General features: G+C 45.8%; 1 protein-coding gene across 3 annotated transcripts; it reads right to left on the reverse strand.

The window, feature by feature from the left end:
* Nucleotides 1-1,415: 1,415 nt before the first annotated feature.
* On the reverse strand, nt 1,416-43,211 carry cpe (carboxypeptidase E). 3 transcript variants are annotated; one of them, XM_090188438.1, is made up of 10 exons: nt 42,396-43,211; nt 18,413-18,516; nt 13,304-13,396; nt 12,840-13,007; nt 10,424-10,541; nt 8,760-8,942; nt 4,937-5,076; nt 4,577-4,676; nt 3,892-4,010; nt 1,416-2,774 (listed from the first exon to the last, which is right to left on the reverse strand). In XM_090188438.1, exons 1-10 carry the CDS (start codon nt 42,643-42,645, stop codon nt 2,676-2,678), a joined length of 1,374 nt encoding a protein of 457 aa, XP_090044564.1. In that variant the 5' UTR covers nt 42,646-43,211; the 3' UTR covers nt 1,416-2,675. The 3 variants fall into 3 exon arrangements, 2 of the variants coding, with proteins under 2 accessions (XP_090044564.1, XP_090044565.1); XM_090188439.1 differs by having other exon boundaries at nt 16,336-18,516; nt 42,396-42,732; XR_016484004.1 differs by having other exon boundaries at nt 2,403-2,774; nt 10,424-12,585; nt 42,396-42,926.
* Nucleotides 43,212-72,089: the final 28,878 nt, after the last annotated feature.

The raw sequence follows: 72,089 nt of genomic DNA on the forward strand, positions 1-72,089 counted from the left end.
TCTGAGCAGCTCCCTCTGGCTCTGAGCATCACCAGTTCAATCTGACGGCTGGCTAGAGCATTCTGAACTGCACTGGTCTGAGCAGCTCCCTCTGGCTCTGAGCATCACCAGTTCAATCTGCCTGCCAATCATTTCTCATTTTTTGGGGTGAGCGTGGAGGAAGCCATATATCGACGTTCTGGGTGTCCTTTTCAAACGTCGGAAATCGTGGTCTATTTCCAGCAATCAGTCTGTGTGAGTCAGAGTATTTCCAAGGATCAGTCTGTGTGAGTCAGAGTATTTCCAGGGATCAGTCTGTGTGAGTCAGAGTATTTCCAGGGATCAGTCTGTGTGAGTCAGAGTATTTCCAGGGATCAGTCTGTGTGAGTCAGAGTATTTCCAGGGATCAGTCTGTGTGAGTCAGAGTATTTCCAGGGATCAGTCTGTGTGAGTCAGAGTATTTCCAGGGATCAGTCTGTGTGAGGCAGAGTATTTCCAGGGATCAGTCTGTGTGAGGCAGAGTATTTTCAGGGATCAGTCTGTGTGAGTCAGAGTATTTCCAGGGATCAGTCTGTGTGAGTCAGAGTATTTCCAGGGATCAGTCTGTGTGAGTCAGAGTATTTCCAGGGATCAGTCTGTGTGAGTCAGAGTATTTCCAGGGATCAGTCTGTGTGAGGCAGAGTATTTCCAGGGATCAGTCTGTGTGAGTCAGAGTATTTCCGGGTAGGTTAGGGTGTAGGCCTCTCCAACAGGTCGATCTCCAGCTACCGGTAGCTACCAGCCCACCTATGAGTTGATCGCCAAACTATTCTGAATAGTACATGAAATGTTCACGTGTTCAACCACCGCAAACTGCATAATTAAAGGGCCAGACGCATAATTAAAGGGCCAGACGCATAATTAAAGGGCCAAACTGCATAATTAAAGGACCAGACGCATAATTAAAGGGCCAGACGCATAATTAAAGGGCCAGACGCACAATTAAAGGGCCAGACGCATAATTAAAGGGCCAGACGCACAATTAAAGGGCCAGACGCATAATTAAAGGGCCAGACGCATAATTAAAGGGCCAGACGCACAATTAAAGGGCCAGACGCACAATTAAAGGGCCAGACGCATAATTAAAGGGCCAGACGCATAATTAAAGGGCCAGACGCACAATTAAAGGGCCAGACGCACAATTAAAGGGCCAGACGCATAATTAAAGGGCCAGACGCACAATTAAAGGGGAATTACACCCCAAAATCTAAATGTGTTTGTTTTCTTCTACCTACTTTTATTTTTCATCATGTAATTTAAGCATTGACATGGACTCAGAACTAATCTAATTTAATCTAATGTAGTCTAATTTCGTTGGAAAAAATATATTTTGAGAGTAAAAAACAAAACCTAAATCCAAGAAAGGTAAAAATGAGAAAACATCATAACAGATTGTATAGGGCCTTAGTGCTGTTTATTAACTAGGTATATTGACAGAAAACATCATAACAGATTGTATAGGGCCTTAGAGCTGTTTATTAACTAGGTATATTGACAGAAAACATAATAACAGATTGTATAGGGCCTTAGAGCTGTTTATTAACTAGGTATATTGACAGAAAACATAATAACAGATTGTATAGGGCCTTAGAGCTGTTTATTAACTAGGTATATTGACAGAAAACATAATAACAGATTGTATAGGGCCTTAGAGCTGTTTATTAACTAGGTATATTGACAGAAAACATAATAACAGATTGTATAGGGCCTTAGAGCTGTTTATTATACAGGTATATTGACAGAAAACATAATAACAGATTGTATAGGGCCTTAGAGCTGTTTATTAACTAGGTATATTGACAGAAAACATCATAACAGATTGTATAGGGCCTTAGAGCTGTTTATTAACCACAGTGCACTACTTCCTCTAGTACACTAAGGACCAGGGAAGAGTTGACAACATAGTGCCCTACTTCCTCTAGTACACTAAGGACCAGGGAAGAGTTGACAACATAGTGCACTACTTCCTCTAGTACACTAAGGACCAGGGAATAGTTGACAACATAGTAAACTACTTCCTCTCTAAGGACCAGGGAAGAGTTGACAACATAGTGCCCTACTTCCTCTAGTACACTAAGGACCAGGGAAGAGTTGACAACATAGTGCACTACTTCCTCTAGTACACTAAGGACCAGGGAAGAGTTGACAACATAGTGCCCTACTTCCTCTAGTACACTAAGGACCAGGGAATAGTTGACAACATAGTGCCCTACTTCCTCTAGTACACTAAGGACCAGGGAATAGTTGACAACATAGTAAACTACTTCCTTTCTAAGGACCAGGGAAGAGTTGACAACATAGTAAACTACTTCCTCTCTAAGGACCAGTGAAGAGTTGACAACATAGTGCCCTACTTCCTCTTGTTCACTAAGGACCAGGAAAAGTTGCAGGGGAGAAGAGGGCCTATTGGAAAGCCAGATAAATAATGAGTAGATTGCATGCTAGAAAAGCTTGGAGCCCCCTGGAATGGGGTAACCCTTGACAACAACATCAACCATTAGACAAAAGTAAATAAAGACAGAAAAATTCAATTAAGAGAAGACCTGTACAGTGGGCGGGACAACACACAATATAGTACACCCATTTGTAGACGCACAAGTCAATCAACCTGTCAACCAATCACAGACGTGCCAGTGGCCCTATGGACCAATCAGTGTTCAGAAGTTGAGTGTCTCTGACATCATCTTCCACCAGTCCATCAGCTCCTCCTTTTCCTCTTCCTTCCTCTCTACCAAGGACTCCAGCTCAAAGTCCACCTGGAGACACACACAGGTTAGACGGTTAGACAAACAGTTTAACCCTAATCCTCTCCACCTGTAGATAATGCATGTTAACTACTACTGAACATAGCTGTTGTCAAGGTAACTACTACTGAACATACTGTTGTCATGGTAACTACTACTGAACATACTGTTGTCATGGTAACTACTAATGAACATACTGTTGTCATGTTAACTACTACTGAACATACTGTTGTCATGGTAACTACTACTGAACATACTGTTGTCATGGTAACTACTAATGAACATACTGTTGTCATGGTAACTACTAATGAACATACTGTTGTCATGGTTACTACTAAACATACTGTTGTCATTGTAAATACTACTGAACATACTGTTGTCATGTTAACTACTACTGAACATACTGTTGTCATGTTAACTACTACTGAACATACTGTTGTCATGGTAACTACTACTGAACATACTGTTGTCATGGTAACTACTACTGAACATACTGTTGTCATGATTAACTACTACTGAACATGTTATTGTCATGTTAACTACTACTGAACATGTTATTGTCATGGTAACTACTACTGAACATACTGTTGTCATGGTAACTACTACTGACCATATTGTTGTCATGTGAACTAATAATAAACCTAGCTGTTGTCAAGGTAACTACTACTGAACATACTATTGTCATGTTAACTACTACTGAACATTTTGTTGTCATGGTAACTACTACTGAACATACTGTTGTCATGTTAACTACTACTGAACATACTGTTGTCATGGTAACTACTACTGAACATACTGTTGTCATGTTAACTACTACTGAGCATATTGTTGTCATGTGAACTAATAATAAACCTAGCTGTTGTCAAGGTAACTACTACTGAACATACTATTGTCATGTTAACTACTACTGAACATGTTATTGTCATGTTAACTACTACTGAACATGTTATTGTCATGGTAACTACTACTGAACATACTGTTATCATGTTAACTACTACTGAACATACTGTTATCATGGTAACTACTACTGAACATAGCTGTTGTCATGTTATTATGGTTGTCATGTTATTATGGGTTGTTGTTGTCATGGTATTACTGGGTGTTGTTGTCATGGTTTCATGGTTCTTACCCTAATAGCAGGACTGTAGGGGACAGCCACCTTCTTGATGACAGTCAAGTAACCTGGAGCATAGGCAGATACCTTGTAGTTCCCTGCTGCCAGGAGACGCCAGTAGTCTCCGTCCTTAGCTGTTATCAATACACAATCAATAATCAATCATCAATATCACTGTACTTAGCTACAATAAGAAAGTACATTAGTAATCAATACACATTAATAATCAATACTCAATTATCAATAACATTATCACAGTCCGTCCTTAACTATGATCAATATCATAATATTCAATAGCAATTTATCAATATGATAATAATCAATAAACTCTAATCAATATGATAATAATCAATAAACTCTTATCAATATGATAATAATCAATCAACTCTAATCAATATGATAATAATCAATAAACTCTAATCAATATGATAATAATCAATAAACTCTAATCAATATGATAATAATCAATCAACTCTAATCAATATGATAATAATCAATCACCAATTATCAATATGATAATAATCAATCAACTCTAATCAATATGATAATAATCAATCAACTCTAATCAATATGATAATAATCAATAACCAATTATCAATATGATAATAATAATAAGCATGTTTTCTCCAATCAACACTATACTTCACAGTAACTCATCACCATTAGGGTTGGCTGAGAGGAGGGCTGGGATTGGTTGTACCTGTAGTGATGTCATGGTCGATGCCCTCCACTGAGATGGAGGCGTTAAAGATGGCTCCACCCTGAAGGTCACGCACAAAGCCCTTCACACCACGATGCACCTGCACGCACGCACGCACGCACGCACGCACGCACGCACACACACACACACACACACACACACACACACACACACACACACACACACACACACACACACACAATCTTGTTACCAATCAGTCTTTCTCTACTCTCTCCCTCGCTTTCCCGAGCTCCTTCAGTCTCCCCCTCAGTCACAGTCCCCCTCAGTCACAGTCCCCCTGTGTAGGTGTGTGTGTAGGTGTGTGTGTAGGTGTGTGTGTAGGTGTGTGTGTGTGTGTACCTGTTCTATGTAGTTGACCAGTGAGTTGCGGTTCTCCTCCCAATAAGTCTTCAGTGTGTCTTCAGCAGGAAACTTGTCACAGCTCAGCTCCAGAGTTATCTCAAAACAGTTACTGCTCAGGTAGTTAAAATCCTGCATGCCTGGGGAGAGGGAGGGAGGGAGGGAGGGAGGGAGGGAGGGAGGGAGGGAGGGAGGGAGGGAGGGAGGGAGGGAGGGAGGGAGAGAGGGAGGGAGGGAGGGAGGGATAAATTCAGCAAACTTAACATGTGTAAATATTAGTATACAATAAGATTCATCAACTGAGACATAAACTGAACAAGTTCCACAGACATGTGACTAACAGAAATGGAATAATGTGTCCCTGAACAAAGGGGGGGTCAATATTAAAAGTAACAGTCAGTATCTGGTGTGGCCACCAGCTGCATTAAGTAGTGCAGCCAACTGAGAACACCACACTACACAGGTAACCTACTGAGACTACACAGGTAACCTACTGAGACTACACATGTGATCTACTGAGACTACACAGGTAACCTACTGAGACTACACAGGTAACCTACTGAGACTACACAGGTAACCTACTGAGACTACACAGGTAACCTACGGAGACTACAACACTACACAGGTAACCTACTGAAACTCCACAGGTAACCTACTGAGACTACAACACTACACAGGTAACCTACTGAGAGTACACAGGTAACCTACTGAGGCTACACAGGTAACCTACTGAGAACATCACACTACACAGGTAACCTACTGAGACTACTACACTACACAGGTAACCTACTGAGACTACTCAGGTAACCCACTGAGAACATCACACTACACAGGTAACCTACTGAGACTACTACACTACACAGGTAACCTACTGAGACTACACAGGTAACCTACTGAGACTACTCAGGTAACCTACTGAGAACATCACACTACACAGGTAACCTACTGAGACTACTACACTACACAGGTAACCTACTGAGACTACACAGGTAACCTACTGAGACTACACAGGTAACCTACTGAGACTACACAGGTAACCGACTGAGACTACACAGGTGACCTACTGATACTACACAGGTAACCTACTGAGACTACAACACTACACAGGTAACCTACTGAGACTACACAGGTAACCTACTGAGACTACTACACTACACAGGTAACCTACTGAGACTACACAGGTAACCTACTGAGACTACTACACTACACAGGTAACCTACTGAGACTACACAGGTAACCTACTGAGACTACACAGGTAACCTACTGAGACTACAACACTATACAGGTAACCTACTGAGACTACATCACTACACAGGTAACCTACTGAGACTACACATGTAACCTACTGAGACTATACAGGTAACCTACTGATACTACACAGGTAACCTACTGAGACTACAACACTACACAGGTAACCTACTGAGACTACACAGGTAACCTACTGAGACTACAACACTATACAGGTAACCTACTGAGACTACATCACTACACAGGTAACCAACTGAGACTACAACACTACACAGGTAACCTACTGAGACTACACATGTAACCTACTGAGACTATAGGTAACCTACTGAGACTACAAAACTACACAGGTAACCTACTGAGACTACAACACTACACAGGTAACCTACTGAGACTACAACACTATACAGGTAACCTACTGAGACTACTACACTACACAGGTAACCTACTGAGACTACACAGGTAACCTACTGAGACTACACAGGTAACCTACTGAGACTACAACACTATACAGGTAACCTACTGATACTACACTGGTAACATATTGAGACTACACAGGTAACCTACTGAGACTACACAGGTAACCTACTGAGACTACACAGGTAACCTACTGAGACTACACATGTAACCTACTGAGACTACAACACTACACAGGTAACCTACTGAGACTACACAGGTAACCTACTGAGACTACTACACTACACAGGTAACCTACTGAGACTACAACACTACACAGGTAACCGACTGAGACTACACAGGTAACCTACTGAGACTACACAGGTAACCTACTGAGACTACACAGGTAACCTAGTGAGACTACACAGGTAACCTACTGAGACTACTCAGGTAACCTACTGAGACTACAACACTACACAGGTAACCTACTGAGACTACAACACTACACAGGTAACCTACTGAGACTACACAGGTAACCTACTGAGACTACACAGGTAACCTACTGAGAACACTACACTACACAGGTAACCTACCGAGACTACTACACTACACAGGTAACCTACTGAGACTACTACACTACACAGGTAACCTACTGAGACTACTACACTACACAGGTAACCTACTGAGACTACACAGGTAACCTACTGAAACTACACAGGTAACCTATTGAGACTACACAGGTAACCTACTGAAAACACTACACTACACAGGTAACCTACTGAGACTACTACACTACACAGGTAACCTACTGAGACTACACAGGTAACCTACTGAGACTACACAGGTAACCTACTGAGACTACACAGGTAACCTACTGAGACTACACAGGTAACCTACTGAGACTACAACACTATACAGGTAACCTACTGAGACTACACAGGTAACCTACTGAGACTACACAGGTAACCTACTGAGACTACACAGGTAACCTACTGAGACTACACAGGTAACCTACTGAGACTACACAGGTAACCTACTGAGACTACACAGGTAACCTACTGAGAACACCACACTAGTTTCTGAAGGGATTTGTTTGACAGATTAAAACATCACGACTGGTTGTATTGTTGGTTTTGAAAAGAGATGTCACTGCGAGTTAGATGGCACAATGATTATCTCCACTATACTAGTTTATTTAGTCACATAAACTGAAATTAGACAAACTATTATAATATTACCAACAAGGAAATGGAGGAGCGATTTCTGCGTAGAGCACCTTGAATGAGTTGAACCATCATAATTATATTGAAAAAACTGTCTGTTCCCCAGCTCTGCCTCCCCTGTCAACATGTTATACCCCCCTAACCTGGGTCTGTTTCCCAGCTCTGCCTCCCCTGTCACCTCACCTCTGTAGGTGAAGCTAGTGTCTGTCTGTGTGTTACCTCTAGGTACGCTGTACCAGGCCCCTCTGTAGGTGAAGCTAGTGTCTGTGTGTGTGTTACCTCTGGGTACGCTGTACCAGGCCCCTCTGTAGGTGAAGCTAGTGTCTGTCTGTGTGTTACCTCTGGGTACGCTGTACCAGGCCCCTCTGTAGGTGAAGCTAGTGTCTGTGTGTTACCTCTGGGTACGCTGTACCAGGCCCCTCTGTAGGTGAAGCTAGTGTCTGTGTGTTACCTCTGGGTACGCTGTACCAGGCCCCTCTGTAGGTGAAGCTAGTGTCTGTGTGTTACCTCTGGGTACGCTGTACCAGGCCCCTCTGTAGGTGAAGCTAGTGTCTGTGTGTTACCTCTGGGTACGCTGTACCAGGCCCCTCTGTAGGTGAAGCTAGTGTCTGTGTGTTACCTCTGGGTACGCTGTACCAGGCCCCTCTGTAGGTGAAGCTAGTGTCTGTGTGTTACCTCTGGGTACGCTGTACCAGGCCCCTCTGTAGGTGAAGCTAGTGTCTGTGTGTTACCTCTAGGTACGCTGTACCAGGCCCCTCTGTAGGTGAAGCTAGTGTCTGTGTGTTACCTCTGGGTACGCTGTACCAGGCCCCTCTGTAGGTGAAGCTAGTGTCTGTGTGTTACCTCTGGGTACGCTGTACCAGGCCCCTCTGTAGGTGAAGCTAGTGTCTGTGTGTGTGTTACCTCTGGGTACGCTGTACCAGGCCCCTCTGTAGGTGAAGCTAGTGTCTGTGTGTTACCTCCGGGTACGCTGTACCAGGCCCCTCCGTTGGTGATGCCGTCGGTGAAGCTGGTATCATCGTCGTTCTTCCTGCACGGAGCCCGCTGGGGGTCTGACATCACAGGATTAAACTGGGAGTAGGACTTCGCCAGAGACTTAAAGGTGACGTCATCAGGACTGGCGCTGTACTCATGGGTCGAACCTGGAGGGAGGGAGGGAGTTGGGAGGGAGAGGTAGAGAGGATGGGAGAGGGAGGGAGGGAGGGAGGGAGGTGGGAGGGAGGGAGAGAGGGAGGGGAGGGGGGATGGAGGGAGGGAGGATGGGAGAGGGAGGGGAGGATGGGAGAGGGAGGGGAGGATGGGAGAGGGAGGGGAGGAGGGAGGGAGGGAGGTGGGAGGGAGGGAGGATGGGAGAGGGAGGGGAGGAGGGAGGATGGAGAAAAGAGGGAATGGGGGAGGGAATGAGGGGGGGGGGATAACTTATTTGCACTTATTAGCAGTGGCATTATGTAACGTTTTTGGGCGACCTGACAAAATTCACATAGAAATATGAGTTATAGATCTGAAATTCTCATTGAAATGAAGTCTAAGAAGAGGTAGATATGTTATATGTGTGTTATTTCTATGCTTCCCATTCTTAAATTACATTTTTGTGTCATTTACTCAGCTTCATGTCTGGTTCACAGTGGTTTAAATTACCCATGATGCTCTACTCTACACTGTAGGAGATGTCTAGTTCACAGTGGTTTAAATGATCCCATGATGCTCTACTCTAGACTGTAGGAGATGTCTGGTTCACAGTGGTTTAAATTACCCATGATGCTCTACTCTACACTGTAGGAGAGGTCTAGTTCACAGTGGTTTAAATGATCCCATGATGCTCTACTCTACACTGTAGGAGATGTCTGTTTCACAGTGGTTTAAATTACCCATGATGCTCTACTCTACACTGCAGGAGATGTCTGGTTCACAGTGGTTTATGTGTGTAGCGTGGTGTGTGTGTAGCGTGGTGTGTGTGTAGTGTGGTGTGTGTGTAGCGTGGTGTCTGTGTAGCGTGGTGTGTGTAGCGTGGTGTGTGTGTAGCGTGGTGTGTGTGTAGCGTGGTGTGTGTGTAGCGTCGTGTTTGTGTAGCGTGGTGTGTGTGTAGCGTGGTGTGTGTGTAGCGTGGTGTCTGTGTAGCGTGGTGTGTGTGTAGCGTGGTGTGTGTGTAGCGTGGTGTGTGTAGCGTGGTGTGTGTGTAGCTTGATGTGAGTGTAGCGTGGTGTGTGTGTAGCGTGGCGTGTGTAGCGTGTTGCAGTGTAGCGTGGTGTGTAGCGTGGTGTGTGTAGCATGGTGTGTGTGTAGCGTGGTGTGTGTGTAGCATGGTGTGTGTGTAGCGTGGTGTGTGTGTAGCATGGTGTGTGTGTAGCATGGTGTGTGTGTAGCGTGGTGTGTGTGTAGCGTGGTGTGTGTGTAGCGTGGTGTGTGTGTGTAGCGTGGTGTGTAGCGTGGTGTGTGTAGCGTGGTGCAGTGTAGCGTGGTGTGTGTGTAGCGTGGTGTGTGTGTAGCGTGGTGTGTGTGTAGCGTGGTGTGTGTGTAGCGTGGTGTGTTTGTAGCATGGTGTGTGTGTAGCGTGGTGTGTGTGTAGCGTGGTGTGTGTGTAGCGTGGTGTGTGTGTAGCGTGGTGTGTGTGTAGCGTGGTTACCGCTGCGTGTCTCGTCGTAGGGGTAGTTGGCCACCACATCTCCTCCATGCAGATTAGCTGAGAGGACGAATGGAATCTCCATTATCCACCTGATCACTGCCTTGGTCTCTGGAGCCAGCTGGAGACAACACAGACACAGACAGACAGGATCACTGCCTTGGTCTCTGGAGCCAGCTGGAGACAACACAGACACAGACAGACAGGATCACTGCCTTGGTCTCTGGAGCCAGCTGGAGACAACACAGACAGACAGGATCACTGCCTTGGTCTCTGGAGCCAGCTGGAGACAACACAGACACAGACAGACAGGATCACTGCCTTGGTCTCTGGAGCTAGCTAGAGACAACACAGACACAGACAGACAGGATCACTGCCTTGGTCTCTGGAGCCAGCTAGAGACAACACAGACACAGACAGACAGGATCACTGCCTTGGTCTCTGGAGCCAGCTGGAGACAACACAGACACAGACAGACAGGATCACTGCCTTGGTCTCTGGAGCCAGCTGGAGACAACACAGACAGACAGGATCACTGCCTTGGTCTCTGGAGCCAGCTGGAGACAACACAGACACAGACAGACAGGATCACTGCCTTGGTCTCTGGAGCTAGCTAGAGACAACACAGACACAGACAGACAGGGTCACTGCCTTGGTCTCTGGAGCCAGCTGGAGACAACACAGACACAGACAGACAGGATCACTGCCTTGGTCTCTGGAGCTAGCTGGAGACAACAAAGACACAGACAGACAGGATCACTGCCTTGGTCTCTGGAGCTAGCTGGAGACAACACAGACACAGACAGACAGGATCACTGCCTTGGTCTCTGGAGCCAGCTGGAGACAACACAGACAGACAGGATCACTGCCTTGGTCTCTGGAGCAGCCTGGAGACAACACAGACACAGACAGACAGGATCACTGCCTTGGTCTCTGGAGCCAGCTGGAGACAACACAGACAGACAGGATCACTGACTAGGTCTCTGGAGCCAGCTGGAGACAACACAGACAGACAGGATCACTGCCTTGGTCTCTGGAGTCAGCTGGAGACAACACAGACAGACAGGATCACTGCCTTGGTCTCTGGAGCCAGCTGGAGACAACACAGACACAGACAGACAGGATCACTGCCTTGGTCTCTGGAGCCAGCTGGAGACAACACAGACAGACAGGATCACTGCCTTGGTCTCTGGAGCCAGCTGGAGACAACACAGACACAGACAGACAGGATCACTGCCTTGGTCTCTGGAGCCAGCTGGAGACAACACAGACAGACAGGATCACTGCCTTGGTCTCTGGAGCCAGCTGGAGACAACACAGACACAGACAGACAGGATCACTGCCTTGGTCTCTGGAGCTAGCTAGAGACAACACAGACACAGACAGACAGGATCACTGCCTTGGTCTCTGGAGCCAGATAGAGACAACACAGACACAGACAGACAGGATCACTGCCTTGGTCTCTGGAGCCAGCTGGAGACAACACAGACACAGACAGACAGGATCACTGCCTTGGTCTCTGGAGCCAGCTGGAGACAACACAGACAGACAGGATCACTGCCTTGGTCTCTGGAGCCAGCTGGAGACAACACAGACACAGACAGACAGGATCACTGCCTTGGTCTCTGGAGCTAGCTAGAGACAACACAGACACAGACAGACAGGGTCACTGCCTTGGTCTCTGGAGCCAGCTGGAGACAACACAGACACAGACAGACAGGATCACTGCCTTGGTCTCTGGAGCTAGCTGGAGACAACAAAGACACAGACAGACAGGATCACTGCCTTGGTCTCTGGAGCTAGCTGGAGACAACACAGACACAGACAGACAGGATCACTGCCTTGGTCTCTGGAGCCAGCTGGAGACAACACAGACAGACAGGATCACTGCCTTGGTCTCTGGAGCAGCCTGGAGACAACACAGACACAGACAGACAGGATCACTGCCTTGGTCTCTGGAGCCAGCTGGAGACAACACAGACAGACAGGATCACTGACTAGGTCTCTGGAGCCAGCTGGAGACAACACAGACAGACAGGATCACTGCCTTGGTCTCTGGAGTCAGCTGGAGACAACACAGACAGACAGGATCACTGCCTTGGTCTCTGGAGCCAGCTGGAGACAACACAGACAGACAGGATCACTGCCTTGGTCTCTGGAGCCAGCTGGAGACAACACAGACACAGACAGACAGACAGACAGACAGACAGACAGACAGACAGACAGACAGACAGACAGACAGACAGACAGGTGTGTTACCAGACAGACAGACAGACAGGTGTGTTACCAGACAGACAGACAGACAGACAGACAGACAGACAGACAGGTGTGTTACCAGACAGACAGACAGACAGACAGACAGACAGACAGGTGTGTTACCAGACAGACAGACAGACAGACAGACAGACAGGTGTGTTACCTTGGTATTTTCGTCCACGGCCTTCTTCATGTTGTTGAGCAGGTGGTTGTTGGCTCCGCCCTCCTTCTCGTTGCCGTAGACGATGCGGTCCAGGTCAGGGAAGTTCCTGTTCAGGTCAACCCCCTGGGCGTTACTACGACCTACGAACCAATCTTTCAGCTCCCCCGACTGACACACAGAGGGAGGAGAAATGTTACCTGGTCCCATGAACCAGTCTGTGTGTGTGTTAGTTGTGATGTGTGTGTTAGTTGTGATGTGTGTGTTAGTTGTGATGTGTGTGTTAGTTGTGATGTGTGTGTTAGTTGTGGTGTGTGTGTTAGTTGTGGTGTGTGTGTTAGTTGTGGTGTGTGTGTTAGTTGTGATGTGTGTGTTAGTTGTGGTGTGTGTGTTAGTTGTGATGTGTGTGTTAGTTGTGGTGTGTGTGTTAGTTGTGGTGTGTGTGTTAGTTGTGGTGTGTGTGTTACCTGGGAGGCAGCCTTCTCAAAGCCATCAGGGTTCATGGAGGGCATCAGGTGGATACGTGTGGTGTGGATCAGATCGATGATCGACTCGTTGCCCTGTGATAACACAACAACATATTAACTCTGTGATCGACTCGTTGCCCTGTGAAAACACAACAGCATATTAACTCTGTGATCGTTAAGTTGCTCTGATACAACACAACAACATATTAACTCTGTGATCGTTTAGTTCCCTGTTACAAAACAACAACATATTAACTCAGTGATCGTTTAGTTGCTCTGATACAACACAACAACATATTAACTCTGTGATCGTTTAGTTGCCCTGTGATAACACAACAACATATTAACTCTGTGATCGTTTAGTTGCTCTGTTACAACACAACAACATATTAACTCTGTGATCGTTTAGTTGCACTGATACAACACAACAACACATTAACTCAGTGATCGTTTAGTTGCTCTGATACAACACAACAACATATTAACTCTGTGATCGTTTAGTTGCCCTGTGATAACACAACAACATATTAACTCTGTGATCGTTTAGTTGCACTGATACAACACAACAACATATTAACTCTGTGATTGTTTAGTTGCCCTGTGATAACACAACAACATATTAACTCTGTGATTGTTTAGTTGCCCTGTGATAACACAACAACATATTAACTCTGTGATCGTTTAGTTGCTCTGTTACAACACAACAACATATTAACTCTGTGATCGTTTAGTTGCTCTGTTACAAAACAACAACATGTTAAATCTGTGATCGTTTAGTTGCACTGATACAACACAACAACATATTAACTTTGTGATAGACTCGTTGCCCTGTGATAAAACAACAACATATTAACTCCGTGATCGTTTGGTTATACTGATACAACACAACAACACATTAACTCTGTGATCGTTTAGTTGCTCTGTTACAACACAACAACATTTTAACTCTGTGATCGTTTAGTTGCTCTGTTAGATCATAACAACATATTAACTCTGTGATCGTTTAGTAGCACTGATACAACACAACAACATATTAACTCTGTGATCGTTTAGTTGCACTGATACAACACAACAACATTTTAACTCTGTGATCGTTTAGTAGCACTGATACAACACAACAACATATTAACTCTGTGATCGTTTAGTTGCCCTGTGATAACACAACAACATATTAACTCTGTGATCGTTTAGTTGCACTGATACAACACAACAACATATTAACTCTGTGATCGTTTAGTTGCACTGATACAACACAACAACATATTAACTCTGTGATTGTTTAGTTGCCCTGTGATAACACAACAACATATTAACTCTGTGATCGTTTAGTTGCTCTGTTACAACACAACAACATATTAACTCTGTGATCGTTTAGTTGCTCTGTTACAACACAACAACATATTAACTCTGTGATCGTTTAGTTGCTCTGTTACAAAACAACAACATGTTAAATCTGTGATCGTTTAGTTGCACTGATACAACACAACAACATATTAACTCTGTGATTGTTTAGTTGCCCTGTGATAACACAACAACATATTAACTCTGTGATTGTTTAGTTGCCCTGTGATAACACAACAACATATTAACTCTGTGATTGTTTAGTTGCCCTGTGATAACACAACAACATATTAACTCTGTGATCGTTTAGTTGCTCTGTTACAACACAACAACATTTTAAGTCTGTGATCGTTTAGTTGCTCTGTTAGATCATAACAACATATTAACTCTGTGATCGTTTAGTAGCACTGATACAACACAACAACATATTAACTCTGTGATCGTTTAGTTGCACTGATACAACACAACAACATTTTAACTCTGTGATCGTTTAGTAGCACTGATACAACACAACAACATATTAACTCTGTGATCGTTTAGTTGCACTGATACAACACAACAACATATTAACTCTGTGATCGTTTGGTTGCCCTGTGATAAAACAACAACATATTAACTCTGTGATCGTTTAGTTGCCCTGTGATAAAACAACAACATATTAACTCTGTGATCGTTTAGTTGCTCTGTTACAACACAACAACATCTTAACTCTGTGATCGTTTAGTTGCTCTGTTACAACACAACAACATATTAACTCTGTGATCGTTTAGTTGCTCTGTTACAACATAACAACATATTAACTCTGTGATCGTTTAGTTGCACTGATACAACACAACAACATATTAACTCTGTGATCGTTTAGTAGCACTGATACAACACAACAACATATTAACTCTGTGATCGTTTAGTTGCACTGATACAACACAACAACATTTTAACTCTGTGATCGTTTAGTTGCACTGATACAACACAACAACATATTAACTCTGTGATTGTTTAGTTGCCCTGTGATAACACAACAACATATTAACTCTGTGATTGTTTAGTTGCCCTGTGATAACACAACAACATATTAACTCTGTGATCGTTTAGTTGCCCTTTGATAACACAACAACATATTAACTCTGTGATCGTTTAGTTGCTCTGTTACAACACAACAACATCTTAACTCTGTGATCGTTTAGTTGCTCTGTTACAACACAACAACATATTAACTCTGTGATCGTTTAGTTGCTCTGTTACAACATAACAACATATTAACTCTGTGATCGTTTAGTTGCACTGATACAACACAACAACATATTAACTCTGTGATCGTTTAGTTGCCCTGTGATGACACAACAACATATTAACTCTGTGATCGTTTAGTTGGATCCAAACTACAGGTTATATTACCTGTTGGTAACAGAGGTACAGACAGGTTTTATTACCTGTTGGTAACAGAGGTACTGAGACAGGTTATATTACCTGTTGGTAACAGAGGTACTGAGACAGGTTATATTACCTGTTGGTAACAGAGGTACTGAGACAGGTTATGTTCCTGTTTGGTAACAGAGGTACAGCCAGGTTATGTTACCTGTTGGTATTGGTTACAGAGGTACTGAGACAGGTTATATTACCTGTTGGTAACAGAGGTACAGAGACAGGTTATATTACCTGTTGGTAACAGAGGTACAGCCAGGTTATGTTACCTGTTGGTATTGGTTACAGAGGTACTGAGCCAGGTCATATTACCTGTTGGTAACAGAGGTACAGAGACAGGTTATATTACCTGTTGGTAACAGAGGTACAGCCAGGTTATGTTACCTGTTGGTATTGGTTACAGAGGTACTGAGCCAGGTTATATTACCTGTTGGTATTGGTTACAGAGGTACTGAGACAGGTTATATTACCTGTTGGTAACAGAGGTACAGAGACAGGTTATATTACCTGTTGGTAACAGAGGTACAGAGACAGGTTATATTACCTGTTGGTAACAGAGGTACAGAGACAGGTTATATTACCTGTTGGTAACAGAGGTACTGAGACAGGTTATATTACCTGTTGGTAACAGAGGTACTGAGACAGGTTATATTACCTGTTGGTAACAGAGGTACTGAGACAGGTTATATTACCTGTTGGTAACAGAGGTACAGCCAGGTTATGTTACCTGTTGGTATTGGTTACAGAGGTACTGAGCCAGGTTATATTACCTGTTGGTATTGGTTACAGAGGTACAGCCAGGTTATATTACCTGTTGGTATTGGTTACAGAGGTACAGCCAGGTTATATTACCTGTTGGTATTGGTTACAGAGGTACTGAGCCAGGTTATATTACCTGTTGGTAACAGAGGTACAGACAGGTTATGTTACCTGTTGGTATTGGTTACAGAGGTACTGAGACAGGTTATATTACCTGTTGGTATTGGTTACAGAGGTACTGAGACAGGTCATATTACCTGTTGGTAACAGAGGTACAGAGACAGGTTATATTACCTGTTGGTAACAGAGGTACAGCCAGGTTATGTTACCTGTTGGTATTGGTTACAGAGGTACTGAGCCAGGTTATATTACCTGTTGGTAACAGAGGTACAGACAGGTTATGTTACCTGTTGGTATTGGTTACAGAGGTACTGAGCCAGGTTATGTTACCTGTTGGTATTGGTTACAGAGGTACTGAGCCAGGTTATGTTACCTGTTGGTATTGGTTACAGAGGTACTGAGCCAGGTTATATTACCTGTTGGTATTGGTTACAGAGGTACTGAGCCAGGTTATATTACCTGTTGGTATTGGTTACAGAGGTACTGAGCCAGGTTATATTACCTGTTGGTATTGGTTACAGAGGTACTGAGCCAGGTTATATTACCTGTTGGTATTGGTTACAGAGGTACTGAGCCAGGTTATATTACCTGTTGGTATTGGTTACAGAGGTACTGAGCCAGGTTATATTACCTGTTGGTAACAGAGGTACAGCCAGGTTATGTTACCTGTTGGTATTGGTTACAGAGGTACTGAGCCAGGTTATATTACCTGTTGGTATTGGTTACAGAGGTACAGCCAGGTTATATTACCTGTTGGTATTGGTTACAGAGGTACTGAGCCAGGTTATGTTACCTGTTGGTATTGGTTACAGAGGTACTGAGCCAGGTTATATTACCTGTTGGTATTGGTTACAGAGGTACTGAGCCAGGTTATATTACCTGTTGGTATTGGTTACAGAGGTACTGAGCCAGGTTATATTACCTGTTGGTATTGGTTACAGAGGTACTGAGCCAGGTTATATTACCTGTTGGTATTGGTTACAGAGGTACTGAGCCAGGTTATATTACCTGTTGGTATTGGTTACAGAGGTACAGCCAGGTTATGTTACCTGTTGGTATTGGTTACAGAGGTACTGAGCCAGGTTATATTACCTGTTGGTAACAGAGGTACTGAGCCAGGTTATATTACCTGTTGGTATTGGTTACAGAGGTACTGAGCCAGGTTATATTACCTGTTGGTATTGGTTACAGAGGTACTGAGCCAGGTTATATTACCTGTTGGTATTGGTTACAGAGGTACTGAGCCAGGTTATATTACCTGTTGGTATTGGTTACAGAGGTACAGCCAGGTTATGTTACCTGTTGGTACTGGTTACAGAGGTACTGAGCCAGGTTATATTACCTGTTGGTATTGGTTACAGAGGTACAGCCAGGTTATATTACCTGTTGGTATTGGTTACAGAGGTACTGAGCCAGGTTATATTACCTGTTGGTATTGGTTACAGAGGTACAGCCAGGTTATGTTACCTGTTGGTACTGGTTACAGAGGTACTGAGCCAGGTAGACGATGAGTTCCCGTCCTACCGCCTCGTTGCCGTGCATGTTTCCGATGTACTTAAACTCTGGCTCACCTGGGGAAAGAGAAACACAGGTTAGGTCAAAACACACAGGTTAGGTCAAAACACACAGGTTAGGTCAACACACACAGGTTAGGTCAAAACACACAGGTTAGGTCAACACACACAGGTTAGGTCAACACACACACAGGTTAGGTCAAAACACACAGGTTAGGTCAAAACACACAGGTTAGGTCAAAACACACAGGTTAGGTCAAAACACACAGGTTAGGTCAAAACACACACAGGTTAGGTCAACACACACAGGTTAGGTCAAAACACACAGGTTAGGTCAAAACACACAGGTTAGGTCAACGCACACACAGGTTAGGTCAAAACACACAGGTTAGGTCAACGCACACACAGGTTGGGTCAATACACACAGGTTAGGTCAAAACACACAGGTTAGGTCAACGCACACACAGGTTAGGTCAAAACACACAGGTTAGGTCAAAACACACAGGTTAGGTCAACGCACACACAGGTTAGGCCAACGCACACACAGGTTAGGTCAAAACACACAGGTTAGGTCAACGCACACACAGGTTAGGTCAACACACAAAGACAGGTCAGGTCAACACACACACAGGTTGGGTCAACACACACAGACAGGTTGGGTCAACACACACACAGGTTGGGTCAACACACACACAGGTTAGGTCAAAACACACAGGTTAGGTCAACACACACAGGTTAGGTCAAAACACACAGGTTAGGTCAAAACACACAGGTTAGGTCAACACACACACAGGTTAGGTCAACACACACACAGGTTAGGTCAACACACACACAGGTCAGATCAACACACACAGGTTGGGTCAACACACACACAGGTTAGGACAACACACACAGGTTAAGTCAAAACACACAGGTTAAGTCAAAACACACAGGTTAGGTCAAAACACACACAGGTTAGGACAACACACACAGGTTAGGTCAAGACACACAGGTTAGGTCAAGACACACAGGTTAAGTCAAAACACACAGGTTAGGTCAAAACACACAGGTTAGGTCAAAACACACAGGTTAGGTCAAAACACATAGGTTAGGTCAAAAACACACTGGTTAGGTCAACACACACAGGTTAGGTCAAAACACACAGGTTAGGTCAACGCACACACAGGTTGGGTCAATACACACAGGTTAGGTCAAAACACACAGGTTAGGTCAAAACACACAGGTTAGGTCAACGCACACACAGGTTGGGTCAATACACACAGGTTAGGTCAAAACACACAGGTTAGGTCAACGCACACACAGGTTAGGTCAAAACACACAGGTTAGGTCAAAACACACAGGTTAGGCCAACGCACACACAGGTTAGGTCAAAACACACAGGTTAGGTCAACGCACACACAGGTTAGGTCAACACACAAAGACAAGTCAGGTCAACACACACACAGGTTGGGTCAACACACACAGACAGGTTGGGTCAACACACACACAGGTCAGGTCAACACACACACAGGTTGGGTCAACACACACACAGGTTAGGTCAAAACACACAGGTTAGGTCAACACACACACAGGTTAGGTCAACACACACAGGTTAGGTCAAAACACACAGGTTAGGTCAAAACACACAGGTTAGGTCAAAACACACAGGTTAGGTCAAAACACACTGGTTAGGACAACACACACACAGGTTAGGTCAACACACACACAGGTTAGGTCAACACACACACAGGTTAGGTCAACACACACACAGGTTAGGTCAACACACACACAGGTTAGGTCAACACACACACAGGTTAGGACAACACACACACAGGTTAGGTCAACACACACACAGGTCAGGTCAACACACACAGGTTGGGTCAACACACACTGGTTAGGTCAACACACACACAGGTCAGGTCAACACACACAGGTTGGGTCAACACACACAGACAGGTTGGGTCAACACACACACAGGTCAGGTCAACACACACACAGGTTGGGTCAACACACACAGACAGGTTGGGACAACACACACACACACAGGTTGGGTCAACACACACAGACAGGTTGGGTCAACACACACACAGGTCAGGTCAACACACACACAGGTTGGGTCAACACACACAGACAGGTTGGGCCAACACACACACAGGTTAGGGCAAAACACACAGGTTAGGTCAACACACACAGGTTAGGTCAAAACACACAGGTTAGGTCAACACACACAGGTTAGGTCAAAACACACAGGTTAGGTCAAAACACACAGGTTAGGTCAACACACACACAGGTTTGGTCAACACACACACAGGTCAGGTCAACACACACAGGTTGGGTCAACACACACAGACAGGTTGGGTCAACACACACACAGGTTAGGTCAAAACACACAGGTTAGGTCAACACACACAGGTTAGGTCAAAACACACAGGTTAGGTCAAAACACACAGGTTAGGTCAACACACACACAGGTTAGGTCAACACACACACAGGTTAGGTCAACAAACACACAGGTCAGGTCAACACATACACAGGTTGGGTCAACACACACAGGTTAAGTCAAAACACACAGGTTAAGTCAAAACACACAGGTTAGGTCAAAACACACGCAGGTTAGGACAACATACATAGGTTAGGTCAAGACACACAGGTTAGGTCAAGACACACAGGTTAAGTCAAAACACACAGGTTAAGTCAAAACACAGAGGTTGGGTCAATACACACACAGGTTAGGTCAACACACACACAGGTTAGTTCAACACACACAGGTCAGGTGAAAAAACACATACAGGTTAAGTCAAAACACACAGGTTAAGTCAAAACACACAGGTCAGGTCAAAACACACACAGGTTAGGACAACACACACAGGTTAAGTCAAAACACACAGGTTAGGTCAAAACACACAGGTTAGGTCAAAACACACAGGTTAGGTCAAAACACACAGGTTAGGTCAAGACACACAGGTTACGTCAACACACACACACAGGTTAGGTCAACATATGATATGAAGTTGCCAAATCCATGTTCAGTCCTAGAAAGTATCACAGAGTAACTACCCATGTTCAGTCCTAGAGAGTATCATAGAGTAACTACCCATGTTCAGTCCCACAGAGTAACTACCCATGTTCAGTCCTACAGAGTATCTACCCATGTTCAGTCCTACAGAGTATCTACCCATGTTCAGTCCTAAAGAGTATCTACCCATGTTCAGTCCCACAGAGTACCACAGAGTATATACCCATGTTCAGTCCTACAGAGTATCTACCCATGTTCAGTCCTAAAGAGTATCTACCCATGTTCAGTCCCACAGAGTACCACAGAGTATATACCCATGTTCAGTCCTACAGAGTAACTACCCATGTTCAGTCCTATAGAGTATCTACCCATGTGTAACAGTACAAATTTAGACCGTCCCCTCGCCCATAGCCGGGCGCGAACTAGGGACCTTCTGCACACATCAACAGTCACCCTCGAAGCATCGTTACCCATCGCTCCACAAAAGCCGCGGCCCTTGCAGAGCAAGGGGAACTACTACTTCAAGGTCTCAGAGCAAGTGACGTCACTGATTGAAACGCTATTTAGCGCCCACGCTAACTAAGCTAGCCGTTTCACATCCGTTACACTCACCCCCCTTTTGACCTTCCTCCTTTTTCCGCAGCAACCAGTAATCCGGGTCAACAGCATCAATGTAACAGTACAAATTTAGACCGTCCCCTCGCCCATAGCCGGGCGCGAACTAGGGACCTTCTGCACACATCAACAGTCACCCTCGAAGCATCGTTACCCATCGCTCCACAAAAGCCGCGGCCCTTGGAGAGCAAGGGGAACTACTACTTCAAGGTCTCAGAGCAAGTGACGTCACTGATTGAAACGCTATTTAGCGCCCACGCTAACTAAGCTAGCCGTTTCACATCCGTTACACTCACCCCCCTTTTGACCTTCCTCCTTTTTCCGCAGCAACCAGTAATCCGGGTCACGGCACCAATGTAACAGTACAAATTTAGACCGTCCCCTCGCCCATAGCCGGGCGCGAACTAGGGACCTTCTGCACACATCAACAGTCACCCTCGAAGCATCGTTACCCATTGCTCCACAAAAGCCGCGGCCCTTGGAGAGCAAGGGGAACTACTACTTCAAGGTCTCAGAGCAAGTGACGTCACTGATTGAAACGCTATTTAGCGCCCACGCTAACTAAGCTAGCCGTTTCACATCCGTTACACATGATCAGTCCTATAGAGTACCTACCAATGTTCAGTCCCACAGATTATCTACCCATGTTCAGTCCCACAGAGTATCTACCCATGTTTAGTCCCACAGAGTATCTACCCATGTTCAGTATCACCGAGTATCTACCCATGTTCAGTCCTACAGACCACCTACCCATGTTCAGTCCTACAGAGTGTCACAGAGTAACTACCCATGTTCAGTCCTACAGAGTAACTACCCATGTTCAGTCATACAGAGTAACTACCCATATTTAGTCCTACAGAATAACTACCCATGTTCAGTCTTACAGAGTATCACAGAGTAACTACCCATTTTCAGTCCTACAGAGTAAAACAGAGTAACTACCCATGTTCAGACCTACAGAGTATCACAGAGGAACTACCCATGTTCAGTCCTACAGAGTAACTACCCATGTTCAGACCTACAGAGTATCACAGAGTAACTACCCATGTTCAGTCCTACAGAGTAACTAGCCATGTCCAGTGCTATAGAGTAACTACCCATTTCAGTCCTACAGAGTATCACAGAGTATCTACCCATGTTCAGTCCTACAGAGTATCACAGAGTAACTACCCATGTTCAGGCCTACAGAGTATCACAGAGTAACTACCCATGTTCAGTTCGACAGAGTATCACAGAGTTACTACCCATGTTCAGTCCTACAGATGAACTACCCATGTTCAGTCCCACAGTGTCACAGAGTATCTACCCATGTTCAGTCCCACAGAGTATCACAGAGTAACTACCGATGTTCAGTCCCAACGAGGGTCACAGAGTATCTACCCATGTTCAGTCACACAGAGGGTCACAGAGTAACGACCCATGTTCAGCCCTACAGAGTATCACAGAGTATCTACCCATGTTCAGTCCTACAGAATTTCACATGGTAACAACCCATGTTCAGTCCTACAGAGTATCACAGAGTAACTACCCATGTTCAGTCCTACAGAGTATCACAGAGTAACTACCCATGTTCAGTCCTACAGAGTATCACAGAGTATCTACCCATGTTCAGTCCTACAGAGTATCACACAGTAACTACCCATGTTCAGTCCTGCAGATCAACTACCCATGTTCATTCCCACAGAGTATCAACCCATGTTCAGTCCTACAGAGCATCACAGAGTAACTACACATGTTCAGTCCTACAGAGGATCTACCCATGTTCAGTCCCAAAGAGTATCTACCCATGTTCAGTCCCACAGAGTATCTACCCATGTTCAGTCCGACAGAGTAACTACCCATGTTCAGTCCTACAGGGTATCACAGAGTATCTACCCATGTTCAGTCCTACAGAGTATCACAGAGCACCTACCCTTGTTCAGTCCTACAGAGTATCACAGAGTAACTACCCATGTTCAGTCCTACAGAGTATCACAGAGTAACTACCCATGTTCTGTCCTACAGAGTATCACAGAGTATCTACCATGTTCAGTCCGACAGAGTAACTACCCATGTTCAGTCCTACAGAGTAACTACCCAGGTTCAGTCCGACAGAGTAACTACCCATGTTCAGCCCTACATAGCATCACAGAGTATCTACCCATGTTCAGTCCAACAGTGTATCACAGAGTAACTGCCCATGTTCAGTCCTACAGAGTATCACAGAGTAACTACCCATGTTCAGTCCTACAGAGTATCACAGAGAAACTACCCATGTTCAGTCCCATAGAGTATCTACCCATGTTCAGTCCCACACAGTATCTACCCATGTTTAGTCCTATAGAGTAACTACCCATCTTCAGTCCTATAGAGTATCACATATTAACTACCCATGTTCAGTCCAAGAGTATCTACCCATGTTCAGTCCCACAGAGTATCTACCCATGTTCAGTCCTACAGAGTATCTACCCATGTTCAGTCCCACAGAGTATCTACCCATGTTCAGTCCAACAGAGTATCTACCCATGTTCAGTCCTACAGAGTATCTACCCATGTTCAGTCCCACAGAGTATCTACCCATGTTCAATCCTACAGAGTATCACAGAATAACTACCCATGTTCAGTCCTTCAGAGTATCACAGAGCAACTACCCATGTTCAGTCCGACAGAGTAACTACCCATGTTCAGTCCTACAGAGTATCACAGAGCAACTACCCATGTTCAGTCCGACAGAGTAACTACCCATGTTCAGTCCTACAGAGTATCACAGAGTATCTACCCATGTTCAGTCCTACAGAGTATCACAGAGTAACTACCCATGTTCTGTCCGACAGAGTAACTACCCATGTTCAGTCCTACAGAGTAACAACCCATGTTCAGTCCGACAGAGTAACTACCCATGTTCAGCCCTACAGAGCATCACAGAGTATCTACCCATGTTCAGTCCAAGAGTGTATAACAGAGTAACTGCCCATGTTCAGTCCTACAGAGTATCACAGAGTAACTACCCATGTTCAGTGCTACAGAGTAACTACCCATGTTCAGTCCGACAGAGTGACTACCCATGTTCAGCCCTACAGAGCATCACAGGGTATCTACCCATGTTCAGTCCAACAGTGTATCACAGAGTAACTGCCCATGTTCAGTCCTACAGAGTATCACAGAGTAACTACCCATGTTCAGTCCTACAGAGTATCACAGAGTAACTACCCATGTTCAGTCCCACAGAGTCCCACAGAGTATCTACCCATGTTCAGTCCTATTGAGTAACTACCCATGTTCAGTCCTATAGAGTATCACATAGTAACTACCCATGTTCAGTCCCAGAGTATCTACCCATGTTCAGTCCCACAGAGTATCTACCCATTTTCAGTCCTACAGAGTATCTACCCATGTTCAGTCCCACAGAGTATCTACCCATGTTTCGTCCTACAGAGTATCTGCCCATGTTCAGTCCTACAGAGTATCACAGAGAAACTACCCATATTCAGTCCCATAGAGTATCTACCCATGTTCAGTCCCACACAGTATCTACCCATGTTTAGTCCTATAGAGTAACTACCCATCTTCAGTCCTATAGAGTATCACATATTAACTACCCATGTTCAGTCCAAGAGTATCTACCCATGTTCAGTCCCACAGAGTATCTACCCATGTTCAGTCCTACAGAGTATCTACCCATGTTCAGTCCCACAGAGTATCTACCCATGTTCAGTCCAACAGAGTATCTACCCATGTTCAGTCCTACAGAGTATCTACCCATGTTCAGTCCCACAGAGTATCTACCCATGTTCAATCCTACAGAGTATCACAGAGTAACTACCCATGTTCTGTCCTACAGAGTATCACAGAGTATCTACCATGTTCAGTCTGACAGAGTAACTACCCATGTTCAGTCCTACAGAGTAACTACCCAGGTTCAGTCCGACAGAGTAACTACCCATGTTCAGCCCTACATAGCATCACAGAGTATCTACCCATGTTCAGTCCAACAGTGTATCACAGAGTAACTGCCCATGTTCAGTCCTACAGAGTATCACAGAGTAACTACCCATGTTCAGTCCTACAGAGTATCACAGAGAAACTACCCATGTTCAGTCCCATAGAGTATCTACCCATTTTCAGTCCCACACAGTATCTACCCATGTTTAGTCCTATAGAGTAACTACCCATCTTCAGTCCTATAGAGTATCACATATTAACTACCCATGTTCAGTCCAAGAGTATCTACCCATGTTCAGTCCCACAGAGTATCTACCCATGTTCAGTCCTACAGAGTATCTACCCATGTTCAGTCCCACAGAGTATCTACCCATGTTCAGTCCAACAGAGTATCTACCCATGTTCAGTCCTACAGAGTATCTACCCATGTTCAGTCCCACAGAGTATCTACCCATGTTCAATCCTACAGAGTATCACAGAATAACTACCCATGTTCAGTCCTTCAGAGTATCACAGAGCAACTACCCATGTTCAGTCCGACAGAGTAACTACCCATGTTCAGTCCTACAGAGTATCACAGAGCAACTACCCATGTTCAGTCCGACAGAGTAACTACCCATGTTCAGTCCTACAGAGTATCACAGAGTATCTACCCATGTTCAGTCCTACAGAGTATCACAGAGTAACTACCCATGTTCTGTCCGACAGAGTAACTACCCATGTTCAGTCCTACAGAGTAACAACCCATGTTCAGTCCGACAGAGTAACTACCCATGTTCAGCCCTACAGAGCATCACAGAGTATCTACCCATGTTCAGTCCAAGAGTGTATAACAGAGTAACTGCCCATGTTCAGTCCTACAGAGTATCACAGAGTAACTACCCATGTTCAGTCCTACAGAGTAACTACCCATGTTCAGTCCGACAGAGTGACTACCCATGTTCAGCCCTACAGAGCATCACAGGGTATCTACCCATGTTCAGTCCAACAGTGTATCACAGAGTAACTGCCCATGTTCAGTCCTACAGAGTATCACAGAGTAACTACCCATGTTCAGTCCTACAGAGTATCACAGAGTAACTACCCATGTTCAGTCCCACAGAGTCCCACAGAGTATCTACCCATGTTCAGTCCTATTGAGTAACTACCCATGTTCAGTCCTATAGAGTATCACATAGTAACTACCCATGTTCAGTCCCAGAGTATCTACCCATGTTCAGTCCCACAGAGTATCTACCCATTTTCAGTCCTACAGAGTATCTACCCATGTTCAGTCCCACAGAGTATCTACCCATGTTTCGTCCTACAGAGTATCTGCCCATGTTCAGTCCTACAGAGTATCACAGAGAAACTACCCATATTCAGTCCCATAGAGTATCTACCCATGTTCAGTCCCACACAGTATCTACCCATGTTTAGTCCTATAGAGTAACTACCCATCTTCAGTCCTATAGAGTATCACATATTAACTACCCATGTTCAGTCCAAGAGTATCTACCCATGTTCAGTCCCACAGAGTATCTACCCATGTTCAGTCCTACAGAGTATCTACCCATGTTCAGTCCCACAGAGTATCTACCCATGTTCAGTCCAACAGAGTATCTACCCATGTTCAGTCCTACAGAGTATCTACCCATGTTCAGTCCCACAGAGTATCTACCCATGTTCAATCCTACAGAGTATCACAGAGTAACTACCCATGTTCAGTCCTTCAGAGTATCACAGAGCAACTACCCATGTTCAGTCCGACAGAGTAACTACCCATGTTCAGTCCTACAGAGTATCACAGAGCAACTACCCATGTTCAGTCCCACTTAGTATCTACCCATGTTCAGTCCTACAGAGTATCTACCCATATTCAGTCCCACAGAGTATCTACCCATGTTCAGTCCTACAGAGTATCTACCCATGTTCAGTCCCACAGAGTATCTACCCATGTTCAAGCCTACAGAGTATCACAGAGTAACTACCCATGTTCAGTCCGACAGAGTAACTACCCATGTTCAGTCCTACAGAGTATCACAGAGCAACTACCCATGTTCAGTCCGACAGAGTAACTACCCATGTTCAGTCCTACAGAGTATCACAGAGTATCTACCCATGTTCAGTCCTACAGAGTATCACAGAGTATCTACCCATGTTCAGTCCCACAGAGTATCTACCCATGTTCAGTCCAACAGAGTATCTACCCATGTTCAGTCCTACAGAGTATCTACCCATGTTCAGTCCCACAGAGTATCTACCCATGTTCAATCCTACAGAGTATCACAGAATAACTACCCATGTTCAGTCCTTCAGAGTATCACAGAGCAACTACCCATGTTCAGTCCGACAGAGTAACTACCCATGTTCAGTCCTACAGAGTATCACAGAGCAACTACCCATGTTCAGTCCGACAGAGTAACTACCCATGTTCAGTCCTACAGAGTATCACAGAGTATCTACCCATGTTCAGTCCTACAGAGTATCACAGAGTAACTACCCATGTTCTGTCCGACAGAGTAACTACCCATGTTCAGTCCTACAGAGTAACAACCCATGTTCAGTCCGACAGAGTAACTACCCATGTTCAGCCCTACAGAGCATCACAGAGTATCTACCCATGTTCAGTCCAAGAGTGTATAACAGAGTAACTGCCCATGTTCAGTCCTACAGAGTATCACAGAGTAACTACCCATGTTCAGTCCTACAGAGTAACTACCCATGTTCAGTCCGACAGAGTGACTACCCATGTTCAGCCCTACAGAGCATCACAGGGTATCTACCCATGTTCAGTCCAACAGTGTATCACAGAGTAACTGCCCATGTTCAGTCCTACAGAGTATCACAGAGTAACTACCCATGTTCAGTCCTACAGAGTATCACAGAGTAACTACCCATGTTCAGTCCCACAGAGTCCCACAGAGTATCTACCCATGTTCAGTCCTATTGAGTAACTACCCATGTTCAGTCCTATAGAGTATCACATAGTAACTACCCATGTTCAGTCCCAGAGTATCTACCCATGTTCAGTCCCACAGAGTATCTACCCATTTTCAGTCCTACAGAGTATCTACCCATGTTCAGTCCCACAGAGTATCTACCCATGTTTCGTCCTACAGAGTATCTGCCCATGTTCAGTCCTACAGAGTATCACAGAGAAACTACCCATATTCAGTCCCATAGAGTATCTACCCATGTTCAGTCCCACACAGTATCTACCCATGTTTAGTCCTATAGAGTAACTACCCATCTTCAGTCCTATAGAGTATCACATATTAACTACCCATGTTCAGTCCAAGAGTATCTACCCATGTTCAGTCCCACAGAGTATCTACCCATGTTCAGTCCTACAGAGTATCTACCCATGTTCAGTCCCACAGAGTATCTACCCCTTGTTCAGTCCAACAGAGTATCTACCCATGTTCAGTCCTACAGAGTATCTACCCATGTTCAGTCCCACAGAGTATCTACCCATGTTCAATCCTACAGAGTATCACAGAGTAACTACCCATGTTCAGTCCTTCAGAGTATCACAGAGCAACTACCCATGTTCAGTCCGACAGAGTAACTACCCATGTTCAGTCCTACAGAGTATCACAGAGCAACTACCCATGTTCAGTCCCACTTAGTATCTACCCATGTTCAGTCCTACAGAGTATCTACCCATATTCAGTCCCACAGAGTATCTACCCATGTTCAGTCCTACAGAGTATCTACCCATGTTCAGTCCCACAGAGTATCTACCCATGTTCAAGCCTACAGAGTATCACAGAGTAACTACCCATGTTCAGTCCGACAGAGTAACTACCCATGTTCAGTCCTACAGAGTATCACAGAGCAACTACCCATGTTCAGTCCGACAGAGTAACTACCCATGTTCAGTCCTACAGAGTATCACAGAGTATCTACCCATGTTCAGTCCTACAGAGTATCACAGAGTATCTACCCATGTTCAGTCCTACAGAGTATCACAGAGTAACTACCCATGTTCTGTCCGACAGAGTAACTACCCATGTTCAGTCCTACAGAGTAACTACCCATGTTCAGTCCGACAGAGTAACTACCCATGTTCAGCCCTACAGAGCATCACAGAGTATCTACCCATGTTCAGTCCAACAGTGTATCACAGAGTAACTGCCCATGTTCAGTCCTACAGAGTATCACAGAGTAACTACCCATGTTCAGTCCTACAGAGTAACTACCCATGTTCAGTCCGACAGAGTGACTACCCATGTTCAGCCCTACAGAGCATCCCAGGGGGGAGGGGCCCCAGGACCCAGGTGGTGTCGCTAGGGCCAAGGGTGGAGGGGCCCCAGGACCCAGGGGGGAGGGGCCCGAGGACTAAGGGGGAGGGGCCCCAGGACCCAGGGGGGAGGGGCCCCAGGACCCAGGTGGTGTCGCTAGGGCCAAGGGTGGAGGGGCCCCAGGACTCAGGGGGGAGGGGCCCCATGACCAAGGGGGAGGGGTTCCAAGACCCAGGGGAAGGGGCGCTAGGACCAAGGGGGGAGGGGCCCCAGGACCCAGGGGGAGTGTCGCTAGGGCCAAGGGTGGAGGGGCCCCAGGACTCAGGGGGGAGGGGCCCCATGACCCAGGGGGAGGGGTTCCAGGACCCAGGGGGAGGGGCGCTAGGACCAAGGGGGGAGGGGCCCCAGGACTTATGGGGGAGGGGCCCCAGGACCCAGGGGGAGGGGCGCCAGGACCCAGGGGGAGTGTCGCTAGGACCAAGGGGGGAGGGGCCCCAGGACCCAGTGGGAGGGGCGCCAGGACCCAGGGGGAGTGTCACTAGGACCAAGGGGGGAGGGGCCCCAGGGGGGAGGGGCCCCATGACCCAGGGGGAGGGGTGCCAGGAACCAGGGGGAGGGGCGCCAGGACCCATGGGTAGGTGCGCTAGGACCAAGGGGGAGGGGCTCCAGGACCCAAAGGGAGAGCCCCAGGACCCAGGGGGAGGGGCCCCAGGACCAAGGGGGGAGGGGCCCCAGGACCCAGAGGGTGGGGCCCCAGTACTCAGGGGGGAAGGACCCCAAGACCAAGGGGGAGGGGCCGCAAGAACCAGGGGGGAGGGTCCCCAGGGGGGAGGTGCCCCAGTACCCCAGGGGGGAGGGGCTGAGATAAAATTACCAAATTGAGAAAACAGTTGAAGTTCTTCATTTAACCAAAAGATGGCAGCAGATACACACATCAATATGTCTAATAGAGATGGAATCTGACAGCAGGTCCTGGTGTCTTAACTACAACCCCCTTTCTGTCTCCTGGTGTCTTAACTACAACCCTCTGGTCTACATCAGCAGAGTCTTCTCTTTCTGTCTCCTGGTGTCTTAACTACAACCCTCTGGTCTACATCAGCAGAGTCTTCTCTTTCTGTCTCCTGGTGTCTTAAAGAGACTCCTGTCTGTGATGTCTCCTGTCTGTGATGTCTCCAGTCTGTGATGTCTCCTGACTGTGATGTCTCCTGTCTGTGATGTCACCTCTCTGTGATGCTTCCTGTCTGTGATGCCTCCTGTCTGTGATGTCTCCTGTCTGTGATGCCTCCTGTCTGTGATGTCCCCTGTCTGTGATGTCTCCTGACTGTGATGTCTCCTGTCTGTGATGCCTCCTGTCTGTGATGCCTCCTGTCTGTGATGCCTCCTGTCTGTGATGCCTACTGTCTGTGATGTCTCCTGTCTGTGATAGACCTGTGATGTCTCCTGTCTGTGATGCCTCCTGTCTGTGATGTCTCCTGTCTGTGATGTCTCCTGGCTGTGATGTCTCCTGTCTGTGATAGACCTGTGATGTCTCCTGTCTGTGATGTCTCCTGTCTGTGATAGAACTGTGATGTCTCCAGTCTGTGATGTCTCCTGTCTGTGATGTCTCCTGTCTGTGATAGAACTGTGATGTCTCCTGTCTGTGATGTCTCCTGTCTTTGATAGAACTGTGATGTCTCCTGTCTCTGATGTCTCCTGTCTGTGATGCCTCCAGTCTGTGATGTCTCCTGTCTGTGATGTCTCCTGTCTGTGATGTCTCCTGTCTGTGATAGAACTGTGATGTCTCCTGTCTGTGATGTCTCCTGTCTGTGATGCCTCCTGTCTGTGATGCCTCCTGTCTGTGATAGAACTGTGATGCCTCCTGTCTGTGATAGAACTGTGATGCCTCCTGTCTGTGATAGAACTGTGATAACTCCTGTCTGTGATAGAACTGTGATGTCTCCAGTCTGTGATGTATCTTGTCTGTGATGTCTCCTGTCTGTAATGTCTCCAGTATGTGATAGAACTGTGATGTCTCCAGTCTGTGAAGTCTCCTGTCTGTGATGTCTCCAGTCTGTGATGTCTCCTGTCTGGGGTAGAACTGTGATGTCTCCTGTCTGTGATGTCTCCTGTCTGGGAAAGAACTGTGAAGTCTCCTGTCTGGGATAGAACTGTGATGTCTCCTGTCTGTGACGTCTCCTGTCTGTGATGTCTCCTGTCTGTGATGTCTCCTGTATGTGATAGAACTGTGATGTCTCCTGTCTGTGATGTCTCCTGTCTGTGATGTCTCCTGTCTGTGATAGAACTGTGATGTCTCCTGTCTGTGATAGAACTGTGATGCCTCCTGTCTGGGATGTCTCCTGTCTGTGATGTCTCCTGTCTGTGATGTCTCCTGTATGTGATAGAACTGTGATGTCTCCTGTCTGTGACGTCTCCTGTCTGTGATGTCTCCTGTCTGTGATAGAACTGTGATGTCTCCTGTCTGTGATGCCTCCTGTCTATGATGCCTCCTGTCTGTGATGTCTCCTGTCTGTGATGTCTCCTGTCTGTGATGCCTCCTGTCTGTGATGTCTCCTGTCTGTGATGCCTCCTGTCTGTGATGTCTCCTGTCTGTGATGCCTCCAGTCTGTGATGTCTCCTGTCTGTGATGCCTCCTGTCTGTGATGCCTCCTGTCTGTGATGCCTCCTGTCTGTGATGCCTCCTGTATGTGATGCCTCCTGTCTGTGATGCCTCCTGTATGTGTGCCTCCTGCCTGTGATGTCTCCTGTATGTGATGCCTCCTGTCTGTGATGCCTCCTGTATGTGATGCCTCCTGCCTGTGATGTCTCCTGCCTGTGATGTCTCCTGCCTGTGATAGACCTGTGATGTCTCCTGCCTGTGATGTCTCCTGCCTGTGATAGACCTGTGATGTCTCCTGCCTGTGATAGACCTGTGCGTCACACTGCCACGCTAACACACACACACATACACACACACACACACACACACACACACACACACACACACACACACACCACACACACACACACACACACACACACACACACACACACACACACACCACACACACACACACACACACACACACACACACACACACACACACAAAAACATACACCACACACACACGTCACACTACACTTCCCACTGTTACCACAGAGACGGTGCCAAATACAGGAGACAAATTAATGGACAACAAGGTGACTCATGTGTTTTTTTGACCAGCCATTATATCTCACCAGCTGCTATCCTCACCTGCACACACAGCACAAAGAGAGAATATATATATATATATATATGGAGAGAGAAAGGGTTGGAGAGAGAGAGAGAGAGAGAGAGAGAGAGAGAGAGATAGAGAGGGGGTTAGAGAGAGAGAGAGAGAGAGAGAGAGAGAGAGGGAGTGAGATTACACAGATCCACAAAGAATTCGAAAACAAATCCAATTTTGATAAACTCCCATATCTACTGGGTGAAATTCCACAGTGTGACATCACAGCAGCAAGATTTGTGACCTGTTGCCACGAGAAAAGGGCAACCAGTGAAGAACACACACCATTGTAAATACAACCCATATTTATGCTTATTCATTTTATCTTGTGTCCTTTAATCATTTGTACATTGTTAAAACACTGTATACTATGACATTTGTAATGTCTTTATTGTTTTGAAACTTCTGTATGTGTAATGTTTACTGTTAATTTTTATTGTTTTTCACTTCATATATTCACTTTATATATTATCTACCTCACTTGCTTTGGCAATGTTAACACATGTTTCCCATGCCAATAAAGCCCTTGAATTGAATTGAGAGAGAGAGACAGAGAGAGAGACAGAGAGAGAGAGACAGAGGGAAAGAGAGAGAGAGAGAGAGGGTTAGAGAGAGAGAGAGAGAGAGAGAGAGAGAGAGAGAGAGAGAGAGAGAGAGAGAGAGAGAGAGAGACAGAGAGAGAGAGAGAGAGAGAGAGAGAGAGAGGGTTAGAGAGAGAGAGAGAGAGAGAGAGAGAGAGAGAGAGAGGAATCATGGGAAAAAATGTCAGCTGGATGCAAGATGGCATCCTTAACACACTCAGGAGGACATGCAGGGCATAACTAATGGACCCCTAATGGACTCCCAGTTTCCTCAACAGTAAGGCTAGATCAGGAAACTACATTACTGTGATGACTAGTCACTGTCAAGACAAAGAGAGAGAAATAGAGAAGGTTAAGAGACACAGAGAGAGAGAGAGAGAGAGAGAGAGAGAGAGAGAGAGAGAGAGAGAGAGAGAGAGAGAGAGGGAGAGAGAGAGAGAGAGAGAGAATGTGGGTTTTCTCAGATGTATAATTGATGATCTCTGGCTGCAACATCGACATCACTCTCCGATACTGAAACATTTACATATCACTCTGATACTTCAGTCCCTATAGTTTGTCCTGTTTGTGATGTGGCTGGTTATAACTGGTCTCTACTTCAGTCCCTATAGTTTGTCCTGTTTGTGATGTGGCTGGTTCTACCAGGTCTCTACTTGAGTCCCTATAGTTTGTCCTGTTTGTGATGTGGCTGGTTCCACCTGGTCTCTACTTCAGTCCCTATAGTTTGTCCTGTTTGTGATGTGGCTGGTTCTACCCAGTCTCCTCTACTCCAGTCCCTATAGTTTGTCCTGTTTGTGATGTGGCTGGTTCTACCTGGTCTCCTCTACTTCAGTCCCTATAGTTTGTCCTGTTTGTGATGTGGCTGGTTCTACCTGGTCTCTACTTCAGTCCCTATAGTTTGTCCTGTTTGTGATGTGGCTGGTTCTACCTGGTCTCCTCTACTTCAGTCCCTATAGTTTGTCCTGTTTGTGATGTGGCTGGTTCTACCCAGTCTCCTCTACTTCAGTCCCTATAGTTTGTCCTGTTTGTGATGTGGCTGGTTCTACCTGGTCTCCTCTACTTCAGTCCCTATAGTTTGTCCTGTTTGTGATGTGGCTGGTTATAACTGGTCTCTACTTCAGTCCCTATAGTTTGTCCTGTTTGTGATGTGGCTGGTTCTACCTGGTCTCTACTTCAGTCCCTATAGTGTGTACTGTTTGTGATGTGGCTGGTTCTACCCAGTCTCCTCTACTTCAGTCCCTATAGTTTGTCCTGTTTGTGATGTGGCTGGTTCTACCTGGTCTCCTCTACTTCAGTCCCTATAGTTTGTCCTGTTTGTGATGTGGCTGGTTATAACTAGTCTCTACTTCAGTCCCTATAGTTTGTCCTGTTTGTGATGTGGCTGGTTCTACCCAGTCTCCTCTACTTCAGTCCCTATAGTTTGTCCTGTTTGTGATGTGGCTGGTTATACCTGGTCTCCCCTACTTCAGTCCCTATAGTTTGTCCTGTTTGTGATGTGGCTGGTTCTACCTGGTCTCTACTTCAGTCCCTATAGTTTGTCCTGTTTGTTATGTGGCTGGTTATAACTGGTCTCTACTTCAGTCCCTATAGTTTGTCCTGTTTGTGATGTGGCTGGTTCTACCTGGTCTCTACTTCAGTCCCTATAGTTTGTCCTGTTTGTGATGTGGCTGGTTCTACCTGGTCTCCTCTACTTCAGTCCCTATAGTTTGTCCTGTTTGTGATGTGGCTGGTTCTACCTGGTCTCCTCTACTTCAGTCCCTATAGTTTGTCCTGTTTGTGATGTGGCTGGTTCTACCTGGTCTCTACTTCAGTCCCTATAGTTTGTCCTGTTTGTGATGTGGCTGGTTCCACCTGGTCTCTACTTCAGTCCCAATAGTTTGTCCTGTTTGTGATGTGGCTGGTTCTACCTGGTCTCCTCTACTTCAGTCCCTATAGTTTGTCCTGTTTGTGATGTGGCTGGTTATAACTGGTCTCTACTTCAGTCCCTATAGTTTGTCCTGTTTGTGATGTGGCTGGTTCCACCTGGTCTCTACTTCAGTCCCTATAGTTTGTCCTGTTTGTGATGTGGCTGGTTCTACCTGGTCTCTACTTCAGGCCCTATAGTTTGTCCTGTTTGTGATGTGGCTGGTTCCACCTGGTCTCTACTTCAGTCCCTATAGTTTGTCCTGTTTGTGATGTGGCTGGTTCCACCTGGTCTCTACTTCAGTCCCTATAGTTTGTCCTGTTTGTGATGTGGCTGGTTCCACCTGGTCTCTACTTCAGTCCCTATAGTTTGTCCTGTTTGTGATGTGGCTGGTTATAACTGGTCTCTACTTCAGTCCCTATAGTTTGTCCTGTTTGTGATGTGGCTGGTTATAACTGGTCTCTACTTCAGTCCCTATAGTTTGTCCTGTTTGTGATGTGGCTGGTTCCACCTGGTCTCTACTTCAGTCCCTATAGTTTGTCCTGTTTGTGATGTGGCTGGTTATAACTGGTCTCTACTTCAGTCCCTATAGTTTGTCCTGTTTGTGATGTGGCTGGTTCTACCTGGTCTCCTCTACTTCAGTCCCTATAGTTTGTCCTGTTTGTGATGTGGCTGGTTCCACCTGGTCTCCTCTACTTCAGTTCCTATAGTTTGTCCTGTTTGTGATGTGGCTGGTTCTACCTGGTCTCCTCTACTTCAGTCCCTATAGTTTGTCCTGTTTGTGATGTGGCTGGTTCTACCTGGTCTCCTCTACTTCAGTCCCTATAGTTTGTCCTGTTTGTGATGTGGCTGGTTATAACTGGTCTCTACTTCAGTCCCTATAGTTTGTCCTGTTTGTGATGTGGCTGGTTATAACTGGTCTCTACTTCAGTCCCTATAGTTTGTCCTGTTTGTGATGTGGCTGGTTCCACCTGGTCTCTACTTCAGTCCCTATAGTTTGTCCTGTTTGTGATGTGGCTGGTTCTACCTGGTCTCCTCTACTTCAGTCCCTATAGTTTGTCCTGTTTGTGATGTGGCTGGTTCCACCTGGTCTCTACTTCAGTCCCTATAGTTTATACTGTTTGTGATGTGGCTGAATGCAGTAGAATTATTTACTTCCTGTCAACTGATTACCCACACACACAAACACACCACACAACCCCCACCCGCCCCTACCCACACACACAGAGAGAGAGAGACACTATCCTGACAGATGGCCGACCCGAAGGGAGGCAGGCAGCTCACAGCACTAAGCCGATCTGTCGTCACGACAACCACAGCTATTTCAGATTCACCTTAAAGACCCATCACCTCTCAGACAGAACGGATCAAACACAGAACATGGACAGAAACAGACATGAAAACATGAAAATAAATAGAGGAGAGAATGTCTCTCTCTTCCCCTGCAACCCTTTCTCTTCCCCTCTCTCTCTCTCTCTTCCCCTTTCTCTTCCCCTCTCTCTCTCTCTCTCTCTCTCTTCCCCTTTCTCTCTCTCTCTCTCTCTTCCCCTCTCTCTCTCTCTCTCTCTTCCCCTCTTTCTCTCTCTCTCTCTCTTCCCCTTTCTCTTCCCCTCTCTCTCTCTTCCCCTTTCTCTTCCCCTCTCTCTCTCTTCCCCTCCCCCTTTCTCTTCCCCTCTCTCTCTCTTCCCCTCCCCCTTTCTCTTCCCCTCTCTCTATCTCTCTCTCTCCCCCTCCTCCTTTCTCTTCCCCTCTCTCTATCTCTCTCTCTCGTTCTATCTCTTTCTCTTACCTCCCCCCTTTCTCTTCCCCTCTCTCTCTCTCTCTCTTTCTATCTCTCTCTCACTCTCTCTCTCTCTCTTCCCCTCCCCCTTTCTCTTCCCCTCTCTCTCTTTCTCTCTCTCTCTCTCTCTCTCTCTCTTCCCCTCCCCCTTTCTCTTCCCCTCTCTTTCTTTCTCTCTCTCTCTCTTCCCCTCCCCTTTCTCTTCCCCTCTCTCTCTCTCTTCTCCTCCCCCCTTTCACTCCCCCTCTCTCTTTCTATCTCTCTCTCTTTCTCTTTCCCTCCCATTTCTTTCTCTCTTTCTATCCATCTCTCTGGTGTTTCTACAGCGTGTGTGCATTGGAGGGTGGGAGGCTGGTTGCCCCCGGAGACGGGAGCTGAGCTGCATGTACAGGATGGAAACTCATCAGGAACCAATAACCAACACACATCGTGACTCAAGCTTATACACGTTATGCACTCCAGAATGTTATGAAGAGTGATCAGATGAATTTCAATTAATTGCAAAGTCCCTCTTTGCCATGAATCCCCCCCCAAAAAAACAATTCCACTGCATTTCAGCACTGCCACAAAAGGACCAGCTGACATCATGTCAATGATTCTCTCGTTAACACAGGTGTGAGTGTTGACGAGGACAAGGCTGGAGATCACTCTGTCATGCTGATTGAGTTCCAATAACAGACTGGAAGCTTCAAAAGGAGGGTGGTGCTTGGAATCATTGTTCTTCCTCTGTCAACCATGGTTACCTGCAAGGAAACACGTGCCGTCATCATTGCTTTGCACAAAAAGGGCTTCACAGGCAAGGATATTGCTGCCAGTAAGATTGCACCTAAATCAACCATTTATCGAATCATCAAGAACTTCAAGGAGAGCGGTTCAATTGTTGTGAAGAAGGCTTCAGGGCGCCCAAGAAAGTACAGCAAGCGCCAGGACCGTCTCCTAAAGTTGATTCAGCTGTGGGATCGGGGCACCACCAGTACAGAGCTTGATCAGGAATGGCAGCAGGCAGGTGTGAGTGCATCTGCACGCACAGTGAGGCAAAGACTTTTGGAGGATGGCCTGGTGTCAAGAAGGGCAGCAAAGAAGCCACTTCTCTCCAGGAAAAACATCAGGGACAGACTGATATTCTGAAAAAGGTACAGGGATTGGACTGCTGAGGACTGGGGTAAAGTCATTTTCTCTGATGAATCCCCTTTCCGATTGTTTGGGGCATCCGGAAAAAAGCTTGTCTGGGGAAGACAAGGTGAGCGCTACCAATATCAGTCCCGTGTCATGCCTTCTCAGCCAAGGGCTCACTCACAATTGTTCCTAAGACCACAGCTGTGAATAAAGAATGATACCAACACATCCTCCAAGAGCAACTTCTCCCAACCATCCAGGAACAGTTTGGTGACGAACAATGCCTTTTTCAGCATGATGGAGCACCTTGCCATAAGGCAAAACTGATAACTAAGTGGCTCTGGGAACAAAACATCAATATTTTGGGTGCATGGCCAGGACACTCCCCAGACCTTAATCGCATTGAGAACTTGTGGTCAATCCTCAAGAGGCGGGTGGATAAACAAACAAAAACAAATTCTGATAAACTCCAAGCATTGATTATGCAAGAATGGGCTGCCATCAGTCAGGATGTGGCCCAGAAGTTAATTGACAGCATGCCAGGGAGGATTGCAGAGGTCTTGAAAAAGAAGGGTCAACACTGCAAATATTGACTCTTTGCATCAACTTCATGTAATTGTCAATAAAAGCCTTTGACACTTATGAAATGCTTGTAATTACACTTCAGTATTCCATAGTAACATCTGGCAAAAATATCTGAAGACACTGAAGCAGCAAACTTTGTAAAAATGTATATTTGTGTCATCCTCAAAACTTTTGGTCACGACTGTACAAACAATAGTAAGCAAGTATAAACACCATGGGACCACGCAGCCGTCATACCGCTCAGGAAGGAGACGTTCTGTCTCCTAGAGATCAACGTACTTTGGTGTGAAAAGTGCAAATCAATCCCAGAACAACAGCAAAGGACCTTGTGAAGATGCTGGAGGAAACAGGTACAAAAGTATCTATATCCACAGTAAAATGAGTCCTATATCAACATAACCTGAAAGGCCGCTTGGCAAGGAAGAAGCCACTGCTCCAAAACCACCATAAAAAAGGCAGATTACGGTTTGCAACTGCACATGGGGTCGAAGATCGTACTTTTTGGAGAAATGTCCTCTGGTCTGATGAATCAAAAATAGAACTGTTTGGCCATAATGACCATTGTTATGTTTGGAGGAAAAAGGGGGAGGTTTGCAAGCCAAAGAACACCATCCCAACCGTGAAGCACGGGGGTGGTAGCGTCATGTTGTGGGGGTGCTTTGCTGCAGGAGGGACTGGTGCACTTCACAAAATAGAGGGAAGAAAATTATGTGGATATATTGAAGAAAGATCTCAAGACATCAGACAGGAAGTTAAAGCTTGGTCGCAAATGGGTCTTCCAAATGGACAATGAACCCAAGCATACTTCCAAAGTTGTGGCAAAATGGCTTAAGGACAACAAAGTCAAGGTACTGGATTGGCCATCACACAGCCCTGACTTCAATCCTATAGAAAATTTGTGGGTAGAACTGAAAAAGCGTGTGCGAGCAAGGAGGCTTACCAACCTGACTCAGTTACACCAGCTCTGTCAGGACGATTGGGAAAAAAATTCACCCAACTTATTGTGGGAAGCTTGTGGAAGTCTACCCGAAACGTTTGACCCAAGTTAAACAATTTAAAGGCAATGCTACCAAATACTAATTGAGTGTACGTAAACTTCTGACCCACTGGGAATGTGATGAAAGAAATAAAAGCTGAAATAAATCATTCTCTCTACTATTATTCTGACATTTCACATTCTTAAAATAAAGTGGTGATCCTAACTGACCTAAAACAGGGAATATGTACTAACTGAGTTTAAATGTATTAGGCTAAGATGAATGTAAACTTCTGACTTCAACTGTACCTTCATCTGTCTCTCTCTCTCTCGCTCTCTCACACACACACACACACACACACACACACACACACACACACACACACACACGCACGCACGCACACACACGCACACACACGCACACGCACACACACACACACACAGGTGTACGTGGCTAAGGTGTACACACACACACACACACACACACGCGCACACACACACACACACACACACACACACACACACACACACACACAGGTGTACGTGGCTAAGGTGTACACACACACACACACACACGTCACCTGCTGTTCTTCAGCCTACATCTGTCAATCAACGGGGTCTGTAAGTGACATCACTATAGGTAAGAGGTACACCCCATAATACTGTAACCCTAACACCTGTAGCCTAGCAACCAGACAGACAGGCAGACAGAGTGGCAAGCGTGCAGACAGCACTATCGCTGTTGTCATGGTGACTGATACATCAACTGACCCTAGGGGGTTAATGAAGTAGACACATATTTACTGCCTTCCTTCGTGTCCTTACTTCCTATTTCTATTCTACTTTCTATAGGCCATTTACATCAAACAGCTGTTCTCTAATTGTAAAGGTATGAGTCATAGTGTTTAATAACGGCTCAGACTGTCGCTATGACGGTGTGAATAAAGACGGTGAGACAGATGAATTCATCTGACGGTGGCTTCCATTTGCCGTGACTGTCCGATCAGAGCCAGAGCGATCACGGTTGGTTCAGCATCCCGGCCTGCTTCCGGGAGCACCTATATCGTGAGTCCCTCTCCTCCTGTAAAATGGCGGCGATGCCTTGCTTCAACAACCATCCAACACCCCCTCAAAACACACACACATCACACACATCACACTGCGGTCCTCATTACAACGACACACCTGCGCAGGCAGCATCATCATCTAACCCCGTTACTAGGCAGTGTGGCATACAGCCTGCCCGCCCTGCCTGACACCATAAAACAGACGTGTAGCCTCTGTTACAGACAGTCATTCTGCGCTAAAACAGGGACTAGTCATTCTGCGCTAAAACAGGACTGTATAAACAGACTAGTCATTCTGCGCTAAAACAGGGACTAGTCATTCTGCACTAAAACAGGACTGTATAAACAGACTAGTCATTCTGCACTAAAACAGGACTGTATAAACAGACTAGTCATTCTGCGCTAAAACAGGGACTAGTCATTCTGCGCTAAAACAGGACTGTATAAACAGACTAGTCATTCTGCGCTAAAACAGGGACTAGTCATTCTGCGCTAAAACAGAACTGTATAATCAGACTAGTCATTCTGCACTAAAACGGGACTGTATAATCAGACTAGTCATTCTGCGCTAAAACAGGGACTAGTCATTCTGCACTAAAACAGGGCTGTATAAACAGACTAGTCATTCTGCACTAAAACAGGACTGTATAATCAGACTAGTCATTCTGCGCTAAAACAGGGACTAGTCATTCTGCACTAAAACAGGGCTGTATAAACAGACTAGTCATTCTGCACTAAAACAGGACTGTATAATCAGACTAGTCATTCTGCGCTAAAACAGGGACTAGTCATTCTGCACTAAAACAGGGCTGTATAAACAGACCAGGCGTCGCCACAGCAGCGCTACCGTGGAGCTATATTACCGTCTTATGAAAAAGGTCGACCGGTTTTAATAAAGAGAGACGGGGAACGGGGGTGTCACTGACCAGCCTCGTGCGTCCCGGGGTTGTCTGACATCTCCAGGACCAGCAGCTCGCGGCCCTCGAAGCTCTCCCCCACCGTGTAGATGCGCGTGATTGATGGACACTGCAGCCATACCGAAACGAGAGCCTTCCGTAGTTCCTCATACCGGTGATACTCGAACGAGATCTCCCCTTCCTCAGCCCCGGTAACGGGCCCGGTAGAGGACAGGACCGCCAGGGTCCACAGCAACACCAACGACACGAATCGGTTCATTGTTTCTCTCCGTTTCGCTCTCTCTGTCTGTCTGTTGTTCTATCTGCAGTCAGTTTGAGCCTTATCTCTCTAGTGCAGCCTCGCTCTGAGCTATAAATATACCCTCTCTCTCTCTCTCTCTCTCTCTCTCTGGGATGCGTGACTGTACCTGACCTCCCCCCTCTCTCTCTCTCTCTCTCTCTCTCTCTCTCTCTCTCTCTCTCTCTCTCTCTCTCCCTCCCTCCTCGGGGATGCGTGACTGTACCTGAGCTCTCCCTCCCTCCGTCTATACCTCCCTCTCTATGACACGCTGAATGGGTGGGGAGGGCCTTTAGTGTGTGTTCACACTGCAGAGTAGAGATGCAGTGAAGTGTGCCTCAGGGTTGGGGTTAATTCCAGTCAAATTCTCTCTCCCTCTAAATTACATTCCAATGCATTCAAATTCGAGGTCAGTCTTTGAATTCAGAGATAATAACCTTGCTCTCAATTCCAATAGTTAAGGAAATGTCAATATTTAAATTCCCAATTAAAATATTATTCTCAACAATTCTCCAAATTCCCATTGTGATGTAATTCCCTTGTGTTTCTCTGCGCATGGTGTCGTTGTTCAGACAGCCGAGCTGTACAGGAAATAGAAGGACAACACACTGCACGGACAGAGAACATCCTACGAGTTCCAACCCAACTATCTAGTGACTTTTGTTTCCTGATTATCTTTACTTTGTTTCCTGTTTCTATTTTACTTTGTTTCCTGTTTCTTTACTTTGTTTCCTGTTTCTTTACTTTGTTTCCTGTTTATCTTTACTTTGTTTCCTGTTTCTTTACTTTGTTTCCTGTTTCTTTACTTTGTTTCCTGTTTATCTTTACTTTGTTTCCTGTTTATCTTGACTTTATGTACAGAATGTTCGTAGTATTATCACATATGACCGCCAAGTACTTCTGGACATCAGATCGACAGTGACTGACCTCCTTTTAGAGCGACCAAAAACACTGCAGACGGCTGAACATGAGAATGTACCAAAAACACTGCAGGCACAGACAGTGGGACATGAGAATGTACCAAAACACTGCAGACACAGACAGAGGGACATGAGAATGTACCAAAAACACTGCAGGCACAGACAGTGGGACATGAGAATGTACCAAAACACTGCAGACACAGACAGAGGGACATGAGAATGTACCAAAAACACTGCAGAAACAGACAGTGGGACATGAGAATGTACCAAAACACTGCAGACACAGACAGAGGGACATGAGAATGTACCAAAAACACTGCAGACACAGACAGTGGGACATGAAAATGTACCAAAAACACTGCAGGCACAGACAGCGGGACATGAGAATGTACCAAAAACACTGCAGGCACAGACAGCGGGACATGAGAATGTACCAAAAACACTGCAGACACAGACAGCGGGACATGAGAATGTACCAAAAACACTGCAGGCACAGACAGCGGGACATGAGAATGTACCAAAAACACTGCAGACACAGACAGCGGGACATGAGAATGAGAATGTACCAAAAACACTGCAGAAACAGACAGTGGGACATGAGAATGAGAATGTACCAAAAACACTGCAGACACAGACAGCGGGACATGAGAATGTACCAAAAACACTGCAGACACAGACAGTGGGACATGAGAATGTACCAAAAACACTGCAGACAGCGGGACATGAGAATGTACCAAAAACACTGCAGACAGCGGGACATGAGAATGTATCAAAAACACTGCAGACACAGACAGCTGGACATGAGAATGTACCAAAAATACTGCAGACAGCGGGACATGAGAATGTACCAAAAACACTGCAGGCACAGACAGCGGGACATGAGAATGTACCAAAAACACTGCAGACAGCGGGACATGAGAATGTACCAAAAACACTGCAGACACAGACAGCGGGACATGAGAATGAGAATGTACCAAAAACACTGCAGACACAGACAGCGGGACATGAGAATGTACCAAAAACACTGCAGACAGCGGGACATGAGAATGTACCAAAACACTGCAGACACAGACAGTGGGACATGAGAATGTACCAAAAACACTGCAGACACAGACAGCGGGACATGAGAATGTACCAAAACATTGCAGACACAGACAGTGGGACATGAGAATGTACCAAAAACACTGCAGACACAGACAGAGGGACATGAGAATGTACCAAAAACACTGCAGACACAGACAGTGGGACATGAGAATGTACCAAAACACTGCAGACACAGACAGAGGGACATGAGAATGTACCAAAAACACTGCAGACACAGACAGTGGGACATGAGAATGTACCAAAAACACTGCAGGCACAGACAGCGGGACATGAGAATGTACCAAAAACACTGCAGGCACAGACAGCGGGACATGAGAATGTACCAAAAACACTGCAGACACAGACAGCGGGACATGAGAATGAGAATGTACCAAAAACACTGCAGACACAGACAGCGGGACATGAGAATGAGAATGTACCAAAAACACTGCAGACACAGACAGCGGGACATGAGAATGTACCAAAAACACTGCAGACACAGACAGTGGGACATGAGAATGTACCAAAAACACTGCAGACAGCGGGACATGAGAATGTACCAAAAACACTGCAGACAGCGGGACATGAGAATGTACCAAAAACACTGCAGACACAGACAGCTGGACATGAGAATGTACCAAAAATACTGCAGACAGCGGGACATGAGAATGTACCAAAAACACTGCAGGCACAGACAGCGGGACATGAGAATGTACCAAAAACACTGCAGACAGCGGGACATGAGAATGTACCAAAAACACTGCAGACACAGACAGCTGGACATGAGAATGTACCAAAAATACTGCAGACAGCGGGACATGAGAATGTACCAAAAACACTGCAGGCACAGACAGCGGGACATGAGAATGTACCAAAAACACTGCAGACAGCGGGACATGAGAATGTACCAAAAACACTGCAGACACAGACAGCTGGACATGAGAATGTACCAAAAACACTGCAGACACAGACAGCGGGACATGAGAATGTACCAAAAACACTGCAGACACAGACAGCGGGACATGAGAATGTACCAAAAACACTGCAGACACAGACAGTGGGACATGAGAATGTACCAAAAACACTGCAGACACAGACAGCGGGACATGAGAATGTACCAAAAACACTGTAGACACAGACAGCGGGACATGAGAATGTACCAAAAACACTGCAGACACAGACAGCGGGACATGAGAATGAGAATGTACCAAAAACACTGCAGACACAGACAGCGGGACATGAGAATGTACCAAAAACACTGCAGACAGCGGGACATGAGAATGTACCAAAACACTGCAGACACAGACAGTGGGACATGAGAATGTACCAAAAACACTGCAGACACAGACAGCGGGACATGAGAATGTACCAAAACACTGCAGACACAGACAGTGGGACATGAGAATGTACCAAAAACACTGCAGACACAGACAGTGGGACATGAGAATGTACCAAAAACACTGCAGACACAGACAGTGGGACATGAGAATGAGAATGTACCAAAAACACTGTAGACACAGATGGCAGGACATGAGAATGTACCAAAAACACTGCAGACAGCGGGACATGAGAATGTACCAAAAACACTGCAGACACAGACAGCGGGACATGAGAATGAGAATGTACCAAAAACACTGCAGACACAGATGGCAGGACATGAGAATGTACCAAAAACACTGCAGACACAGACAGCGGGACATGAGAATGTACCAAAAACACTGCAGACAGCGGGACATGAGAATGTACCAAAAACACTACAGACAGCTGGACATGAGAATGTACCAAAAACACTGCAGACACAGACAGTGGGACATGAGAATGTACCAAAAACACTGCAGACACAGACAGCGGGACATGAGAATGTACCAAAAACACTGCAGACACAGACAGTGGGACATGAGAATGTACCAAAAACACTACAGACAGCTGGACATGAGAATGTACCAAAAACACTGCAGACACAGACAGCGGGACATAAGAATGTACCAAAAACACGGCAGACACAGACAGCTGCACATGAGAATGTACCAAAAACACTGCAGACAGTGGGACATGAGAATGTACCAAAAACACTGTAGACACAGATGGTGGGACAAGAGAATGTACCAAAAACACTGCAGACACAGACAGCGGGACATGAGAATGTACCAAAAACACTGTAGACACAGATGGTGGGACATGAGAATGTACCAAAAACACTGCAGACACAGACAGCGGGACATGAGAATGTACCAAAAACACTGCAGACAGTGGGACATGAGAATGTACCAAAAACACTGCAGACACAGACAGCGGGACATGAGAATGTACCAAAAACACTGCAGACACAGACAGTGGGACATGAGAATGAGAATGTACCAAAAACACTGCAGACAGCGGGACATGAGAATGTACCAAAAACACTGCAGACACAGACAGCGGGACATGAGAATGAGAATGTACCAAAAACACTGCAGACAGCAGGACATGAGAATGTACCAAAAACACTGCAGACACAGACAGCGGAACATGAGAATGTACCAAAAACACTGCAGACACAGACAGTGGGACATGAGAATGTACCAGAAACACTGCAGACAGCGGGACATGAGAATGTACCAAAAACACTGCAGACAGCGGGACATGAGAATGTACCAAAAACACTGCAGACACAGACAGCTGGACATGAGAATGTACCAAAAACACTGCATACACAGACAGCGGGACATGAGAATGTACCAAAAACACTGCAGACAGCGGGACATGAGAATGTACCAAAAACACTGCAGACACAGACAGCTGGACATGAGAATGTACCAAAAACACTGCAGACAGCGGGACATGAGAATGTACCAAAAACACTGCAGACACAGACAGCGGGACATGAGAATGTACCAAAAACACTGCAGACAGCGGGACATGAGAATGTACCAAAAACACTGCAGACACAGACAGTGGGACATGAGAATGTACCAAAAACACTGCAGACACAGACAGCTGGACATGAGAATGTACCAAAAACACTGCAGACACAGACAGCTGGACATGAGAATGTACCAAAACACTGCAGACACAGACAGTGGGACATGAGAATGTACCAAAAACACTGTAGACACAGACAGCGGGACATGAGAATGTACCAAAAACACTGCAGACACAGACAGCGGGACATGAGAATGAGAATGTACCAAAAACACTGCAGACACAGACAGCGGGACATGAGAATGTACCAAAAACACTGCAGACAGCGGGACATGAGAATGTACCAAAACACTGCAGACACAGACAGTGGGACATGAGAATGTACCAAAAACACTGCAGACACAGACAGCGGGACATGAGAATGTACCAAAACACTGCAGACACAGACAGTGGGACATGAGAATGTACCAAAAACACTGCAGACACAGACAGTGGGACATGAGAATGTACCAAAAACACTGCAGACACAGACAGCGGGACATGAGAATGTACCAAAAACACTGCAGACAGTGGGACATGAGAATGTACCAAAAACACTGCAGACACAGACAGTGGGACATGAGAATGTACCAAAAACACTGCAGACACAGACAGCTGGACATGAGAATGTACCAAAAACACTGCAGACACAGACAGCTGGACATGAGAATGTACCAAAACACTGCAGACACAGACAGTGGGACATGAGAATGTACCAAAAACACTGTAGACACAGACAGCGGGACATGAGAATGTACCAAAAACACTGCAGACACAGACAGCGGGACATGAGAATGAGAATGTACCAAAAACACTGCAGACACAGACAGCGGGACATGAGAATGTACCAAAAACACTGCAGACAGCGGGACATGAGAATGTACCAAAACACTGCAGACACAGACAGTGGGACATGAGAATGTACCAAAAACACTGCAGACACAGACAGCGGGACATGAGAATGTACCAAAACACTGCAGACACAGACAGTGGGACATGAGAATGTACCAAAAACACTGCAGACACAGACAGTGGGACATGAGAATGTACCAAAAACACTGCAGACACAGACAGCGGGACATGAGAATGTACCAAAAACACTGCAGACAGTGGGACATGAGAATGTACCAAAAACACTGCAGACACAGACAGCGGGACATGAGAATGTACCAAAAACACTGCAGACACAGACAGTGGGACATGAGAATGAGAATGTACCAAAAACACTGCAGACAGCGGGACATGAGAATGTACCAAAAACACTGCAGACAGCGGGACATGAGAATGTACCAAAAACACTGCAGACACAGACAGCGGGACATGAGAATGTACCAAAAACACTGCAGACACAGACAGTGGGACATGAGAATGTACCAAAAACACTGCAGACAGCGGGACATGAGAATGTACCAAAAACACTGCAGACACAGACAGCTGGACATGAGAATGTACCAAAAACACTGCAGACAGCGGGACATGAGAATGTACCAAAAACACTGCAGGCACAGACAGCGGGACATGAGAATGTACCAAAAACACTGCAGACAGCGGGACATGAGAATGTACCAAAAACACTGCAGACACAGACAGTGGGACATGAGAATGTACCAAAAACACTGCAGACACAGACAGCGGGACATGAGAATGTACCAAAAACACTGTAGACACAGACAGCGGGACATGAGAATGTACCAAAAACACTGCAGACACAGACAGCGGGACATGAGAATGAGAATGTACCAAAAACACTGCAGACACAGACAGCGGGACATGAGAATGTACCAAAAACACTGCAGACAGCGGGACATGAGAATGTACCAAAACACTGCAGACACAGACAGTGGGACATGAGAATGTACCAAAAACACTGCAGACACAGACAGCGGGACATGAGAATGTACCAAAACACTGCAGACACAGACAGTGGGACATGAGAATGTACCAAAAACACTGCAGACACAGACAGTGGGACATGAGAATGTACCAAAAACACTGCAGACACAGACAGTGGGACATGAGAATGAGAATGTACCAAAAACACTGTAGACACAGATGGCAGGACATGAGAATGTACCAAAAACACTGCAGACAGCGGGACATGAGAATGTACCAAAAACACTGCAGACACAGACAGCGGGACATGAGAATGAGAATGTACCAAAAACACTGCAGACACAGACAGCGGGACATGAGAATGTACCAAAAACACTGCAGACACAGACAGCGGGACATGAGAATGAGAATGTACCAAAAACACTGCAGACACAGATGGCAGGACATGAGAATGTACCAAAAACACTGCAGACACAGACAGCGGGACATGAGAATGAGAATGTACCAAAAACCCTGCAGACACAGATGGCAGGACATGAGAATGTACCAAAAACACTGCAGACACAGACAGCGGGACATGAGAATGAGAATGTACCAAAAACACTGCAGACATCTGGACATGAGAATGTACCAAAAACACTGCAGACACAGGCAGCTGGACATGAGAATGTACCAAAAACACTGTAGAAACAGACAGTGGGACATGAGAATGTACCAAAAACACTGCAGACACAGACAGCTGGACATGAGAATGTACCAAAAACACTGCAGACAGTGGGACATGAGAATGTACCAAAAACACTGTAGACACAGATGGTGGGACATGAGAATGTACCAAAAACACTGCAGACACAGACAGCGGGACATGAGAATGTACCAAAAACACTGCAGACAGTGGGATATGAGAATGTACCAAAAACACTGCAGACACAGACAGCGGGACATGAGAATGTACCAAAAACACTGCAGACACAGACAGTGGGACATGAGAATGAGAATGTACCAAAAACACTGCAGACAGCGGGACATGAGAATGTACCAAAAACACTGCAGACAGCGGGACATGAGAATGTACCAAAAACACTGCAGACACAGACAGCGGGACATGAGAATGTACCAAAAACACTGCAGACACAGACAGTGGGACATGAGAATGTACCAAAAACACTGCAGACAGCGGGACATGAGAATGTACCAAAAACACTGCAGACACAGACAGCTGGACATGAGAATGTACCAAAAACACTGCAGACAGCGGGACATGAGAATGTACCAAAAACACTGCAGGCACAGACAGCGGGACATGAGAATGTACCAAAAACACTGCAGACAGCGGGACATGAGAATGTACCAAAAACACTGCAGACACAGACAGTGGGACATGAGAATGTACCAAAAACACTGCAGACACAGACAGCGGGACATGAGAATGTACCAAAAACACTGTAGACACAGACAGCGGGACATGAGAATGTACCAAAAACACTGCAGACACAGACAGCGGGACATGAGAATGAGAATGTACCAAAAACACTGCAGACACAGACAGCGGGACATGAGAATGTACCAAAAACACTGCAGACAGCGGGACATGAGAATGTACCAAAACACTGCAGACACAGACAGTGGGACATGAGAATGTACCAAAAACACTGCAGACACAGACAGCGGGACATGAGAATGTACCAAAACACTGCAGACACAGACAGTGGGACATGAGAATGTACCAAAAACACTGCAGACACAGACAGTGGGACATGAGAATGTACCAAAAACACTGCAGACACAGACAGTGGGACATGAGAATGAGAATGTACCAAAAACACTGTAGACACAGATGGCAGGACATGAGAATGTACCAAAAACACTGCAGACAGCGGGACATGAGAATGTACCAAAAACACTGCAGACACAGACAGCGGGACATGAGAATGAGAATGTACCAAAAACACTGCAGACACAGACAGCGGGACATGAGAATGTACCAAAAACACTGCAGACACAGACAGCGGGACATGAGAATGAGAATGTACCAAAAACACTGCAGACACAGATGGCAGGACATGAGAATGTACCAAAAACACTGCAGACACAGACAGCGGGACATGAGAATGAGAATGTACCAAAAACCCTGCAGACACAGATGGCAGGACATGAGAATGTACCAAAAACACTGCAGACACAGACAGCGGGACATGAGAATGAGAATGTACCAAAAACACTGCAGACATCTGGACATGAGAATGTACCAAAAACACTGCAGACACAGGCAGCTGGACATGAGAATGTACCAAAAACACTGTAGACACAGACAGTGGGACATGAGAATGTACCAAAAACACTGCAGACACAGACAGCTGGACATGAGAATGTACCAAAAACACTGCAGACAGTGGGACATGAGAATGTACCAAAAACACTGTAGACACAGATGGTGGGACATGAGAATGTACCAAAAACACTGCAGACACAGACAGCGGGACATGAGAATGTACCAAAAACACTGCATACACAGACAGTGGGACATGAGAATGTACCAAAAACACTGCAGACAGTGGGACATGAGAATGTACCAAAAACACTGCAGACACAGACAGCGGGACATGAGAATGTATCAAAACACTGCAGACACAGACAGTGGGACATGAGAATGTACCAAAAACACTGTAGACACAGACAGTGGGACATGAGAATGTACCAAAAACACTGCAGACACAGACAGCTGCACATGAGAATGTACCAAAAACACTGCAGACAGTGGGACATGAGAATGTACCAAAAACACTGTAGACACAGATGGTGGGACATGAGAATGTACCAAAAACACTGCAGACACAGACAGCGGGACATGAGAATGTACCAAAAACACTGTAGACACAGATGGTGGGACATGAGAATGTACCAAAAACACTGCAGACACAGACAGCGGGACATGAGAATGTACCAAAAACACTGCAGACAGTGGGACATGAGAATGTACCAAAAACACTGCAGACACAGACAGCGGGACATGAGAATGTACCAAAAACACTGCAGACACAGACAGTGGGACATGAGAATGAGAATGTACCAAAAACACTGCAGACAGCGGGACATGAGAATGTACCAAAAACACTGCAGACAGCGGGACATGAGAATGTACCAAAAACACTGCAGACACAGACAGCGGGACATGAGAATGTACCAAAAACACTGCAGACACAGACAGTGGGACATGAGAATGTACCAAAAACACTGCAGACAGCGGGACATGAGAATGTACCAAAAACACTGCAGACAGCGGGACATGAGAATGTACCAAAAACACTGCAGACACAGACAGCTGGACATGAGAATGTACCAAAAACACTGCATACACAGACAGCGGGACATGAGAATGTACCAAAAACACTGCAGACAGCGGGACATGAGACTGTACCAAAAACACTGCAGACACAGACAGCTGGACATGAGAATGTACCAAAAACACTGCAGACAGCGGGACATGAGAATGTACCAAAAACACTGCAGGCACAGACAGCGGGACATGAGAATGTACCAAAAACACTGCAGACAGCGGGACATGAGAATGTACCAAAAACACTGCAGACACAGACAGTGGGACATGAGAATGTACCAAAAACACTGCAGACACAGACAGTGGGACATGAGAATGTACCAAAAACACTGTAGACACAGACAGCGGGACATGAGAATGTACCAAAAACACTGCAGACACAGACAGCGGGACATGAGAATGAGAATGTACCAAAAACACTGCAGACACAGACAGCGGGACATGAGAATGTACCAAAACACTGCAGACACAGACAGTGGGACATGAGAATGTACCAAAAACACTGCAGACACAGACAGCGGGACATGAGAATGTACCAAAACACTGCAGACACAGACAGTGGGACATGAGAATGTACCAAAAACACTGCAGACACAGACAGTGGGACATGAGAATGTACCAAAAACACTGCAGACACAGACAGTGGGACATGAGAATGAGAATGTACCAAAAACACTGTAGACACAGATGGCAGGACATGAGAATGTACCAAAAACACTGCAGACAGCGGGACATGAGAATGTACCAAAAACACTGCAGACACAGACAGTGGGACATGAGAATGTACCAAAAACACTGCAGACAGCGGGACATGAGAATGTACCAAAAACACTGCAGACAGCGGGACATGAGAATGTACCAAAAACACTGCAGACACAGACAGCTGGACATGAGAATGTACCAAAAACACTGCATACACAGACAGCGGGACATGAGAATGTACCAAAAACACTGCAGACAGCGGGACATGAGACTGTACCAAAAACACTGCAGACACAGACAGCTGGACATGAGAATGTACCAAAAACACTGCAGACAGCGGGACATGAGAATGTACCAAAAACACTGCAGGCACAGACAGCGGGACATGAGAATGTACCAAAAACACTGCAGACAGCGGGACATGAGAATGTACCAAAAACACTGCAGACACAGACAGTGGGACATGAGAATGTACCAAAAACACTGCAGACACAGACAGCGGGACATGAGAATGTACCAAAAACACTGTAGACACAGACAGCGGGACATGAGAATGTACCAAAAACACTGCAGACACAGACAGCGGGACATGAGAATGAGAATGTACCAAAAACACTGCAGACACAGACAGCGGGACATGAGAATGTACCAAAACACTGCAGACACAGACAGTGGGACATGAGAATGTACCAAAAACACTGCAGACACAGACAGCGGGACATGAGAATGTACCAAAACACTGCAGACACAGACAGTGGGACATGAGAATGTACCAAAAACACTGCAGACACAGACAGTGGGACATGAGAATGTACCAAAAACACTGCAGACACAGACAGTGGGACATGAGAATGAGAATGTACCAAAAACACTGTAGACACAGATGGCAGGACATGAGAATGTACCAAAAACACTGCAGACAGCGCGACATGAGAATGTACCAAAAACACTGCAGACACAGACAGCGGGACATGAGAATGAGAATGTACCAAAAACACTGCAGACACAGACAGCGGGACATGAGAATGTACCAAAAACACTGCAGACACAGACAGCGGGACATGAGAATGAGAATGTACCAAAAACACTGCAGACACAGATGGCAGGACATGAGAATGTACCAAAAACACTGCAGACACAGACAGCGGGACATGAGAATGAGAATGTACCAAAAACACTGCAGACAGCGGGACATGAGAATGTACCAAAAACACTACAGACATCTGGACATGAGAATGTACCAAAAACACTGCAGACACAGGCAGCTGGACATGAGAATGTACCAAAAACACTGTAGACACAGACAGTGGGACATGAGAATGTACCAAAAACACTGCAGACACAGTCAGCTGGACATGAGAATGTACCAAAAACACTGTAGACACAGATGGTGGGACATGAGAATGTACCAAAAACACTGCAGACACAGACAGCGGGACATGAGAATGTACCAAAAACACTGCAGACAGTGGGACATGAGAATGTACCAAAGACACTGCAGACACAGACAGCGGGACATAAGAATGTACCAAAACACTGCAGACACAGACAGTGGGATATGAGAATGTACCAAAAACACTGCAGACACAGACAGTGGGACATGAGAATGTACCAAAAACACTGCAGACACAGACAGTGGGACATGAGAATGAGAATGTACCAAAAACACTGTAGACACAGATGGCAGGACATGAGAATGTACCAAAAACACTGCAGACAGCGGGACATGAGAATGTACCAAAAACACTGCAGACACAGACAGCGGGACATGAGAATGAGAATGTACCAAAAACACTGCAGACACAGACAGCGGGACATGAGAATGAGAATGTACCAAAAACACTGCAGACACAGACAGCGGGACATGAGAATGAGAATGTACCAAAAACACTGCAGACAGCGGGACATGAGAATGTACCAAAAACACTACAGACATCTGGACATGAGAATGTACCAAAAACACTGCAGACACAGGCAGCTGGACATGAGAATGTACCAAAAACACTGCAGACAGCGGGACATGAGAATGTACCAAAAACACTGCAGGCACAGACAGCGGGACATGAGAATGTACCAAAAACACTGCAGACAGCGGGACATGAGAATGTACCAAAAACACTGCAGACACAGACAGTGGGACATGAGAATGTACCAAAAACACTGCAGACACAGACAGCGGGACATGAGAATGTACCAAAAACACTGTAGACACAGACAGCGGGACATGAGAATGTACCAAAAACACTGCAGACACAGACAGCGGGACATGAGAATGAGAATGTACCAAAAACACTGCAGACACAGACAGCGGGACATGAGAATGTACCAAAAACACTGCAGACAGCGGGACATGAGAATGTACCAAAACACTGCAGACACAGACAGTGGGACATGAGAATGTACCAAAAACACTGCAGACACAGACAGCGGGACATGAGAATGTACCAAAACACTGCAGACACAGACAGTGGGACATGAGAATGTACCAAAAACACTGCAGACACAGACAGTGGGACATGAGAATGTACCAAAAACACTGCAGACACAGACAGTGGGACATGAGAATGAGAATGTACCAAAAACACTGTAGACACAGATGGCAGGACATGAGAATGTACCAAAAACACTGCAGACAGCGGGACATGAGAATGTACCAAAAACACTGCAGACACAGACAGCGGGACATGAGAATGAGAATGTACCAAAAACACTGCAGACACAGACAGCGGGACATGAGAATGTACCAAAAACACTGCAGACACAGACAGCGGGACATGAGAATGAGAATGTACCAAAAACACTGCAGACACAGATGGCAGGACATGAGAATGTACCAAAAACACTGCAGACACAGACAGCGGGACATGAGAATGAGAATGTACCAAAAACCCTGCAGACACAGATGGCAGGACATGAGAATGTACCAAAAACACTGCAGACACAGACAGCGGGACATGAGAATGAGAATGTACCAAAAACACTGCAGACATCTGGACATGAGAATGTACCAAAAACACTGCAGACACAGGCAGCTGGACATGAGAATGTACCAAAAACACTGTAGACACAGACAGTGGGACATGAGAATGTACCAAAAACACTGCAGACACAGACAGCTGGACATGAGAATGTACCAAAAACACTGCAGACAGTGGGACATGAGAATGTACCAAAAACACTGTAGACACAGATGGTGGGACATGAGAATGTACCAAAAACACTGCAGACACAGACAGCGGGACATGAGAATGTACCAAAAACACTGCATACACAGACAGTGGGACATGAGAATGTACCAAAAACACTGCAGACAGTGGGACATGAGAATGTACCAAAAACACTGCAGACACAGACAGCGGGACATGAGAATGTATCAAAACACTGCAGACACAGACAGTGGGACATGAGAATGTACCAAAAACACTGTAGACACAGACAGTGGGACATGAGAATGTACCAAAAACACTGCAGACACAGACAGCTGCACATGAGAATGTACCAAAAACACTGCAGACAGTGGGACATGAGAATGTACCAAAAACACTGTAGACACAGATGGTGGGACATGAGAATGTACCAAAAACACTGCAGACACAGACAGCGGGACATGAGAATGTACCAAAAACACTGTAGACACAGATGGTGGGACATGAGAATGTACCAAAAACACTGCAGACACAGACAGCGGGACATGAGAATGTACCAAAAACACTGCAGACAGTGGGACATGAGAATGTACCAAAAACACTGCAGACACAGACAGCGGGACATGAGAATGTACCAAAAACACTGCAGACACAGACAGTGGGACATGAGAATGAGAATGTACCAAAAACACTGCAGACAGCGGGACATGAGAATGTACCAAAAACACTGCAGACAGCGGGACATGAGAATGTACCAAAAACACTGCAGACACAGACAGCGGGACATGAGAATGTACCAAAAACACTGCAGACACAGACAGTGGGACATGAGAATGTACCAAAAACACTGCAGACAGCGGGACATGAGAATGTACCAAAAACACTGCAGACAGCGGGACATGAGAATGTACCAAAAACACTGCAGACACAGACAGCTGGACATGAGAATGTACCAAAAACACTGCATACACAGACAGCGGGACATGAGAATGTACCAAAAACACTGCAGACAGCGGGACATGAGACTGTACCAAAAACACTGCAGACACAGACAGCTGGACATGAGAATGTACCAAAAACACTGCAGACAGCGGGACATGAGAATGTACCAAAAACACTGCAGGCACAGACAGCGGGACATGAGAATGTACCAAAAACACTGCAGACAGCGGGACATGAGAATGTACCAAAAACACTGCAGACACAGACAGTGGGACATGAGAATGTACCAAAAACACTGCAGACACAGACAGTGGGACATGAGAATGTACCAAAAACACTGTAGACACAGACAGCGGGACATGAGAATGTACCAAAAACACTGCAGACACAGACAGCGGGACATGAGAATGAGAATGTACCAAAAACACTGCAGACACAGACAGCGGGACATGAGAATGTACCAAAACACTGCAGACACAGACAGTGGGACATGAGAATGTACCAAAAACACTGCAGACACAGACAGCGGGACATGAGAATGTACCAAAACACTGCAGACACAGACAGTGGGACATGAGAATGTACCAAAAACACTGCAGACACAGACAGTGGGACATGAGAATGTACCAAAAACACTGCAGACACAGACAGTGGGACATGAGAATGAGAATGTACCAAAAACACTGTAGACACAGATGGCAGGACATGAGAATGTACCAAAAACACTGCAGACAGCGGGACATGAGAATGTACCAAAAACACTGCAGACACAGACAGTGGGACATGAGAATGTACCAAAAACACTGCAGACAGCGGGACATGAGAATGTACCAAAAACACTGCAGACAGCGGGACATGAGAATGTACCAAAAACACTGCAGACACAGACAGCTGGACATGAGAATGTACCAAAAACACTGCATACACAGACAGCGGGACATGAGAATGTACCAAAAACACTGCAGACAGCGGGACATGAGACTGTACCAAAAACACTGCAGACACAGACAGCTGGACATGAGAATGTACCAAAAACACTGCAGACAGCGGGACATGAGAATGTACCAAAAACACTGCAGGCACAGACAGCGGGACATGAGAATGTACCAAAAACACTGCAGACAGCGGGACATGAGAATGTACCAAAAACACTGCAGACACAGACAGTGGGACATGAGAATGTACCAAAAACACTGCAGACACAGACAGCGGGACATGAGAATGTACCAAAAACACTGTAGACACAGACAGCGGGACATGAGAATGTACCAAAAACACTGCAGACACAGACAGCGGGACATGAGAATGAGAATGTACCAAAAACACTGCAGACACAGACAGCGGGACATGAGAATGTACCAAAACACTGCAGACACAGACAGTGGGACATGAGAATGTACCAAAAACACTGCAGACACAGACAGCGGGACATGAGAATGTACCAAAACACTGCAGACACAGACAGTGGGACATGAGAATGTACCAAAAACACTGCAGACACAGACAGTGGGACATGAGAATGTACCAAAAACACTGCAGACACAGACAGTGGGACATGAGAATGAGAATGTACCAAAAACACTGTAGACACAGATGGCAGGACATGAGAATGTACCAAAAACACTGCAGACAGCGCGACATGAGAATGTACCAAAAACACTGCAGACACAGACAGCGGGACATGAGAATGAGAATGTACCAAAAACACTGCAGACACAGACAGCGGGACATGAGAATGTACCAAAAACACTGCAGACACAGACAGCGGGACATGAGAATGAGAATGTACCAAAAACACTGCAGACACAGATGGCAGGACATGAGAATGTACCAAAAACACTGCAGACACAGACAGCGGGACATGAGAATGAGAATGTACCAAAAACACTGCAGACAGCGGGACATGAGAATGTACCAAAAACACTACAGACATCTGGACATGAGAATGTACCAAAAACACTGCAGACACAGGCAGCTGGACATGAGAATGTACCAAAAACACTGTAGACACAGACAGTGGGACATGAGAATGTACCAAAAACACTGCAGACACAGTCAGCTGGACATGAGAATGTACCAAAAACACTGTAGACACAGATGGTGGGACATGAGAATGTACCAAAAACACTGCAGACACAGACAGCGGGACATGAGAATGTACCAAAAACACTGCAGACAGTGGGACATGAGAATGTACCAAAGACACTGCAGACACAGACAGCGGGACATAAGAATGTACCAAAACACTGCAGACACAGACAGTGGGATATGAGAATGTACCAAAAACACTGCAGACACAGACAGTGGGACATGAGAATGTACCAAAAACACTGCAGACACAGACAGTGGGACATGAGAATGAGAATGTACCAAAAACACTGTAGACACAGATGGCAGGACATGAGAATGTACCAAAAACACTGCAGACAGCGGGACATGAGAATGTACCAAAAACACTGCAGACACAGACAGCGGGACATGAGAATGAGAATGTACCAAAAACACTGCAGACACAGACAGCGGGACATGAGAATGAGAATGTACCAAAAACACTGCAGACACAGACAGCGGGACATGAGAATGAGAATGTACCAAAAACACTGCAGTCAGCGGGACATGAGAATGTTCCAAAAACACTACAGACATCTGGACATGAGAATGTACCAAAAACACTGCAGACACAGGCAGCTGGACATGAGAATGTACCAAAAACACTGCAGACACAGGCAGCTGGACATGAGAATGTACCAAAAACACTGTAGACACAGACAGTGGGACATGAGAATGTACCAAAAACACTGCAGACACAGACAGCTGGACATGAGAATGTACCAAAAACACTGCAGACAGTGGGACATGAGAATGTACCAAAAACACTGTAGACACAGATGGTGGGACATGAGAATGTACCAAAAACACTGCAGACACAGACAGCGGGACATGAGAATGTACCAAAAACACTGCATACACAGACAGTGGGACATGAGAATGTACCAAAAACACTGCAGACAGTGGGACATGAGAATGTACCAAAAACACTGCAGACACAGACAGCGGGACATGAGAATGTACCAAAAACACTGCAGACAGTGGGACATGAGAATGTACCAAAAACACTGCAGACACAGACAGCGGGACATGAGAATGTACCAAAAACACTGCAGACACAGACAGTGGGACATGAGAATGAGAATGTACCAAAAACACTGCAGACACAGACAGCGGGACATGAGAATGTACCAAAAACACTGTAGACACAGACAGCGGGACATGAGAATGTACCAAAAACACTGCAGACACAGACAGCGGGACATGAGAATGAGAATGTACCAAAAACACTGCAGACACAGACAGCGGGACATGAGAATGTACCAAAACACTGCAGACACAGACAGTGGGACATGAGAATGTACCAAAAACACTGCAGACACAGACAGCGGGACATGAGAATGTACCAAAACACTGCAGACACAGACAGTGGGACATGAGAATGTACCAAAAACACTGCAGACACAGACAGTGGGACATGAGAATGAGAATGTACCAAAAACACTGTAGACACAGATGGCAGGACATGAGAATGTACCAAAAACACTGCAGACAGCGGGACATGAGAATGTACCAAAAACACTGCAGACACAGACAGCGGGACATGAGAATGAGAATGTACCAAAAACACTGCAGACACAGACAGCGGGACATGAGAATGTACCAAAACACTGCAGACACAGACAGTGGGACATGAGAATGTACCAAAAACACTGCAGACACAGACAGCGGGACATGAGAATGTACCAAAACACTGCAGACACAGACAGTGGGACATGAGAATGTACCAAAAACACTGCAGACACAGACAGTGGGACATGAGAATGTACCAAAAACACTGCAGACACAGACAGTGGGACATGAGAATGAGAATGTACCAAAAACACTGTAGACACAGATGGCAGGACATGAGAATGTACCAAAAACACTGCAGACAGCGGGACATGAGAATGTACCAAAAACACTGCAGACACAGACAGTGGGACATGAGAATGTACCAAAAACACTGCAGACAGCGGGACATGAGAATGTACCAAAAACACTGCAGACAGCGGGACATGAGAATGTACCAAAAACACTGCAGACACAGACAGCTGGACATGAGAATGTACCAAAAACACTGCATACACAGACAGCGGGACATGAGAATGTACCAAAAACACTGCAGACAGCGGGACATGAGACTGTACCAAAAACACTGCAGACACAGACAGCTGGACATGAGAATGTACCAAAAACACTGCAGACAGCGGGACATGAGAATGTACCAAAAACACTGCAGACACAGACAGCGGGACATGAGAATGAGAATGTACCAAAAACACTGCAGGCACAGACAGCGGGACATGAGAATGTACCAAAAACACTGCAGACAGCGGGAAATGAGAATGTACCAAAAACACTGCAGACACAGACAGTGGGACATGAGAATGTACCAAAAACACTGCAGACACAGACAGCGGGACATGAGAATGTACCAAAAACACTGTAGACACAGACAGCAGGACATGAGAATGTACCAAAAACACTGCAGACACAGACAGCGGGACATGAGAATGAGAATGTACCAAAAACACTGCAGACACAGACAGCGGGACATGAGAATGTACCAAAACACTGCAGACACAGACAGTGGGACATGAGAATGTACCAAAAACACTGCAGACACAGACAGCGGGACATGAGAATGTACCAAAACACTGCAGACACAGACAGTGGGACATGAGAATGTACCAAAAACACTGCAGACACAGACAGTGGGACATGAGAATGTACCAAAAACACTGCAGACACAGACAGTGGGACATGAGAATGAGAATGTACCAAAAACACTGTAGACACAGATGGCAGGACATGAGAATGTACCAAAAACACTGCAGACAGCGGGACATGAGAATGTACCAAAAACACTGCAGACACAGACAGCGGGACATGAGAATGAGAATGTACCAAAAACACTGCAGACACAGACAGCGGGACATGAGAATGTACCAAAAACACTGCAGACACAGACAGCGGGACATGAGAATGAGAATGTACCAAAAACACTGCAGACACAGATGGCAGGACATGAGAATGTACCAAAAACACTGCAGACACAGACAGCGGGACATGAGAATGAGAATGTACCAAAAACACTGCAGACAGCGGGACATGAGAATGTACCAAAAACACTACAGACATCTGGACATGAGAATGTACCAAAAACACTGCAGACACAGGCAGCTGGACATGAGAATGTACCAAAAACACTGTAGACACAGACAGTGGGACATGAGAATGTACCAAAAACACTGCAGACACAGATGGTGGGACATGAGAATGTACCAAAAACACTGCAGACACAGACAGCGGGACATGAGAATGTACCAAAAACACTGCATACACAGACAGTGGGACATGAGAATGTACCAAAAACACTGCAGACAGTGGGACATGAGAATGTACCAAAGACACTGCAGACACAGACAGCGGGACATAAGAATGTACCAAAACACTGCAGACACAGACAGTGGGATATGAGAATGTACCAAAAACACTGCAGACACAGACAGTGGGACATGAGAATGTACCAAAAACACTGCAGACACAGACAGTGGGACATGAGAATGAGAATGTACCAAAAACACTGTAGACACAGATGGCAGGACATGAGAATGTACCAAAAACACTGCAGACAGCGGGACATGAGAATGTACCAAAAACACTGCAGACACAGACAGCGGGACATGAGAATGAGAATGTACCAAAAACACTGCAGACACAGACAGCGGGACATGAGAATGTACCAAAAACACTGCAGACACAGACAGCGGGACATGAGAATGAGAATGTACCAAAAACACTGCAGACAGCGGGACATGAGAATGTACCAAAAACACTACAGACATCTGGACATGAGAATGTACCAAAAACACTGCAGACACAGGCAGCTGGACATGAGAATGTACCAAAAACACTGTAGACACAGACAGTGGGACATGAGAATGTACCAAAAACACTGCAGACACAGACAGCTGGACATGAGAATGTACCAAAAACACTGCAGACAGTGGGACATGAGAATGTACCAAAAACACTGTAGACACAGATGGTGGGACATGAGAATGTACCAAAAACACTGCAGACACAGACAGCGGGACATGAGAATGTACCAAAAACACTGCATACACAGACAGTGGGACATGAGAATGTACCAAAAACACTGCAGACAGTGGGACATGAGAATGTACCAAAAACACTGCAGACACAGACAGCGGGACATGAGAATGTACCAAAAACACTGCAGACAGTGGGACATGAGAATGTACCAAAAACACTGCAGACACAGACAGCGGGACATGAGAATGTACCAAAAACACTGCAGACACAGACAGTGGGACATGAGAATGAGAATGTACCAAAAACACTGCAGACACAGACAGCGGGACATGAGAATGTACCAAAAACACTGTAGACACAGACAGCGGGACATGAGAATGTACCAAAAACACTGCAGACACAGACAGCGGGACATGAGAATGAGAATGTACCAAAAACACTGCAGACACAGACAGCGGGACATGAGAATGTACCAAAACACTGCAGACACAGACAGTGGGACATGAGAATGTACCAAAAACACTGCAGACACAGACAGCGGGACATGAGAATGTACCAAAACACTGCAGACACAGACAGTGGGACATGAGAATGTACCAAAAACACTGCAGACACAGACAGTGGGACATGAGAATGAGAATGTACCAAAAACACTGTAGACACAGATGGCAGGACATGAGAATGTACCAAAAACACTGCAGACAGCGGGACATGAGAATGTACCAAAAACACTGCAGACACAGACAGCGGGACATGAGAATGAGAATGTACCAAAAACACTGCAGACACAGACAGCGGGACATGAGAATGTACCAAAAACACTGCAGACACAGACAGCGGGACATGAGAATGAGAATGTACCAAAAACACTGCAGACACAGATGGCAGGACATGAGAATGTACCAAAAACACTGCAGACACAGACAGCGGGACATGAGAATGAGAATGTACCAAAAACACTGCAGACAGCGGGACATGAGAATGTACCAAAAACACTACAGACATCTGGACATGAGAATGTACCAAAAACACTGCAGACACAGGCAGCTGGACATGAGAATGTACCAAAAACACTGTAGACACAGACAGTGGGACATGAGAATGTACCAAAAACACTGCAGACACAGACAGCTGGACATGAGAATGTACCAAAAACACTGCAGACAGTGGGACATGAGAATGTACCAAAAACACTGTAGACACAGATGGTGGGACATGAGAATGTACCAAAAACACTGCAGACACAGACAGCGGGACATGAGAATGTACCAAAAACACTGCATACACAGACAGTGGGACATGAGAATGTACCAAAAACACTGCAGACAGTGGGACATGAGAATGTACCAAAAACACTGCAGACACAGACAGCGGGACATGAGAATGTACCAAAAACACTGCAGACAGTGGGACATGAGAATGTACCAAAAACACTGCAGACACAGACAGTGGGACATGAGAATGAGAATGTACCAAAAACACTGCAGACACAGACAGCGGGACATGAGAATGTACCAAAAACACTGCAGACAGCGGGACATGAGAATGTACCAAAAACACTGCAGACACAGACAGTGGGACATGAGAATGTACCAAAAACACTGCAGACACAGACAGTGGGAAATGAGAATGAGAATGTACCAAAAACACTGCAGACAGCGGGACATGAGAATGTACCAAAAACACTGCAGACAGCGGGACATGAGAATGTACCAAAAACACTGCAGACACAGACAGCGGGACATGAGAATGTACCAAAAACACTGCAGACACAGACAGTGGGACATGAGAATGTACCAAAAACACTGCAGACAGCGGGACATGAGAATGTACCAAAAACACTGCAGACAGCGGGACATGAGAATGTACCAAAAACACTGCAGACACAGACAGCGGGACATGAGAATGTACCAAAAACACTGTAGACACAGACAGCAGGACATGATAATGTACCAAAAACACTGCAGACACAGACAGCGGGACATGAGAATGAGAATGTACCAAAAACACTGCAGACACAGACAGCGGGACATGAGAATGTACCAAAACACTGCAGACACAGACAGTGGGACATGAGAATGTACCAAAAACACTGCAGACACAGACAGCGGGACATGAGAATGTACCAAAACACTGCAGACACAGACAGTGGGACATGAGAATGTACCAAAAACACTGCAGACACAGACAGTGGGACATGAGAATGTACCAAAAACACTGCAGACACAGACAGTGGGACATGAGAATGAGAATGTACCAAAAACACTGTAGACACAGATGGCGGGACATGAGAATGTACCAAAAACACTGCAGACAGCGGGACATGAGAATGTACCAAAAACACTGCAGACACAGACAGCGGGACATGAGAATGAGAATGTACCAAAAACACTGCAGACACAGACAGCGGGACATGAGAATGTACCAAAAACACTGCAGACACAGACAGCGGGACATGAGAATGAGAATGTACCAAAAACACTGCAGACACAGATGGCAGGACATGAGAATGTACCAAAAACACTGCAGACACAGACAGCGGGACATGAGAATGAGAATGTACCAAAAACACTGCAGACAGCGGGACATGAGAATGTACCAAAAACACTACAGACATCTGGACATGAGAATGTACCAAAAACACTGCAGACACAGGCAGCTGGACATGAGAATGTACCAAAAACACTGTAGACACAGACAGTGGGACATGAGAATGTACCAAAAACACTGCAGACACAGATGGTGGGACATGAGAATGTACCAAAAACACTGCAGACACAGACAGCGGGACATGAGAATGTACCAAAAACACTGCATACACAGACAGTGGGACATGAGAATGTACCAAAAACACTGCAGACAGTGGGACATGAGAATGTACCAAAGACACTGCAGACACAGACAGCGGGACATAAGAATGTACCAAAACACTGCAGACACAGACAGTGGGATATGAGAATGTACCAAAAACACTGCAGACACAGACAGTGGGACATGAGAATGTACCAAAAACACTGCAGACACAGACAGTGGGACATGAGAATGAGAATGTACCAAAAACACTGTAGACACAGATGGCAGGACATGAGAATGTACCAAAAACACTGCAGACAGCGGGACATGAGAATGTACCAAAAACACTGCAGACACAGACAGCGGGACATGAGAATGAGAATGTACCAAAAACACTGCAGACACAGACAGCGGGACATGAGAATGTACCAAAAACACTGCAGACACAGACAGCGGGACATGAGAATGAGAATGTACCAAAAACACTGCAGACAGCGGGACATGAGAATGTACCAAAAACACTACAGACATCTGGACATGAGAATGTACCAAAAACACTGCAGACACAGGCAGCTGGACATGAGAATGTACCAAAAACACTGTAGACACAGACAGTGGGACATGAGAATGTACCAAAAACACTGCAGACACAGACAGCTGGACATGAGAATGTACCAAAAACACTGCAGACAGTGGGACATGAGAATGTACCAAAAACACTGTAGACACAGATGGTGGGACATGAGAATGTACCAAAAACACTGCAGACACAGACAGCGGGACATGAGAATGTACCAAAAACACTGCATACACAGACAGTGGGACATGAGAATGTACCAAAAACACTGCAGACAGTGGGACATGAGAATGTACCAAAAACACTGCAGACACAGACAGCGGGACATGAGAATGTACCAAAAACACTGCAGACAGTGGGACATGAGAATGTACCAAAAACACTGCAGACACAGACAGCGGGACATGAGAATGTACCAAAAACACTGCAGACACAGACAGTGGGACATGAGAATGAGAATGTACCAAAAACACTGCAGACACAGACAGCGGGACATGAGAATGTACCAAAAACACTGTAGACACAGACAGCGGGACATGAGAATGTACCAAAAACACTGCAGACACAGACAGCGGGACATGAGAATGAGAATGTACCAAAAACACTGCAGACACAGACAGCGGGACATGAGAATGTACCAAAACACTGCAGACACAGACAGTGGGACATGAGAATGTACCAAAAACACTGCAGACACAGACAGCGGGACATGAGAATGTACCAAAACACTGCAGACACAGACAGTGGGACATGAGAATGTACCAAAAACACTGCAGACACAGACAGTGGGACATGAGAATGAGAATGTACCAAAAACACTGTAGACACAGATGGCAGGACATGAGAATGTACCAAAAACACTGCAGACAGCGGGACATGAGAATGTACCAAAAACACTGCAGACACAGACAGCGGGACATGAGAATGAGAATGTACCAAAAACACTGCAGACACAGACAGCGGGACATGAGAATGTACCAAAAACACTGCAGACACAGACAGCGGGACATGAGAATGAGAATGTACCAAAAACACTGCAGACACAGATGGCAGGACATGAGAATGTACCAAAAACACTGCAGACACAGACAGCGGGACATGAGAATGAGAATGTACCAAAAACACTGCAGACAGCGGGACATGAGAATGTACCAAAAACACTACAGACATCTGGACATGAGAATGTACCAAAAACACTGCAGACACAGGCAGCTGGACATGAGAATGTACCAAAAACACTGTAGACACAGACAGTGGGACATGAGAATGTACCAAAAACACTGCAGACACAGACAGCTGGACATGAGAATGTACCAAAAACACTGCAGACAGTGGGACATGAGAATGTACCAAAAACACTGTAGACACAGATGGTGGGACATGAGAATGTACCAAAAACACTGCAGACACAGACAGCGGGACATGAGAATGTACCAAAAACACTGCATACACAGACAGTGGGACATGAGAATGTACCAAAAACACTGCAGACAGTGGGACATGAGAATGTACCAAAAACACTGCAGACACAGACAGCGGGACATGAGAATGTACCAAAAACACTGCAGACAGTGGGACATGAGAATGTACCAAAAACACTGCAGACACAGACAGTGGGACATGAGAATGAGAATGTACCAAAAACACTGCAGACACAGACAGCGGGACATGAGAATGTACCAAAAACACTGCAGACAGCGGGACATGAGAATGTACCAAAAACACTGCAGACACAGACAGTGGGACATGAGAATGTACCAAAAACACTGCAGACACAGACAGTGGGAAATGAGAATGAGAATGTACCAAAAACACTGCAGACAGCGGGACATGAGAATGTACCAAAAACACTGCAGACAGCGGGACATGAGAATGTACCAAAAACACTGCAGACACAGACAGCGGGACATGAGAATGTACCAAAAACACTGCAGACACAGACAGTGGGACATGAGAATGTACCAAAAACACTGCAGACAGCGGGACATGAGAATGTACCAAAAACACTGCAGACAGCGGGACATGAGAATGTACCAAAAACACTGCAGACACAGACAGCTGGACATGAGAATGTACCAAAAACACTGCATACACAGACAGCGGGACATGAGAATGTACCAAAAACACTGCAGACAGCGGGACATGAGACTGTACCAAAAACACTGCAGACACAGACAGCTGGACATGAGAATGTACCAAAAACACTGCAGACAGCGGGACATGAGAATGTACCAAAAACACTGCAGGCACAGACAGCGGGACATGAGAATGTACCAAAAACACTGCAGACAGCGGGACATGAGAATGTACCAAAAACACTGCAGACACAGACAGTGGGACATGAGAATGTACCAAAAACACTGCAGACACAGACAGCGGGACATGAGAATGTACCAAAAACACTGTAGACACAGACAGCGGGACATGAGAATGTACCAAAAACACTGCAGACACAGACAGCGGGACATGAGAATGAGAATGTACCAAAAACACTGCAGACACAGACAGCGGGACATGAGAATGTACCAAAAACACTGCAGACAGCGGGACATGAGAATGTACCAAAACACTGCAGACACAGACAGTGGGACATGAGAATGTACCAAAAACACTGCATACACAGACAGCGGGACATGAGAATGTACCAAAACACTGCAGACACAGACAGTGGGACATGAGAATGTACCAAAAACACTGCAGACACAGACAGTGGGACATGAGAATGAGAATGTACCAAAACCACTGTAGACACAGATGGCAGGACATGAGAATGTACCAAAAACACTGCAGACAGCGGGACATGAGAATGTACCAAAAACACTGCAGACACAGACAGCGGGACATGAGAATGAGAATGTACCAAAAACACTGCAGACACAGACAGCGGGACATGAGAATGTACCAAAAACACTACAGACATCTGGACATGAGAATGTACCAAAAACACTGCAGACACAGGCAGCTGGACATGAGAATGTACCAAAAACACTGTAGACACAGACAGCGGGACATGAGAATGTACCAAAAACACTGCAGACAGCGGGACATGAGAATGTACCAAAAACACTGCAGACAGCGGGACATGAGAATGTACCAAAAACACTGCAGACAGCGGGACATGAGAATGTAACAAAAACACTGCAGACACAGGCAGCTGGACATGAGAATGTACCAAAAACACTGCAGACAGCTGGACATGAGAATGTACCAAAAACACTGCAGACACAGGCAGCTGGACATGAGAATGTACCAAAAACACTGTAGACACAGACAGTGGGACATGAGAATGTACCAAAAACACTGCAGACACAGACAGCTGGACATGAGAATGTACCAAAAACACTGCAGACAGTGGGACATGAGAATGTACCAAAAACACTGTAGACACAGATGGTGGGACATGAGAATGTACCAAAAACACTGCAGACACAGACAGCGGGACATGAGAATGTACCAAAAACACTGCATACACAGACAGTGGGACATGAGAATGTACCAAAAACACTGCAGACAGTGGGACATGAGAATGTACCAAAAACACTGCAGACACAGACAGCGGGACATGAGAATGTACCAAAACACTGCAGACACAGACAGTGGGACATGAGAATGTACCAAAAACACTGCAGACACAGACAGTGGGACATGAGAATGTACCAAAAACACTGCAGACACAGACAGTGGGACATGAGAATGAGAATGTACCAAAAACACTGTAGACACAGATGGCAGGACATGAGAATGTACCAAAAACACTGCAGACTGCGGGACATGAGAATGTATCAAAAACACTGCAGACACAGACAGCGGGACATGAGAATGAGAATGTACCAAAAACACTGCAGACACAGACAGCGGGACATGAGAATGTACCAAAAACACTGCAGACACAGACAGCGGGACATGAGAATGAGAATGTACCAAAAACACTGCAGACACAGATGGCAGGACATGAGAATGTACCAAAAACACTGCAGACACAGACAGCGGGACATGAGAATGAGAATGTACCAAAAACACTGCAGACAGCGGGACATGAGAATGTACCAAAAACACTACAGACATCTGGACATGAGAATGTACCAAAAACACTGCAGACACAGACAGCTGGACATGAGAATGTACCAAAAACACTGCAGACAGTGGGACATGAGAATGTACCAAAAACACTGTAGACACAGATGGTGGGACATGAGAATGTACCAAAAACACTGCAGACACAGACAGCGGGACATGAGAATGTACCAAAAACACTGCATACACAGACAGTGGGACATGAGAATGTACCAAAAACACTGCAGACAGTGGGACATGAGAATGTACCAAAAACACTGCAGACACAGACAGTGGGACATGAGAATGAGAATGTACCAAAAACACTGCAGACACAGACAGTGGGACATTAGAATGTACCAAAAACACTGCAGACACAGACAGCGGGACATGAGAATGTACCAAAAACACTGCAGGCACAGACAGAGGGACATGAGAATGTACCAAAAACACTGCAGACACAGACAGAGGGACATGAGAATGTACCAAAAACACTGCAGACACAGACAGCGGGACATGAGAATGTACCAAAAACACTGCAGACACAGACAGCGGGACATGAGAATGTACCAAAAACACTGCAGACAGTGGGACATGAGAATGTACCAAAAACACTGCAGACACAGACAGTGGGACATGAGAATGTACCAAAAACACTGCAGACACAGACAGCGGGACATGAGAATGTACAAAAAACACTGCATACACAGACAGTGGGACATGAGAATGTACCAAAAACACTGCAGACAGACAGCGGGACATGAGAATGTACCAAAAACACTGCAGACACAGACAGCTGGACATGAGAATGTACCAAAAACACTGCAGACAGTGGGACATGAGAATGTACCAAAAACACTGCAGACACAGACAGTGGGACATGAGAATGTACCAAAAACACTGCAGACAGTGGGACATGAGAATGTACCAAAAACACTGCAGACACAGAC

The sequence above is a fragment of the Oncorhynchus mykiss genome, chromosome 10, assembly GCF_057628025.1.
Source record: "Oncorhynchus mykiss isolate SJ-2025 chromosome 10, ASM5762802v1, whole genome shotgun sequence".
In the NCBI taxonomy this organism is placed as follows: domain Eukaryota; kingdom Metazoa; phylum Chordata; class Actinopteri; order Salmoniformes; family Salmonidae; genus Oncorhynchus; species Oncorhynchus mykiss.

Bases quoted from the DNA above. Each gene is read 5' to 3' on its own strand.
- cpe (XM_090188438.1), bottom strand. From the start codon at position 42,645: ATGAACCGATTCGTGTCGTTGGTGTTGCTGTGGACCCTGGCGGTCCTG. The intron at 13,397-18,412 runs GTAACATAACCT...GTGTTATCACAG, and splicing joins TCTGTAACCAGTACCAACAG to GGCAACGAGTCGATCATCGA. The intron at 5,077-8,759 runs GTAACACACAGA...CCCTCTCCCCAG, and splicing joins CTGGTACAGCGTACCCGGAG to GCATGCAGGATTTTAACTAC.